General features: G+C 49.7%; 2 protein-coding genes and 1 pseudogene across 2 annotated transcripts; 1 reads left to right on the top strand and 2 right to left on the bottom strand.

Moving 5' to 3' along the window:
* Positions 1-11,962: 11,962 nt before the first annotated feature.
* LOC103644139 (isoflavone reductase homolog A622-like) lies at positions 11,963-14,111 on the bottom strand. Its single transcript, XM_008667336.2, has 5 exons — positions 13,839-14,111; positions 13,524-13,670; positions 13,139-13,388; positions 12,842-13,045; positions 11,963-12,684 (listed from the first exon to the last, which is right to left on the bottom strand). The coding sequence occupies exons 1-5, from the start codon at positions 14,046-14,048 to the stop codon at positions 12,431-12,433; spliced, it is 1,065 nt and encodes a 354-aa protein (XP_008665558.1). The 5' UTR covers positions 14,049-14,111; the 3' UTR covers positions 11,963-12,430.
* A 33,459-nt stretch (positions 14,112-47,570) lies between these two features.
* Positions 47,571-50,293, bottom strand: LOC103645675 (uncharacterized; annotated as a pseudogene).
* Positions 50,294-69,975: 19,682 nt separating this feature from the next.
* On the top strand, positions 69,976-71,024 carry LOC542734 (glutathione transferase 5). Its single transcript, NM_001156414.2, has one exon. It carries the CDS (start codon positions 70,219-70,221, stop codon positions 70,891-70,893), a length of 675 nt encoding a protein of 224 aa, NP_001149886.2. The 5' UTR covers positions 69,976-70,218; the 3' UTR covers positions 70,894-71,024.
* Positions 71,025-71,492: the final 468 nt, after the last annotated feature.

Below are 71,492 nucleotides of genomic sequence, written 5' to 3'. Positions count from 1 at the left end.
GAGATAAGATCTGTTTTGTGGATAGGGTCAGTTTTAGAGATAGGATCTGTTTTGTGGATATGGTCGGTTGTAGAGATAGGATCTGTTTTGTGGATAGGGTCGGTTGTAGAGATAGGATCTGTTTTATGAATAGGGTCGATTGTAGAGATAGGATCTGTTTTGTAGATAGGGTCGGTTTTGTAGGATGGAAGCGGATGGACACAATCAAACTGAACCAAAACAAATCTAATCCAGCAACCAAACTCAACTAGAACACGAACTCAGAAATGCGGACTCTAAAACTGAATTGTGCAAAGGCTAAGGCGATGGTTTTAGGTCGGAATAAACTGATCGTATTTTTTGGCTTTTGTGGACTATGGGATGAAAAAAAACTAATCTAAAGGTAGAATTATACCTCACGGGCAACCTGAAAATCTGATACCAATTGATAGTAGACGCGACCCGATCTTCCGTGAGATATGATAACTTGATTGAGTGGAGATCTCGACGTTGATGATCCAAGGCTCCGAATGAACGGTTCCTCGCAATCACTACACCACGACTCCGTTGGTTATCACCCGTGACACACGAATGACCTCGCCACAAAGGCTTATCCCTGCAAGCGCAATCAAGAACACAAGCAAGAACATGAAAGAAACGCAGCCAAAATTGTATTGATTACGGGATGGGGTCTCACAAGCCGATGACGGCGACACTGTTCGATGACAGAACTGATCTAAGCAAAACCCAAACCTAAATGTGGCGGCGGCTGCTGAATAAATAGAGTATTAGGGCGTGCGTGACCCCTGGACTCGCCCCTAATGGGCTCCGACGCGATACACGGCCCAACAGACGGTGTCGCAGCACCAAAACAGAACCTGAACGCTGACTTGTTTCGACGATTACCGTTGACTCCGGATGAATTTTAGGGTGGAACCAGTTGGGTTGGTTATATAATCTCGTTTTCTTTCCAACCATATCCAGTCCGTCACAATCGGAGTCCGGATGCATCTTGGCCGTCCATTTTAGTGCAGACTGGTCCTGGAACCCGAAATGGAGTCGCAGCCGACTCGGGCTTGATCTCCTTCCTGTTGTGGACGCCCTTGCTACTCCTCCTCAACACCTTGGCCTTTCCCAAGTCCTTGCTAGTCCTCTCCAAGGTACCTAATCATCAAAACATCCATGGCCCCAAGCGTAAGCTCTGAAACACAATTGACTAGGGTAGAACGTACCTGGAGATTTAGCTGTCGTGCACGAGATCGTGTTATCGGTCCATTCATTGTATGTTTAGAAGTGATGTCCTCATCAACAAGGCTTCCACTCCACTCTATCGGTATTATTTACCCTTCGCCATCACTCCACACCGCTCCCCACTTTGGTATAAATCTTCACTCATATTTACTTATACCAATGAGGAGAAAGTAAAAAGGGCTCATATTCCACTCACCAAGTATCCGTTTTTGGCGATTCATGCCAAAGAGGGAGAAAGTATTAGCCCAAAGCAAAAGGAACGCACCACCACCAATTTCAAAAAAATTATTGATATCTAAAACCCTCTTGAACACTAAGAGGAGAATTTTATTGAGGGGGAGTTTTGTTTAAGTCAAAGGAAAAGCATTTGAAACAGGGGGAGAAAATTTCAAATCTTGAAAATGCTTCTCGAAATCTTATTCATGTACCTTTAACTATTTGCAAAAATACTTTGAAAAGATTTTCCAAAAGAATTTGCAAAAACAAAACAAGTGGTGCAAGCATGGTCCAAAATGTTCAAAGAAAGAAAGCAATCCATGCATATTTAATGAAAGTATAAATTGGTTTAATTCCAAGCAACCTTTGCACTTACCTTATGCAAACTAGTTCAATTATGCACTTATATATTTGCTTTGGTTTGTGTTGGCATCAATCACCAAAAAGGGGGAGATTGAAAGGGAAATAAGGTCAAACCTTTTCCTAAATGATTTTGGTGGTTGAATTGCCCAACACAAATAATTGGACTAACTAGTTTGCTCTAGATTACATATTCTACAGGTGCCAAAGGTTCAGCACAACCCAATAAAAAGATCTAAGTTAGGGTTCAAAACAAAGGAGCAAAAGAAACCGAAGATAACCCTGGTCTGGCGCACCGGACTGTCCGGTGTGCCACCGGACAGTGTCTGGTGCACCAGGGTGGATCGACTTTAAACTCTTCACCTTCGGGTTTCTGAGGCGGCTCTCCACTATAATTCACCGGACTGTCCGGTGTGACACCGGACTGTCCGGTGTGCCAAGCGGAGCAACGGTCGCCAGCGCAATGGTCGACTTCCGAAGCTTGAAGCTGGCCTCTCCGCCATGTCAAAGAATGACCTTGCGGACAGCCTTGCATACAACAGTCTGAAGGTACAGAAGTGACGAACTTAAAGATAGATTATCTTGTCTTGTATTCTCGTGCTGATCCTATCTTTTTGCAGGGCTTAATTCTTAGCAACGCTTTGACAACGCAAAAGAATGCTGAAGATGAAAGCTGCGTGATAGCCCTCGGCAACCTTCGGTTAGAAGTTATTAAGCTGAGAAATGAAGCCGTAGAAAAAGATAAAATCCTGCTTTCATTGGTGGATAAAGTGAAAAAAGATGAAGCAAGATTTAACACTCAATCCGAAGCTTATAAAGCCGAAATTGAAGACCTTCGGAAAAAGCTTGCCGAAGCTAATGAAAATTTTGAACTTGCAAAAGCTAAGCAAGAAATAAGTGAATGGTTGAACACTAGGCTGGAGGAAAATGTTGAGGAGCTTCGCGAATCCAAGGAGAGGTGCTTCGAAAAATCCTTGGATTGCGTAAGAAAATTGAAAACCAGCTTTGCGAGGGTGGGTGCTTATTCTTCCGAAGAGAATTTCATTCGAGGTGATCCCGAGGGTGTATTTGATTGGATAAGTGAAAGTCGCCTAGATGGGGGGTGAATAGGGCGAATCTGAAATTTACAAACTTAATCACAACTACAAGCCGGGTTAGCGTTAGAAATATAATCGAGTCCGAGAGAGAGGGTGCAAAACAAATCGCAAGCGAATAAAGAGTGTGACACGCGGATTTGTTTTACCGAGGTTCGGTTCTCGCAAACCTACTCCCCGTTGAAGTGGTCACAAAGACCGGGTCTCTTTCAACCCTTTCCCTCTCTCAAACAGTCCCTCGGACCGAGTGAGCTTATTCTTCTCAATCAAACGGGAACAAACTTCCCCGCAAGGACCACCACACAATTGGTGTCTCTTGCCTCGGTTACAATTGAGTTGTTCGCAAGAAAGAATGAAAGAAAGAAGCAATCCAAGTGCAAGAGCTCAAAAGAACACAACAAATCTCTCTCACTAATCACTAAAGCTTTGTGTGGAATTGGGAGAGGATTTGATCACTTGGGTGTGTCTAGAATTGAATGCTAGAGCTCTTGTGAGTAGTTGGAAGGTGGAAAACTTGGATGACTTGAATGTGGGGTGGTTGGGGTATTTATAGCCCCAACCACCAAACTAGCCGTTTGGTGGAGGCTGCTGTCGCATGGCGCACCGGACAGTCCGGTGCGCCAGCCACGTCACCTGGTCGTTGGGTTCCGACCGTTGGAGCTCTGATTTGTGGGCCCGCCTGGCTGTCCGGTGGCGCACCGGACAAGTCCTGTAGACTGTCCGGTGTGCCACCCGTGCGTGCTCTGTCCTCTGCGCGCGCAGGCGCGTATTTAATGCGTTGCAGTCGACCGTTGCGCGCGAAGTAGTCGTTGCTCCGCTGGCTCACCGGATAGTCCGGTGTGCACCGGACATGTCCGGTGAATTATAGCGGAGCGGATTCCCGAAGCTGGCGAGTTCAGAGTCGCTCTCCCCTGGGGCAACGGATACTGTCCGGTGGTACACCGGACAGTCCGGTGAATTATAGCGAAGCGTCTCTGAGAATTCCCGAAGGTGAATAGTTCAGCTTGGAGTCCCCTGGTGCACCGGACACTGTCCGGTGGCACACCGGACAGTCCGGTGCGCTAGACCAGGGTGCCTTCGGTTATCCCTTGCTCTCTTTGTTGAACCCTTTTCTTGGTCTTTTTATCGGCTTATTGTGAACCTTTGGCACCTGTAGAACTTATAGACTAGAGCAAACTAGTTAGTCCAAATATTTGTGTTGGGCAATTCAACCACCAAAATCAATTAGGAAATAGGTGTAAGCCTAATTCCCTTTCAATAAGCAGGGAAGTCGAAGCCTTTGAAGAGATCTTCAGCGATCGCGGGGACATTTGTGCTTTCACCGGCGCTTGAGGGATTGCGGCAATTCTGGAGAAGGCCGGTTGTGACCATGTTAAAGCTGCAACCCAGACTGAAGCCTCCTTCTCCACAGACGACACGAGAGACCCTTTGGCCGAAGCTACTTTAGTGGGTGGAAAGTTTTACTTCGATGTTTGGGTGAATGGTGGCCGAGAATTAGCCAACAAAATCATAAATAAAAATAAAAAAGAAACCCATGATGCCCGAGAAGAAGCTAAGCGAGCCGAAGAAGCTGTCGAGCGTGCAAGGCATATAGGTATTGTTTTTGAATTTTAGCTTCGGTGTTTATTTTCTAGCTTCGAACTAACAATTTGTCTATTACAGCTGAACTCTCCCTGCTGCCCGAGCCATACGACCCCTACCCAATCCCGTCATGAGTGATTGGCGCCCCAAAAATGCACCAACACACTTTTTGGCGACTCTACTGGGAACGATTTCATATAGACCTATCAAGATCGGCCCTCAATGGCTGGTTCAAAGGACAGCTCTGAAGTTTCCACCAACAATATCATCAAGCCGACATGGGAAACCTTGTCGGCTGAAGAACAACTCCTGTTCGAGGAGCGCCAGGAGCAGCTGATCCAGGAACCAAAGGCAAAATTCCTGGCCGATTTCAAGGTGGGCAGGAACAACAAAGTCGTTCGACAATGGGCGACATATCTGGCTTCGCTCCGACCTACTACAGATATCCCCAATGTAAGTAACACCAATGAGCTCCAATCTCTTAAAGCTTACATAGACGAATAGCGAGAGTAGATGCAACATATCGTAGGGGATATACAAAATGATCATAAAAGGCTAGTACATGCGCTTGATAAGTCTACTATTGCAAATTTTCGTCCGCACAAGGTTGAACTGAGGGAATACGCGAGTGATTCATCGGCTACATGTTGTCACGACCAGTCACAACCCCTTTATGGGTTGTACACTTACTCTGGAAAACCACATCCTCCTACTCACATCGGTGATAAACTCACTGATTTGCGCATGTCCGGACCGTCCGCACATGAGCACGGAACGTCTGGGCCAGCGGTGACCGGTCCCATTTTTAGAAGTGAATTACCGAGGCCTGCACCAAGCCGCCACATACCTTGCAAACCCTAGATAACCCATTCAAACCGTCTGCGTATGGCGCCAGATAGTCCGAATATAACGCCGGACGGTCCGACCACATGGCTGGACAGTCCGCGCACGTAGCCGGACGGTCCGCGTATTTAACCAGACGGTCTAGCACAAAGTTTTTTGAGGAGGATGGATATCCAACTCCGCATCCGTCCCAGCTAGACTCCCCATCAGACCATACGACACACCAGCACCATAATACAACCTACCAAACCCGTGAGAGTGAGTACTTTCCGGCGCCCAGAAGGCCAGAAGAGAATGGCCAGTCCTATGAGCCTCATAGGGCATGTATTAACGTGCCACAAAACCCAAACCAATGGGGAGGAAAACAACATACCAACATCCAAATAACCTCACCCATATTGGACCAAAGAGTCGGTGGTCTCCCACCGGCTGCCATCGATATAGTAAGAGAGGAAATAGCTGGGGCGTTTCGAGAGAAGCTCAGAGTTGGCATAATCCCTGGGGGGCAGTCATATCGGAAACCTTATGATAGCCAATTTGACTGTCTTCCATACCCACAAGGGACCAGAATACCCGAATTCGCAAAGTTTTCAGGTGACCAAAGGGAGCTAGCGTGAGCACATAGACCAGTTCTTAGCACAATTAGGAGAACTGGCCGACACCGAAGCATTCCGTGTGCGTTTATTTTTCATTATCTTTAACAGGTACTGCATTCGCATGGTATGCCACGCTCCCTCCTAATTCCATTTTGTCATGGGGAGACTTAGAACAAAACTTTCATGACCATTTCTTCTCTGGTGATTACGAGCTAGATTTAGTAGACCTAGTGGTCTTACGACAAGGGAAAGATGAATCGGTTAATGATTACATCCGGAGATTCCGGGATACAAGAAACCGATGTTTTCAATTTCATTTAGCAGAAAACAATTGGCGGGGTTAGCCTTTGATGGATTGCGCTATTATTTAAAGGAGAGATTAGAGGGCGTCCAGTTCTTTACGCTAGCACAGTTACATCAAAGAGCTTTGGCTTGTGAAAGTCGATGCAAAGTGAAAGGGAAATAGGGTCAAACATTTTCCTAAATGATTTTGGTGGTTGAATTGCCCAACACAAATAATTGCACTAACTAGTTTGCTCTAGATTATATATTCTACAGGTGCCAAAGGTTCAGCACAAACCTATAAAAAGATCTAAGTTAGGGTTCAAAACAAAGGAGCAAAATAAACCGAAGAGAACCCTAGTCTGGCGCACCGGACTGTCCGGTGTGCCACCGGACAGTGTCCGGTGCACCAGGGTGGATCGACTTCAAACTCTTCACCTTCAGGTTTCTGAGGCGGCTCTCCACTATAATTCATCGGACTGTCCGGTGTGACACCGGACTGTCCGGTGTGCCAAGCGGAGCAACGGTCGCCAGCGCAATGGTCGACTTCAACGGTCGGCTGAAAACGTGAACAGTGCGCAGACAGTTCACGCAAAGTCAGAGCAGTGGACAGTGAACAGTACTTGTCCGGTGCCCCAAGCTGTCAGAGTTCAACGGTCGAAACTGTCAGAACCCTAACGGTTGGGTGACGTGGCTGGCACACCGGACTGTCTGGTGCGCCCATCAACAGTAGCCCTCCCCAACGGCTGTTTTGGTGGTTGGGGCTATAAATACCCCCAACCACCACTATTCAAGGCATCCAAGTTTCCAGCATATTGCATTCAATACAAGAGCTCTAGACTTCACTCCAAGACACAAACAAGATATCAAATCCTCTCTAAAGTCCAAAACCACTCCAAACACTTAGTGACTTGTGAGAGAGAGATTTTCGTGTTCATTTGAGTTCTTGTCGCTTGGATCGCTTTTCTTCTTCCCCATTCTTGTTCTCAAGACACTTGTAATCAAAGCAGGAGACACCGATTGTGTGGTGGTCCTTGTGGGGTCTAAGTGACCCATTTGATTGAGAAGAAAAGCTCACTCGGTCTAAGTTACCGTTTGAGAGAGGGAAAGGGTTGAAAGAGACTCGGTCTTTGTGACCACCACAACGGGGAGTAGGTTTGCAAGAACCGAACCTCAGTAAAACAAATCACCGTGTCATCATGTCGGGTACCGTAATTAGGGGTACCCCCAATACTCCTAAGCATGGCTGGAAACCATCTTCAAAACAAACTGTAAAGACTGGCAAGCACAGCTCAAAGTTAAAGCCTCATCTACCAAGGGACGCGACCTCGTCTCGCCCGAGCCCGACCTCGGGCAAGAACAGTAGTCCCGGACGGATTCACGCCTCGCCCGAGGACCTCCTCAAGCAGTGGGCGCACCTCCGGCTCGCCCGAGGCCAAGCTCGGGCAAACTTTGTCGTACAGCAACCTCGACCAAATCGCCTTACCACCGACCGCATCGCATGTGCATTTAATGCGGGGGTCACCTGACACCTTATCCTGACACGCGCGCCTCAGTTGGCAAGGTCGAAATGACAGCAGTCACTTCGCTCCTTTACAGATCGTTCTGACAGGGAAACAACACTATTCACCTCATTCCGACTACTGTGCCAACCATCAGGGTAAAACTAACGACAGTAAGTCACAACCTCCCCCGAGTTCAGCCTCGGGCGCAACAGGGAGCTCCGCCTCGCCCGACCTCAGGCCTCGTCCTCAGCCTCGGCCTTGGGAGAAGGTCTCCGCCTCGCTCGACCCCAGGCCTCGGCCTCAGCCTCGGCCTCAGGAGAAGGTCTCCGCCTCGCCCGACCTCGGGCCTCGGCCTCAGCCTCGGCCTCGGGAGGAGCCACAACCTCGCCCGACCTCAGCCTCGGCCTCAGGAGAAGTCTCCGCCTCGCCCGACCTCGGCCTCGGACCGACTACGCCACACGGGATACATCGTTACCCTACCCCTAGCTAGCTGCCTCAGGCTACGAAGGAACAAGACCGGTGTCCCATCTAAATTACTCCGGCAATAGGTAATGATGGTTCCCTGCATGCGTCCATGACGTCGATTGTTCTCAACTCCCTACGAAGGCAAAGAAACATCAGCAGGACCCAGGGCCGCACCGCCAGCTACACTTCTATAGGGCTCAAGCACTTCTCCGCCTACCACGTTAGCACATAGCTACACCCCCATATGTACAGCTGGATCATATCCTTGTATCTATAAAAGGGGATGTCCAGGACCTTCCCAGAGGAGGAGGGCGGACGCGAAGGAGCCTAACTCAGACGGCTCACTTCAAGGCCAAACCCTCTCCCGCGAAGCTTGTAACCCCTACTACGAGCACCCCGGTGCAAGATAATATAAGCCTCATCCCCCCTCTCGTGTTTCATCTTGCATCAACCCGTCTGGGCAGGGACACGCAACATCAAATTCACTAGTCGGTTGAGGGTCCTCGCGGGTCCAAAACGCCGACACATCCGCTCTATTTCTTTGGTTGATTTGTTTTTGCCCTCTCTTTCGGACTCGACTTTATTTCTAACGCTAACCCCGGCTTGTAGTTGTGCTTAAAGTTTATAAATTTCAGATTTGCCTATTCACCCCCCCTCTAGGCGACTTTCACAAAGAACTAGCCAAAATAGTTCGTCATGATGTCCATATAATAGAATGCGACCAAAATAGTTCGGATGATGAATCAAAGGAAGTTTACGCTGCCGAAATGGTTTGGCCCAAGCAAACCAAATCTTCGGCTTATTCCTCCTTGCAGGCGGTTCAAAAGAAACGGCAAGAGAAGGTTAAGTTTACATTCAATGTTGGCAAATGCGACAAGATATTCGACGAGTTACTAAAAAATGGCAAGATTAAGATAGATTATACTATTCCACCCACCGATGAACTAAAACATCACGCATATTGCGAGTGGCACAACTCATTTTCACATGCCACTAATGATTGTAATGTGTTTCGATGATAAATCCAATCAGCCATTAATGAGGGACAATTGAAATTTCAGGAGGACACGGAGCCCTTCCCAATGAATGTGATCGACTTCGAGGGCAAGAAAGTCCTAATTCGGCCCAGCGCGACCGATAAGGGCGAAGGCATGGAAGTCATCATTGGCAACGCACGAAAGGCCGATGGAAATAATAAATTTCTTGCAGGAAGGTGGTTGCCAAGAAGACTCCTGATGGCGGGAGTCTCTGAAGGTTACCATCACAAACGCTGGGGGGCAATCACAAACAAGTGACCGAACGCAGGAACCTGTTCGGCGCATCGCGGACGGTCCGATACACATACGCAGACAGTTTGGGACCTTGCTAGACAGTCCGGATCATTCCAGTAGATGGTCCGGCAACGCCAAGGAGCCACGACGACCACGTACTTTCAAACCACGACGACCAGAAATAGGTACGTGGAAAACTAACACGTTCGAGGCAGTTGGTCGGTTGGTCAAATCCATCCCAACCTTTGATCAATTATTGTCTAAATATGTGAAAAAGAAGGTCGGCCCCAGTGACTGGCCACCAAAGCGACCTCGCTTACCCACCTAGGAGCGACAACAGGTTATGCTGATTGGACCACCTCACCAATCGGAAAGGACAGGAGGTCATAATGTTCAATTAAAACCTAACGCACCTGCGTGGACACTTCCACCTCCACATATACCCATTCATGTCATTATACATACATACCATCGCCACCATATATCCCGAATCAGAAGTGGGGCGCGCCACCATATCCATTCAGGATACCACAATACCCCGCCTGGGGGCACCTCAATCATCTGTTTTGACAGGTTGACGCCTCCAGTACAAGACCGATTGAAAGCCCCTCAATCTGCTCCACAAGCACGGACCCAACAAGATTGTCGGACCACTCAGATGCAAAGACCGATTAATCCGGCAGGGGGCATACAGCTACAACCTCCAATAGGATGATAAAAGGAGACATCATCAAAATAGGAACGACATATGTCAAAGGACCGATGATTGGTGAATCGGCCAACACAAGCAAAAAGCAGACACGGCTATCAACAAAACAACCGACCCAAAATACTCCAGGCCCCGATGGTGCCCATCGGGATTGACACGATCACAAAAGCGAAGATTACAACGCCTAAGAGCAAAGGAGAACCAGGAAAAGAAGGCAGAAAAGATATTCAATGACACACATCCGCAGTACCCGCCACCACAGAAGAGATGGAGACCAAAGGCCGTTGAGGAAAAGCAAACGGCCACAAAGGCGGAAAATAAAACAACAACTGTGCAGCTCTCTGCATGTACGACAGACAGTCCGGCTATAAAGGCTGGACCATGCGCGGATGACACGGACCGTCCGATCCCTGAGGCTGAACCGTCCGCACTACACTAGGACACCTCCAACGACGTACCGACACTCATGGAGGAAGACGACCCCTGCAAGGAGAAGACCTGGTCGACTAAGGAGCTACGCCATAACACTTAGAAAATTAGGAAAGCAAGATGACGAATTGGTCAGGACCAGTACGACACTCGACGGTGTTGGGACTGACAGTTCGATCAAAGCTAAATGGGTCACGTCCGTTGAGTTAACCATCGGGACCAAGGCCCTTGCGTACTATCCTAGTAGATGGCAAGATATCTAAGAAAACCGATGTGATCACATTGGGTTAGTTGCTTTTGGTTCGCTCAGCTCCACCAAGAAGGCAGGGGCGCTTATGTTGAGCACCAAAATAAGGACCAGACGGTCCAGCCCTGGGGCCGGACGGTCCGCGCGTACGCAGAGCAGATTAGGGTTCCGAGTATTGTGCTACAGTTGTTAGCTAAATTCGCGGAATTAGCTCGAAAGATTAGTTTGTAAAGGGTCCAGCCTCCTCCTCTATAAATACAGAGGATTACGGTCGATTAAGGATCATCAATCGAATCAACAATCAATTTATCTCGCATTTATTTCTTGTACATTTAGGAGTAGTTCTAGTCTAGTTCTAGTTTAGCCTTCCAATCTCCAAATTCTCCGCTTCTCTTCGACTCTACGTCGATTTAAGAAGTCTAGGTCGGCCTGCCGAGCCTAGACAACACCTAGGATCTCTCCTCCCCGACGGGGTCTCTCCCAGGAGCGAGATCCAGGCGCCACCGGCGACTTCCGCCGCCCCTGCGCACGCGCGGACCGTCCGACCGTCAGGTAGGAAACCCTAAGCCCTGCTCCAGGTCGCGGACCGTCTGGCCCTGACCGCGAACCGTCCGTGCGTGTGCAGCGAGCACCGCCGCCAGTTCTCACGCCGTGATTGACGCCCCAAAAAGGCACCAACATAACGAACTAAAAAACTTATATGTAAATGGATCAGGACCTTGTAATCCTATTCCTCGAACTATATAGGGAACAATAGGCCTCCCTAATCGATCAATCATACAAGCAAAGAGATATATCACCTCCAAACTACGCATAGCGTATCAATCCTCGTGCCTTATGTGCTTCTGATTTCATGTGCTTGATATGCTGATCCGTATTACCGGAATAAATAATGCTGATAGCATCCTTGTTATATCTTTTACCAATGCAATTAATATATTCTAGCTCTAGGCACGAGAACCCATGTATTATTTTAAAATAATAACAAATTAAACACATACATAATATTATATATATAGTAATATTTTCTATTATGTAGTACTCTCCATCATATCTGACCCTCGAGAGCACTTAAAACCCAAAACAAAGAGAGGAGAGATAATACTCTATATGCCTTATTTGGATGTTGTTAGGTTCACTTTAATCCACATACATTGAGATAGTATATAGTTGAAGTTGTACTCCGATCCATCTTAGCACGTGTCTACTAATATGAATCCGACTATATCCAAACAAGATCTAAAATGGTATAAGGTAGGACGAATGATTCAGTCAGACGTCTCCGTGCATGCACATACACACCGTATTATTTTATTACCCTCTCTGTTCACAAATATATGACACTTTATCTTTTTTCGAAACTTTAACCACTCGTCTTATTTAAAAAAAACTTTTATTTTGTTGTGATTTGTTTTATCACTTAAGGTTGTTTTAGTGCTTCTTCTAATTTTACATTTTTAATAAATATTTTAAATAAGATGAATGATAAAAGTTTTGAAAAAAAATCAACGGTGTGACATTTGTAAACGGAGATATATTTATGCAGACTCCTAAAATGGTACGAGGACGATGTGAGCGTGTGCTTGCTTGCATATTGGTTGATCATCTAGAGTCCGGTCGTGAACCGTCAGATCGTAGTGTGTTGTGGGGAGGGAGAGCGTCCAGGTAGTCTTTGACGGTGATGTAGCTGATGCCCGGGTACAGCTGCGTTGCGTCCACATCATCCACGCCTTGTGTCATCGTCTCCCCATGGCTATCCTTGGTGTGGATGTTTCTTTTGGTGCTAGGGGCACGGCCGGCAGCGATAAACGACGCGTGCACAATCGCCAGCTGAAAGTTGAGTGGAAACGGAGACTCTGCCACACCCACGCATCACGCAGACAACAACAGTTTTAATTTGCATGGAAATTTATTTGGTTAATATAAGTCCGTTTTTTTTTCAATATTACCATGTTTTAGTTGAAAAATAAACTAACAGGAGCGATAAATATTCGAGAACAACGGAGCTAGTACCTTGTATTTTCTTGAGTAACTCTTCTTCAGCAACATAGTGCCTGTGGAGGGGCTTGCCGATTTTATCCTCCCAGAGTGAGACTAGTTGGTTGAGGGAGCAGAGATTGGTTGGAGGGCACACGTGTAATTTCTTGTTGAGTGTGCGGGGGTCTTGCACGGCTTTGATAGCCACCCTGCTCATGTCTTGCTCATTCACGAACGTCGCTGAAAACAATAGCAACGAAGACGATGATGATCATGATGGGAGCATGCACACGCACGCACGCACGCGCGCAGGAGGAGAGAGAGAGAGTATACCTTGTACTTGTCCGTCGCCGAAGATGGTGGCGGTGGTGTCCGGAGGACGACCGTCTGGCAGCTGAGGGTCCCCAGCTCTTGGCAGCAGGAAGCCCTGAGCCCAGTTGCTGCAGACGATGGTGTGTGGAATCCCTGCAGCTTTGAGAGCATGGCGGACTCGGACTTTGGCCCCGAGGATGCTCCTCGCCGGCTCCACCATGTGCTCCGCCACATGCTCCACGTCGCAGCCGTATTCAGAAGGCAAGAACCGCTGCACGCATCGATCAGTCGTAAGAATGCATGTGCTTGCTGTAATAATACTAATGGTTATTTGCATATAATTGCATGCAGGAGAAAAAGAAAAGAAAGAAATTAGTAGATATGCTGATGATTTAAACGTACGTACCTTAACATTGCCTGCTTCTTTTATGGCGGCCACAATCCTGAGCTGGCTCTCCACCTCTTCCGGCGAGCTGTGGCCGGTGGCGGAGATGACCACGTCGCCGGCCTGCTTGATCGCTGCAACCAACGCCTCGGCATCGTTGATGTCCCCCTGCATGCATTTGCGGCATGCGTTATTACGTTGACGGGGCAGCTGCTCTAGGTACGTACACGTAGGAGTACACGTACGCACGCATGTCTCTCATGCACGGCGGCACGCCACACATGGTGACATGCATGAATGATGAGCTAGACAAGTGAGAGAGCGCTGAGCACGTACGTAGATAAGGCTTGCCCCTCTGGTCTTGAACGCCTCCAGGAGGCTGGCCTTGGCGGGGTCCTCGGCCGCGGCCGCCGGCCGGACGAGCACGGCCGTGGGGTGGCCGGCGTCGAGGCTCGCCGTCACCAGGTGGCGGCCGATCGTCCCCGTACCACCGATCACCAGAATAGAGGTGCCGCTGCTACTGCTCTTCAACACTAGCGGTGCCATGATGTCTCGTACCTTTTGCAGCTAGCTAGCCTGCAACTGCAAGCATATATTGCATCTGTGGAGGGAAGGGGCGGTGCATCCGATGATATATATACATCGATCAGGGGTACTCTCTACAGTACATTGGAATCCAATACCTATACACGCACAACCGACAGCAACATATTATCATCACACAAGAATAGACTCTTGTGTGCGATTACTATACCATCAAATTACCACAAGACATAAAAAAATTCTCAAAAAACTTATAGATGTATTTTACTATTTTCTCTACTAATATATCTTATGTTAAGAGATATATAAAAAAAGATTAAAAAAATATGTCCAATATACTCCCTCCGTTTCGTTTTAGTTGTCGCTGGATAGTGCAAAATTGAACTATCCAGCGACAACTAAAAAGAAACGGAGGGAGTATGAATGAAGGATTAAAGATGATACAATTTTATCTCGGTCTTTTTATATCCCAATTAATTAGAATTTGAAAAGGACAAAAACTTATGGACGCATTTTACTATTTTCATCTCTACTAATGTATCGCGCGAACTTTAAGTTCTCATTCATCTTATGTTAAAAGATATAAAAAGAGAAATATACATCCAATATATGAAAAATTAAAAATGAAATAATTTTCTCTTTTTTATATCTCAATCAATAATTAGAATTTTGAAAAAATATTGATATATTTATTAAAACTGATAGTTTGTTTGTACTATAATAATTGCGGGGTGGGGGATTCTTTACACAAGCTGCTGGTCCATATAAATAGAAGAAAAATAAATTACTAAAGGATTATTTTGTAAATTTTGATCTGTCTCTGTGGGTCTTCAAGTGGTGGATGTGAGGGCTGTAAAAGATGATGTTTACATCCGGTATGTACAGAATTTTTTTTCCGCGGGGAGAGCTTGATAGCACAGCGCAGAGATTTTCCTGCAGCATGTGTGCATCTTCTATGGCTGGGCATTTCTCCACGTGCCTACTGTCCACATTCGAGTAGCTGCATCCTCTATTTTCTCGTGGGCATGCATGGAGCATCATCGTCCACGCACACCAGAGCATGCATATATAACAGATTCCATATATTATCCTTTCAATCACTTTCATTCATCCTGAGTATGGTTGTAAATATTGATGGTCCTGAATAGGTGTTGGAAACAAAACAGGCACCTACTTTGCACCACCTTCTATCACCATGACAGTGTTTTCTTGCATGACCATGATTACTACATAACATGTAGCAGCACTTGTTAGCTAGACAGGAGCTCGGCCGGGCGTCTCATTCTCACCACCACCGTAAAGCTGACCGTGCATGCAGTGCATGCATGCGCTACCACCATCCATATGTTGTGATATGCCTCCACCACAGCACCACGGATGAGTGGCCGGGTGGGGGAGTAGTGGATCGGAGCGCCCGCGTGGGAGGGCGAGATCAGTGACGGAGACAGGACGAAAGTTCAGATGAGGCTAATCCGTAGTAGAGAAATCAAAAAAAAAATACAACTATAAATGGTTTTTGGTAATAGCATGAAAGTTAAGTTGTAATATAATGACTATTATAAAATAATGTGGATATCGAAAATCCTTTTAGCGACACCAAATCATCGATAGAAAATCCAATCTACAATTAGAAAAAATATATTAGGTAAGCATCAATGTAAGTAAAAGAACAAAACTATATAGAAAAAACATCGAAAACGCCATTAAACCGTCAATCTTGTGGTTGTGGCAGCTTGCACGCTAGTGCGAGGCCGTGGCCGAGTGGAGGCGGGCCGGCCGTGACGGGCTATCAGCTAGACGATAGGCTGGCGGCAATGGCAGGTGAGCCACAAGCTAGAGACGGTGTCATGGCGGCTGGCGATGACGGTTGGGTGGGCGGCTGGACGGTAGACCAACGATGATGAACTGACTGTTGGACGCCGATTAGGCAGCGGCAACAACGCTAGGACAAGTGCTAAGCGGGGTTGGATGGTACAGACGTGCGGTTGATATCTTTCTCATTCTGCGTTTTAGTCGACATAGGTCGTGGCCTAGGATGATGGGCTAGATCTTGTGGGTTAGTCGATGCTATGATGTGGTGCACCCGGTGTTTATCTAATTTGGTCTTATATATCTTGTATTTTTTATTTTATAGTATATACAAAAGATAGTTATAAAAAGTTCTAAAAATTGAGGTGGGTCATGATAGCCTACTTTACCCACATCGTGGATCCGCCCCTAGGCGAGATCGAGGAGAGCATGATGAGCGGCAAGCGTAGACGAGACGTGGACAATCCCACGATCTCTCCTTCATGGGCTCCTGCTAGTAGCTAGCCGACGTATTCTAACAGTTGGTTCATTTTTCGTTGAGGAAGAAATGGCAGATCTAAACTTTTTTTTTGTCTTACCTTTTCGATGGTGATTCAAACTGAGGCAAACTTTCCTTGTTTTCAGAAGCTTTGCTGTCCTTTGACTGTTTTAAAAACAAATAAATTGACTGAAGAATGTCAATGAATAAGGGAACATTTTTTTTGGTTTTTAATAAATAAAATGAACATGCAGATGATGAGTTCGTTTGACACAATTTCATGTTTATTTTACCATTTATTTCATGATAGAAAATAACTATGAAGCTTTATTGTTGATGGAAAAAAATAAAAATAACTTTGTTTGTACAAATCTGAGAAGTATGCTGGTGGGATACAGGTGTCTTGGGAGTACTCCATACATGGGAGAATGCACTTAAAAAAGTAAAACCAAAAGATATGCGTACTAACATGTATGTTACTGTTACGAAATGTGAGTCCAAACGATCCATGCCAAGACTAGGTTGCTAAAGTGAAACACTACAAAGAAGTACACTAGTAGAAAAGAGCTCAAAACCTGCGGCACCCATAAATTATCACTGGCGGTTTTAGTTACCGCGCGCCAGTAAAAAAAATCAAGTGGGCCCGGCTTAGGAACCGCCAGTGGAAACCTATTTCCACTGGCGGTTATCTTAACACAACCGCCAGTGGAAAATATTTCCACTGGCGGTTGGTGTAACACAACCGCCAGTGAAAATCTAGTTTCCACTGGCGGTTCTGTTACACCAACCGCCAGGCGGTTGTGTTAAGATAACCGCCAGTGGAAATAGGTTTCCACTGGCGGTTTTTCAAGCCAACCGCCAGTGAACTATGTGTTATAAATGCCCCTCTTCTTCCCCCCGACAGGAGCTGTATGCTCGCAGCCAACTTCCATTGGAGGCGATTTTGGAGGTCCAGATTTCACAAAATAAAAGGGGGAGGTTTTGGTCTTCATTTTTTGGAAGAAGGTGGATAAGAAAGGTTGGTTTGTGTTTCTTTGTCAATTTTTGTTCATTCTTGCTCAATTTTAGCCACATTTTGGATCTAGGGTTTTACATGTGAGAGAGAAGAGTATAGCTAGGTTATTTTCTCTATTTCCTCAAATGAGGTTGCTTAAGATGGTTAGATTTTGTCTATTCCCTCTCCTTTTTCATGTTTAGTTCTCAAATCAGTTTATCCATGACACATATTTAGTTACTTAATGAATGGTGAATGTGTTGTATGGAGAGGGAGGATGATAGTTTTGGTAATTAAGATTGTTTTTATTAATTGTTATGAAAGGTTGGTTTAATTATGTTTCAATTGCCAATTATTGTTCATTTTTGCTCAATTTTAACTACATTTTGAAACTAGGCTTTCACCATGTGTTAGAGATAGGTTTGGGTATTAAGAGTTTTTGTTTATTAGTTGCTAGGAAAGTTTGGCTTATGTTTCTTTTGCCAAATTTTGTTCATTTTTCCTCCATTTTAGCCACATTTGGATCTAGGGTTTCACCATGTGTTAGAGATAAAGTAGTTAGGTTGCCTAATCGATCCAACCACCTATGACCTTTGTTGTATAAATACCCCTTCATCCTTCCCGACAAAAACTGTGTAGCTCGCGCGCAGCCCAACTTTTATTGGAAGGCCAGATTTCACAAAATACAAAGGGGAGGTTTTGATCTTTATTTTTTGGAAAAAGGTCGCTAAGAAAGGTTGTTCATGTTTCTTTTGCCAATTTTCTTTATCCATGGTATATTCAGTTGTTAGGAAATATTGGTATATGTTTCTCTTGCCAATTTGTGTGTCTTATGTGTTTTATGTTTCTTTTTTTACAGGTGATGATGGAGAGGGTATCCTGGATGTATAACTTATCAAGGCTAGATCCATCATACATATCTGAGGTCCATAAGTTTATTGTTGTCGCTACGAACCATGCTTGGAGAACAAAGACAAAGCACATATATTGTCCATGCATGGACTGAAAAAATGTTGTTGTATTTGATGACACAGAATAAATCATCTCATCTGGTATGCCGAGGATTTGTTAAGGATTACATAATTTGGACAAAGCATGGAGAGGGTAGCTCTTCGCCTTATACAGCTGGAAACCATGCGAACATCGACGACAGCTTTCAGTTCGTTCACGAGACACAACAACCTCTTCCACAGAGCGAACATGTAGTGCCAAATGTTACTGATCATGGTTACGCTGGAGGAAATGAACGTGAAAGAACCCATGTTCTGCCAAATGTTATGGACGAGGAAGATGCAGAGTTGTTAGAGGCAATGTTGCGTCGTCATACAGATCCATCGATGTTCTTCATGAAAGTATGGAGTCCCTGAAGAAGGCAGCAGAAGAGCCTTTGTACGACGAGTCTAAGGGCTGTACCAAAGAGTTCACGACGCTCCGGTCTGTGTTAAAGCTGTTGATGTTAAAAGCTAGATATGGTCTGTCTGATGCTGGCTTCGATGTGTTCTTGAGTATTGTCGCAGACATGCTTCCAAAGGAGAACAAAGTGCCTGCTAACACGTACTATGCAAAGAAACTAATCAGTCCACTCACTATGGGCGTGGAGAAGATCCACGCGTGTAGAAATCACTGTATCCTTTATCGAGGTGATGATTATAAAGAATTGGAGAGCTGCCCAAAGTGTGGTGCAAGTAGGTACAAGACGAATAAAGACTATCGAGAGGAAGAGTGTGTTGCATCTGTGTCTAAAGGGAAGAAGCGAAAGAAAGCCAAAAAGCAGACTTCAAAATCCACGAGCAAAGAAAAAGAAGAAGTAGACTATTATGCGCTCAAAAAGATTCCTGCTTTGGTGATGTGGTACCTCCCCGTCGTCGATCGATTGAGGTGTTTGTTCGCTAACCCTGAGGATGCCAAACTTATGAGCTGGCATGCTTCTGATGAGCACAAAAACGATGGGAAGCTTCGACATCCAGCCGATGGGAAGCAGTGGCAAGATTTCAATGAGAACCACCGAGACTTTGCCGATGAACCAAGAAATGTTAGGTTCGCACTGAGTACTGATGGAATGAATCCATTTGCTGAAAGGAGCAGCAAGCATAGCACATGGCCAGTGATCCTCACCATATACAACCTTCCTTCATGGTTGATGCAGAAACGGAAGTACATTTTGCTAACCATCCTTATTTCTGGACCTACACAACCTGGAGTTGATATGGATGTATTTTTAGAGCCCTTAATGGAGGATATGAAAATATTGTGGGTAACGGGTGTTCAAATGTTGGATGAGTATCGTAAAGATTCATTCACGCTGAGAGCAATTATTTTTGTTACGATCAACGATTACCCTGCACTCTTCACATTATCAGGCCAGTTTAAGGGAAAGGTTGGTTGCACAATATGCATTGATGAAACTGCTTACGTGTCCCTTACTGCATCTAAGAAGATAGTGTACATGAGGCACAGACGCTTTTTATTGGAAGGACACAGGTACCGCATGCGAAAGATGGATAAGTACTTTGACAATAATGGTGAACTACATTCTACTGCTCCATCGGGTAACAATAGAGGTCATAGAGTTTTTGAAATAGTCAGGAATATCAAGTTTGTTTTCGGGAAGAAGACAAAAGACGGAAAAACAAGGAAGGATGCCAAACCATCTCTGGGGGCTATATTCAAGAAAAAGTCTATTTTCTTCGAGTACTTGCCTTACTGGAAAGAGTTAGATGTGCGGCATGCGATCGATGGTATGCACGTTCAGAAGAACGTGTTTGAAAGCATAATTGGCACCTTGCTAGACATAAAGGGCAAAACAAAAGAAGGGCTCAATTCACGCATGGACTTGGTAAATTTAGGCATAAAAAAGGAACTACATCCTGTTCTTCAAGAAAATGGGAAGTACCATCTCCCAGCAGCAAGCTACAATCTCAATGTAGATGAGAAACATGTGATGTGTGTTTGGCTTAAGAATTTGAAAGTCCCATCCGGATTCTGCTCTAGCATACGGAGTATTGTGTCAATGAAAGACCTGATAGTCACCAACTACAACTCACATGATTGTCATGTCATGCTGACTACATTCCTACCTATTGCCATCAGGGCTATAAATCCTTTGTTTTTAAAGATGGCAATCACACGGTTGTGCTACTTTTTCAACAGAATTTCACAAAAGGTAATTGACCGTGATGAGTTGGCATCTCTTCAGGAATTCACAGTGGAGACAATATCACAGTTTGAGATGTGTTTCCCTCCATCGTTCTTTGATATTATGGTGCACCTTGTGGTGCACTTGGTGCCACAAATAGAGGCATTGGGTCCTATGTACTTGCATGAAATGTGGACGTACGAGCGTTTCATGTCAATATTGAATGGCTATGTATCAACCCGTGCTCGTCCCGAGGCATCCATGATAGAGGGGTAATGTACCGAAGAGGCCATTGAGTCCGGAGGTCCATTCTGCAATAGTATCCTAAAAGACCAGGTTGCAATAGGTCTGCCTCCGTCATGACACGAGGGTAGATTGTATGGAAGCGGGAGGATGGGACGGAAATCTTTCATCCCACCAGATTACAATACATTACTTGAGGCACATCACAGCATCCTACATCAGCTAGCGATAATAGAGCCATTTATCCAACAACACATCAATGAGCTTCACGAGCAAAATCCTGGGCATACGGCTGATTGGGTAATGAAGCAACATAAGCAGCGGTTCAACACATGGCTAATGGTGAAGGACATTCCACGTGGAGAAACAATAGAAGAAAAAACCATCAAGGGGTTGGCATCTGGACCATCACGCCAGGTCACAACATGGCAAACCTATGACATTAGTGGATTCACATTTTGTACCAAGTCCAAGGACAAAAAGAGCATGTCACAAAACAGTGGTGTTCGATGCGAGGCCATAGATGATGAAACTGGTGAGATTATTACATATTTTGGCTTTATTGAGGACATATGGGAACTAGACTATGGTACATTTCAGATCTCGGTTTTCCGATGTCAATGGGTTGAAGACAAACATGTCACGGTAGACAACTATGGGGTCAGAGTTCTTGATCTAAGTAAGGTAGGTTACAAAGATGACCCATGGATCCTTGCTAATCGTGCTGCACAGGTCTTCTATGCTGAACAGATCATTTCTAATAATTAGAAGAAAAGCATTGACAAATCGAAGCATGTAGTTTTTCCTGGAAAACAACAAGCTATAGGAGTTGATGGTGTATCTGATTTAGAGGATTTTAACCAGTTCAATGACATGTCTCTTTTCATAGACCATCCAACCAAGATAAGGAACGTTGAGCAAAGCATCCCACGCAATTTGATGCCCTGGGTACGCCACGATGGACAAGGCAGAACAATAGCTCCCTAGATTATATAGTTGTCATGTAATTGATTATTGTTAGGACATGTCATGTAATTGATTATTGTTAGCGACAAACTGAAGCATGTAATTTTACATGACTTTCTAGTGACTTTCTAGATAGGAGAGGGAGAGGGGGAGAGAGCTATTGTTGCCAATGCGCTCGGAGCAGGTCCAGCACTTACCGTCCGTGCGGATGCAGCACTTTGCACATCCAATGCTCGTTCTTCAGCGCGTCCTTCTCCACGGATAGTGTCACAGTCGCCTCTTCCTCATCCTCCAACCCCGCCTCTTCCTCATCCTCCACCACCACCTTGGCTTTCTTTGGAGTGCCGCCGTCAGAGGAAGCCGTGGTCTTTTTCCCGGTCATGGTTTATCACCTAGAACGCGAGGTAAAATAAAAGCAGGGAGGACTATTCGACTAATATATATATATATATATATATCAGGCAGTAAGAAACAAGCATCTTCAAAGAACATGTTGTGAAAGAACTTGGAAAGATGTTTACCAGATCTGATACTTGTGAAAGAACTTCACACCAATGGTGACGAGAGACGTGAAGCCAGGAGACGACGTAGTATTTAAACACTGCAAGAACGGGCATTCTAGTGACTTTCTAGAGAGGAGAGAGAGAGGGAGAGAGAGGAGAGAGATAGGAGAAAGAGAGAAGAGAGAAAGGAGAGAGAGGAGAGAGAGAGAGGAGAGAGAGAGAGGGAAGAGAGAGGAGGGAGAGGGGAGAGAGAGGAGCTAGGGAGAAGAGAGAGAGGAGAGAGAGAGGAGAGAGAGAGGGGATAGAGAGGAGAGAGAGAGGAGAGAGAGAGGGAGAGAGAGAGGAGAGAGAGAGGAGGGAGAGAGAGAAGTAATATATAAATATATATATTATGTATACTAAATATATATATTTATATATTTAATATGTATAAAAATTTATATACTTAATATATGAATATATCATATAAATAATATACTAAAAATATTACTACTGGCGGTTCACAATGAAAACCGCCAGTAGAAATGGCCTCCACAGTCTGTGGAAGGCATTTCTACTGGCGGTTCTCGATGACAACCGCCAGTAGAATATTGTCAACCGCCAGTAGAAATATCTCCTATATAAAGGAGCGCGCGCGGGGCCGAAAATTTCGCTAAGTCTTTGGCGCCCAGTCTTTTACTTCCCGCCGTCAGGCTGCCGAAATTTCGCCCCGGCAATCTTCTCTGCCGTGCGCCACCGCCGTCCACGCCGTCGTCCACGCGCCGTAGGTACATTCTCCTCTCTCTCTCTCTCCCTTCTTCGACTATGATCGCTCGGGCACGCCGCCGCCGCCGTGCACGCGCCGCCGCCGCGCACGCGCCGCCGCCGCGCGTGTAAACCCTAGGCCTAGGAAGAGTGAGAGAGTGAGAGGGAAGAGAGAGGGAAGAGTGTAAACCCTGCGCGCGTCTCTGCAGAGAGTGAGAGAGAGGGAGAGGAGAGGAGAGAGGGAGAGGGAAGAGAGAGGAGGGAGAGGGAAGAGAGAGGAGGGAGAGGGAAGAATGAGGAGAGGAGAGGGAAAGGGAAGAGAGAGGAAAGAGAGTGGAGGGAGGGAGAGAGAGAGAAGAGAAAGGAGGGAGAGGGAGTGTATATATAAGAAAGAGAGTGGAGGGAGAGGGAGAGAGAGAGGAGAGAGAGGGAAAGGGAAGAGAGAGGAAAGAGAGGGAGAGGGAGGGAGGGAAGAGAGAGGAAAGAGAGGGAGAGGGAGAGAGAGAGAGAGGAGGGAGAGGGAAAGGGAAGAGAGAGGAAAGAGAGGGAGAGGGAGGGAAGCATGCATACAACGCCATTTCCTCAACTAGATGCTTGATTGTTGTCTGTTGATACATTTAGCATTTATTTCTTGAATTGTGATTAGAATTAACACATGATCTCTGATTAGAATTAGCATACAACGCCATTTCCTACGACTCTCCATCTCTCTCTCTCTCTACGTCCTATACGACTCCTCCTATACGTTCTATACGACTCTCCATCTCTCCCTCTCTACGTCCTATACGACTCCTCCTCTCTCCCTCTCTATACATTCTATACGACTCTCCATCTCTCTCTACGTCCTATACGACTCCTCCTCTCTCCCTCTCTATATGTTCTATACGACTCTCCATCTCTCTCTCTCTACGTCCTATACGACTCCTCCTCTCTCCCTCTCTATACGTTCTATACGACTCTCCATCTCTCTCTACATTCTATACGACTCTCCCTCTCTCCCTCTCTATACGTTCTATACGACTCTCCATCTCTCTCTACGTCCTATACGACTCTCCCTCTCTATATGTAACTCGATAATGTCCGTATCACAATATTAGGGGTTAGGGTTAGTGTTAGTGGTTAAGGGTTAGGGTATTTGTTAATATGAATTTAATTATTGCTTATGTTAATATGTGTTTGTATATATATAGCTCAATGAGTTCTCCAATCAAGGACCAAGGATTAGGGCCCGACCACATGGACAAGAGTGTTGCTCAAGAACAATCCAGCAGTGAAGGATATGAAACGCCTAGCGACCCTTTTCCTACCACTAGCATAGATAGGGCCGCTGCGCGTGAGTTACAACGTGACCCTACTTATGATCCACAAGACCATGAGGTAAATTACACATCCTTAATTTCGTGTGTGTACCTAATTAATTAGCTGATTTCACAATGTCTATTACACATGCATGATTTCTTGTGCATTTTATTACATGAATAGGAGGTCTTGTCTCGATTTCGTGTGATGCTCGAAAAAGCTGCGGCACGATACCAAGACGCACCGGAACCGACCCAAGACGCACCGGAACCGACCCAAGGCGCACCGGAACCGACCCAAGGCACACCGGAATCGACCGAGACAACCACCGAGAGGTCAAGGAAAAGGAAGCAGAGCGATCGAAACAGAGGTGACAGGGGGCTAAACAAGTTTCCTGACAAGACATATAAAATCGCAGACGTGAGCTCGAATGGTCAGCCCCTAGCTCCAGAAGAGGCACTGCCTAAGTTCTGGAATGCACTTGGGTTCTTAGTTAGAGATAATCTTGACATCACAATCCGACAGTGGAGAGATGTATCAGATGATGTCAAGAATCAAATGTGAAATAAGCTAATAACGAGGTTCGTTTTGCCTCGGGGTTCAGAAGAACTCGTGAAAAATACACGATGAAGCAGTTTGCAATCAATTTCCGAAACTGGAGGTCTGAGATGAATACAAAGTTTGCAAAGAAAGACCTAGACCCGACGAAAAAAATAAAATCCCAGCAGGTCAGTGGGCAGTATTTCTAGAGCAGAGGAGCAGCCCTGATTTCATATCGCTAAGTGAGGCAAATTCGGAACTATCTAAGAAGAACAAATACCGCCACCACCTTGGCACAGGTGGTTACAAGCGTCAGGTTCCTAAATGGAGACAAGAAGACGCCGAGAAAAAGGCTGCAGGGTTGCCGACGCTGTCCGAGCAACTTGGTGAAAGGACAGCTAATTGGATCTGTGCTAGAAAACCAAGGGAAACTGAGTCTGGTGTATCTTTTGATGATCCCACTGTCGAAGAAGCGGCAAAAAACATATATGCAATTGCAGCTAAGCAGAGCCAAGGAATATTTAAGCTGCAAAGGGAGAGAGATATTCTAACGACTGGTCTCGGTAACCCTGAGCATCCTGGTCGTGTACGAGGAATCTCATCTAAGGAAGGATGGAAGGAAGGATTCGGACCACAATGGGAAGGTCTATACAAGAAACATGATCGATACAAGGAAGAGATGGCGAATTATTTTAAGGAGGAGGCCAAGAAAGAGTTCAAAGGCCTGATGTCTGAAATGCTATCGAATCCTCCTCCAGAATTGATGGAGCAATTGGCGATGGCGAGTGCGATGTCTGTTCAACAGATGACCACTCCCCAGATGCAAATAATTCCAGCAGCTCAAACGCCGTCTTCCACCGAGGGTACGACCATCCCAAGCTCTGTCGCGTCAACGGGAAATAAGGTCCGCTATCCAGTTGATGACATCATAAGGCCTGTGGCATGCACACTAGTTATAAGATATGGTATTAACAATCAGCGTACAAAGAAAGTAGCCACAGGCCTTGCGATCCCAGGACGCAAGTTCCATGGAAACGACATTCCAGAAGAATATTGCAGGGTAGAAGTGACGATAGTCATCCAAGGATATGAGGACGACATGCTAGACATCCCTGGGCCCGAAGGTATCGAGACACTTGGACAAGCTATCAAGAATTTTATCCTTTGGCCTCGAAGGGATTTCGAATTGGTTGATCCACCACGACAGCCGTCGTCGCAGGCCCAACCGTCTCCGCCTTCTCAAATTGTTGTTCCTATTGTACATCCATCATCACCTCCTCAAACTTCACATGCTGCTCCTCATCCTTTTTCTGACCCTCCTCCTCATCCTCATGGTGGCCCACCGTCTCCGCCACATACATCGCCCTTCAGGGATCCACCTTCTCCACAGCCATCTCCACGACCATCAAAGAAATCTAAAGTTTCTATACCAAAATTAGTGTCCCCGTTCGAGAAGAAAAAGAAGAGTAAATCCACTACTGGCACAGCTCGTTTTTTGAAAGGGATTGGACGGAGCCTCACGTCAGACACTGTTGATTTGGCCGATCTCGAGGAGTCCGCAAAAAAGGCTGAGGCAATGGCCGCAAAGATAAAGAAGCCAACTAAGGCAGATTATAAAAACGTGCCTAAAAAATATGTGCCGGGCAGACCACTACTCACTTTTGAGAAACTAAGGAAGGTCCCGGCTAATATTAAAAGGTTGCATGATTGGTACATGCGGGCATCTTCAGTTGGCATCGACACCATCAGTGTTAATATACCAGCCCATGCTTTTATTGGTTCAAATCAAAAAGTCGTTGTTGCATTCGAGGACATGTGGTTAATGATGAACCTTCAGAGACTCGACGTGCAACTTGTAACCATATTTGCATTGTAAGTGTCACTCATACTCCACATATATGTGTTATTATTAGTGAGTTGTATAAATTTTCAATATCTTACATGCACGTGTGCGTTGCAGAATGCAACATGATCAGCAGGAGATCCTTTATGGTACCAATCCCAATGCTAGTGCCAGTAAAAGGGTTGGGTATCTCAACCCAATAAAGATATGCGAGGATAACCACACTTTTAGAATCGGAAAAGGCAACGAAGCATTACAGGGACTAACAGACGAAGAAATTGAGGTGCGTATCCAGGATCTGAAGAAGGATTTTGAAGCAAGATACGCCACCTACATAGGACACGCAATGCTTCAATTTCAAGACAGGGAATCCATAGTGGCCCCATACAACTTTAAGTAAGTGTGATTTTGCATAAATAAAATTAATAATTTCAATACACATGTATCACAAGTTTGATTCGTACAGGGACCACTGGATATGCTTCTTCATTTATCCTAAGGTTGGAAAGGTGCTGGTGCTCGACTGCTTGCACACCGAGCCTTCGGCCTATTCAAAATTCCTCGGCCTCTTAGAGCTGTAAGCCTTTTCTATGCATGCATACTTATATCGATGAGAATTGTAGAATAACATGGTGATTCTATTTGAGATCACAGGGCATTTAGGTTTTATAAGCTACGAGGTGGAAAGTACGACACGTCCAAAAAAGGTGTGCCACTAAACATCCATTATAACTGGCCGGTAAGTATGTGAATTTATGAATACATATCATACATGTACGTACATAGGACAATGTTGCAACTAAATAACCAATCTCCCGTTATGTAGTGCCACAAGCAACCACCCGGATCGGTCCTATGTGGGTTCTACGTGTGCGAGTTCATGAGAATGAACGGACGATACATCACGAACCCTGGCAAGGTATTATTAGTAATAGTCACGTATGTATTTATGTCATTAAAGATGCAAATGTGTTATTATTGAGTATAAATAGATAATGTTTATAAACTTCCTTTACAGCAATTTCAACAAGGAAGCCCGGAGAACTTGACTGAAGGTGCATTGTATGGCATAGTTGAGGACCTATGCACATTCATATTGAAAGAGGTCATTCCCGCAGAAGGGAAATATCACGATGCTTCCGGAACATTAGCTTTGCCAGAGTTTAGAATACTAATAGAAATTAGTAGACTATCTCTTAGCCGAGATAGTTATTAGAGCTTAAGTGAAAACTTTGATGTATATAATGTGTGATGCATACATGGTTGTAAACAAGACTTTGATGTATATAAATGTATGATAGAATTTAATTCCATGTTGCTTTTAATATCAATACTACATGTTTATCAATATCAATATATATATATATATGTTTGTGTGTGTAAATATATAAATTTCAGTATGAAAATTTAAAAAAGGCAGGAAAACTTTCCACTGGCGGCTAAATAAAACAAACCGCCAGTGGAAATGCTATTTTCACTGGCGGTTTCTTAAGAAAACCGCCAGTGGAAATGCTATTTCCACTGGCGGTTCTTGAATAACCGCCAGTGGAGATTTCCACTGGCCCCTAGCACTGGCGGCACTGAAAAACGCCAGTGCAAACGTCTCTAGAACCGCACTATAGAGGCTCTGTGTACTAGTGGTAGGGAGGTCACTAAGAACGGGCATCAAAGAATCAGAACATGAACTCTCTACCACCCGATGAATGTTCATCTTCTCCTTCTTTCTTCTCTCTCATGTACCTCAAGTCATCTAGAACCTTCTAGAGTTTCTTCGATATTCTTCTCATATCTCGATTCTTCTGTTGTCTTCCTACCCCAATTATATACTCTGTTGGTGTAGTTAACAATTGGTATCAGATTCATTCGATCTTCGACTTCAATTTCGCCCACTTCGCCGATGACTTTTGATTTCAAGCTCATCCTCGATGCACTCGACTACCACTTCACCACTTCACCAAGATGGATCGATGGTTTGGCACTCAGGATGCACATTGTGGTCGTGGATCCCTTCTCGGTCAGGCTGCCGATGGACTACCTACTACGATGGCGCCATCTTCCGCGACCTCCACCGAGCCGAGCTCTGACCCCGCAACGTTCCACGCCAAGCCCGACGCTGTTGCACGGCCTATCCGCTCTGCCGGGGACATGCCTCGTGAGGGCGACCTCCTCTTTTCCGACAACACCAAGCAGATCGACCCCCCTCGGTAAGGATCATGCATCGCTGGGGAACGACGACTCACGGGTACATTCCGTCTACGCCAATGGCTCCATGTTTTCCTTCAGCGAGGGCGCAGCACCCATCTATGCTGCTGCAGATCACGGCACCAACGACGGCTCCGATCCGACCCTAAACCCGGTGCTGTGGGAAAAAGTTTCGTGCATATCGGATGCAAACCTCACCTTTTACAGTCCCTCAAATACACTAGCTACTGGTCCATACAAATAAAAGAAAAACAAATTACTAAATGATTATTTTGTAAATTTTGATCTGTCTTTTGGGCCTCAAGCAATATATGCGAGGGGCTCTAAAAGGCATCCGGTATGCACAGAATTTTTTTAGGCGCGGTGCCGAGCGCTCAGCCTCGTTGACGCGACCACGTCGCCGCAGGCGTACGAGAGCATGGTCACCGTATTATTCGGCCCCAACTACCACGACGAGTACCACAACGCCGTCGCCATCATGATCATCGAAGCAGACCTCGTATGTTCTTTCACTGTCATCAAGCCGGAGACGGACAACAGCAATAATAGCTCTTCCCTCGAGTGTTCAACCAAATGTCCTAGCCAGGCGTTGAACAACATTGTCAAGCCCAATCCGCAAAGGTATGGAGATGGTGAGCTGACTGACAATGCTGCTGGATTCTACAAATGGTTCATAGAGGGAAATGTGAGAGGTGTCTGCTTCGACTATGCTGTGTTTGGTCTGGGCAACCGACCGTATGAGCATTTCAACAAGGTTGCCAAGGTGGTTGACGAGTGTCAGGACCTAAGGAGGCCCATAGAGGGGTTGCGGTAGCAGCAGCTATAGGCCCTAAGGGGATTAGATAAGGATAGTTAGAGATAAGATTAGAAGATTAGTTGAGATTATTTAGAAGATTAGTTGAGATTATCTAGGAAGGTTATCAGTTAGTAGTTTGTTCAGAGTTTTTAGAATATAAGGATCTCTAGCTATATAGGGGCAGTCAACCGGCCTATTTATGTAATCAATGGATGAGAAATAAAGCAAGGAAGAATTAGAAGGGAAACCCCCTCTTGCTCGGCCGTGGGCAGAGACCCCCGGCCGGCGTCCTGTGAACAGTAACCGCGAGTACTGTTCACGCATGAACAGTACCGCACCACCTCCACCAGCAGCCCCAACCATCGAATTCCCTCTCCAATCCCTCACCGATCTAGCGACCATAACATCTGGTATCAGAGGGCTTGGGTTTCGATCTGATCCCATGGCTTCTGCTGCCAATTTCGCGGCGTCATCCTGGCAATCGGCGTCCCCATCTCCATGGACAACGCCGCATGTCACCTTCGTCACGCCGTCCTGGCAACCGACGTCCCCATCTCCATGGGCTGCGCCGCATGCCACCTTCGTCACGCCATCCTGGCAACCGGCGTCCCTATCTCCATGGGCAGCATTGCCTACCAATTTTGTCACCACATCCTGGACGCTGGCGTGCCCATCCACAGGGACAACGCCAAATTTCATCACATCATCTTCGTTGACGGCGTCTCCGTCCCCATGGGCGACGCCACTAGGGGCAGCCACGACTCAGCAATCACCAGCTCCATCGATCGGAGATTTGTGGACCAACATAAGGGCTGATCTCACAAAGATGCAAGGGCTGCTGCAAATCAAGGCAGCAGTGCAACATGAGCAACACCAGCTAGCGCTGTCCGCACGGCTCCGAACGTCGGCGGCTGTGGGCATACAAGCTGCTGCTCGTGGCTTCCTTGCACGACAGAAAGTGTGGGAGATGCGCCGGCAGATGCTCAAGGCAGCCTTGGTGACGGTTGACCTCGGCACACGTCGGTGCGACCTCACCTTGTCGGACGGCTATCAGCAGTGGCACCAGGCCGCTATCTCGAAGTGCGAGCATGATACGTGCCCCACGGGCGACGAACGTCAACTCTACGGCAGCGGCGGTAGGGAAGACACTCACCTCGTCATCAATAAGGGCACACTATTTAGCGCCACCACATTCCGCTACCGGACGCCACGAGGGCGCCTCTGCTGGTTATTGTTGCGACCTATTCCAGGTGCCCATCCATGTGCTCCCCTTTCGTGCAGATGGCGTCCATGGGATCCAGGTGGCTGCACACGTGCGTGTTCGCCTTATCTTATGGGGTAAAAAAATCACATTCAGAATAATAAGATAAGCCGAGATGTAAAAGGCTTGTCTTCTAGGTGTTTTGTTTTGGGTCAAGTAGACTCGGTCTTTGAGCACCCGTTATGCGGCAGCTCGAGGGCGAGCTGCTTGTCCAGGAGGGGTGTAGTGTCAGGACCTAAGGAGGCCCACAGAGGGGCTGCGGTAGCAGCAGCCATGGGCCCTAAGGGGATTAGATAAGGATAGTTAGAGATAAGATTAGAATATTAGTTGAGATTATTTAGGAGATTAGTTGAGATTATCTAGGAAGGTTATCAGTTAGTAGTTTGTTGAGAGTTTTTAGAAGATAAGGATTTCTAGCTAGATAGGGGCAGCCAACCGGCCTATTTATGTAATCAATGGATGAGAAATAAAGCAAGGAAGAATTAGAAGGGAAACCCCACTCTTGCTCGGCCGTGGGCAGAGACCCCCGGCCGGCGTCCTGTGAACAGTAACCGCGAGTACTGTTCACGCATGAACAGTACTGCACCACCTCCACCAGCAGCCCCAACCATCAAATTCCCTCTCCAATCCCTCACCGATCTAGCGACCATAACAACGAGATCCTGACAGAATAAGGTGGAAGACAGGAAGGCGCCTTATTCCAGTTGGTTTTGGGAACGATGATCAGTGAGGATGACTTCAATTCATGGGAAGAAGCTCTCTGGCCTGAATTGGATCAATTACATCGGGATGAAAATGATGCCTCTCCAGGCCCTACATACACAGCTGCAATTCCTGAATACCGGGTTGAATTCATCAAACCTGAGGAGGTAGCTCATTTGGAGAGAAACTTCAGCCTTGCAAATCACCATGCAGTCCATAATGCCCAGCATCCTTGCTAGGCTAATGTGGTCGTGCGGCAGGAACTCCACACCCCTACTTTTGATCGTTCTTGCACTGATTTGGAGTCCGAAATTGCTAGAACTGGTCTCTGAAAGTGTGGGAATGATTGATTGTATTCCAAGTGTGGGAATAAGAGTACATATATACGCGCATAGGTGGCATGCAAGCCTACCGCAGACAGCGCAATTACATCCACAAATCAAGGTCTAATTACATCATGCTAACACTCCCCCGCAGTCTAATCTGGAGCATCGCTAACAGTTAGGCTGGACCGAAATCTTGGAACAAAGAAGTAGGAAGACCCTTGGTGAAGACGTCGGCGTACTGAGATGTCGTAGGGACATGGAGAACTCGAACGTGACCAAGGGCGGCCTTCTCTCGAACGAAGTGGAGATCGATCTCAACATGTTTTGTCCTCTTATGCTGCACAGGATTGCTGGAGAGATATACAACACTAATGTTGTCACAATAGACCAAAGTTGCACAGCGAGGAGGGTGCTGAAGCTCGAGAAGCAACTGTCGTAGCCAAGTCGCGTCAACAACACCGTTTGCAACATCGCGGTACTCGGCCTCGGCGTTGGACCGTGAGACCGAGTGATGTCGCTTGGAGGACCATGACACCAGGTTATCTCCAAGGAACACTGCATGGCCAGAAGTCGACCATCGAGTGTCGGGACATCCAGCCCAGTCGGCATCCGTGTAGATAACCAGCTCCGACGGGGGAGAACGGCGCATAGTCAAACCAAAATCCGTGGTGCCTTGAAGATATCCCAGAATGCGCTTAAGAGCAGCAAGGTGAGGCTCCCTAGGATCATGCATATTGTCGGCGTTTCGAGACAGGGGGGTCCCTAAGCCGACGAGTGAGTGTGCTGCGTGCCCCAGCCCAGATGGGTCGAGCGCGTGGGCGAGCGCGAAGGGGGGAGAGGCGAGGTGGCCGGAGTCGAGCGTGAGAGAGGTGGAAGTCCCGCGGCCTTCGTGTTCGTCCCGCGCCCAGGTCGGGTGCGCTTGCAGTAGGGGGGTTACAAGCGTCCACGCGGGTGAGGGAGGCGAGCGGCCCCAAGAGAGCGCCTGTCCCGTCCTCGGTCCCGCGCGGCCAACCTCCTCTGAGAAGGCCCTGGTCCTCCCTTTTATAGTCGTAAGGAGAGGATCCAGGTGTACAATGGGGGGTGTAGCAGAGTGCTACGTGTCTAGCGGAGGGAGAGCTAGCGCCCTAGGTACATGCCAATGTGGCAGCCGGAGAGATCGGGGCACCCTGCTGCGTGATGTCGTGGCTGTCGGAGGTGCGGCGGAGCCTGGCGGAGGGACAGCTGTTGGAGCGGTCGAGTCCCTGCTGACGTCGTCCTGCTTCCGTAAGAGAGCTGGGGGCCGCCGTCGTCATAGAGCTTGTGGAGCGCCATCATTGCCCCTCCGGCGGAGCTGGCCGGATGAGACGCCGGTCTTGTTCTCCGTGACCCGAGTCGATTCGGGGTAGGATGATGATGGCGCCTCCTGTTGACGTGGCGGTCTGTGCCCTAGGCAGGGCGACGTGGGGGTTCCTCCGAAGCCGAGGTTGAGCCTACCTTCTGTTGCCGTGGCCGAGCCCGAGCCAAGGGGTCGGGCGAGGCGGAAGTCGTTCGGCCGAGGCCAGGGCGGAGTCCGAGCCCTGGGGTCGGGCGAAGCGGAGTTTCGTTGTCTTCCGGGTCTTAGCCCGAGTCCGAGCCCTGGGGTCGGGCGGAGCGGAGTTCGCCGTCTTCCGGGTCTTAGCCCGAGTCCGAGCCCTGGGGTCGGGCGGAGCGGAGTTCGCCGTCTTCCGGGTCTTAGCCCGAGTCCGAGCCCTGGGGTCGGGCGGAGCGGAGTTCGCCGTCTTCCGGGTCTTAGCCCGAGTCCGAGCCCTGGGGTCGGGCGGAGCGGAGTTCGCCGTCGTCCGGGTCTTAGCCCGAGTCCGAGCCCTGGGGTCGGGCGGAGCGGAGTTCGCCGTGGCGCCTTTGGCAAGGCCAGGCTGCCTGTCACACTCACTCTGTCGAGTGGCACTGCAGTCGGGGTGGCGCAGGCGGCGCTGTCCCTCTGTCAGACTGGTTAGTGGAGCGGTGGAGTGACGGCGGTCACTTCGGCTCTGCCGGGGGCGCGTGTCAGGATAAAGGTGTCAGGCCACCTTTGCGTTAAATGCCCCTGCAATTTGGTCAGTCGGTGTGGCGATTTAGTCAAGGTTGCTTCTGAGCGAAGCCAAGGCCTCGGGCGAGCCGGTGATGTGTCCGCCATAAAAAGGGGGCCTCGGGCGAGACGGAAGTCTCTCGAGGTCGGCTGCCCTTGGCCGAGGCTAGGCTCGGGTGAAGCATGATCGAGTCACTCGTGTGGACTGATCCCTGACTTAATCGTACCCATCAGGCCTTTGCAGCTTTATGCTGATGGGGGTTACCAGCTGAGAATTAGGCGTCTTGAGGGTACCCCTAATTATGGTCCCCGACAGTAGCCCCCGAGCCTCGAAGGGAGTGTTAGCACTCGCTTGGAGGCTTTTGTCGCACTTTTTTGCAAGGGGACCAGCCTTTCTCGGTTGCCTTTCGTTCCGGCGGGTGCGCGCGAGCGCACCCGCCGGGTGTAGCCCCCGAGGCCTCGGAGGAGTGGTTACACTCCTTCGAGGTCTTAATACTTCGCTTAACGCTTCGGCTGGTCTGGTCGTTCCCTCATGCGAACTGGCTGTAGCCCGGGTGCACGGTCGGGGCCCAAACTCTCGGGCTGGTATGTTGACGCTGTCAACGATTCGGCCGGAGCCGGTTTTTGCGAGAGCAGCCCCCGAGCCTCTGCACAGGGCGAGAGGACGATCAGGGACAGACTCGACTTTTTACATACGCCCCTACGTCGCCTTTCCGCAAGGAGGAGGGGGGAGTGCGCCATGTTACCCTCGATGGGCACCGAACATGGTGTCTCCGGTGAGCTGCAAGCGGGTAATCCGAGTGGACGTCCGTGCCCCGTTCGTTGGGGGTCGGCTAGGGGCCCAGAGGCACGCCCAAAAGTACCTGCGGGTGATTTGCCGGACCCGGTCCCCTGGCGACGGGGTCCGAGGGCTCGATGCCTCCCTCCGATGGGATTCCGTTACAAGATCGTTCCCGCTGGTCTCGGAAATGTCCTAGGGTACCTCGGGAGCGCAGCCCGAGCCTCGGTTATGTATCGAACGTACCCCTGGTCATCCCTCGCTCGATGTCTGAGGCGACTGTGAACCCTTCGGGGGCCAGCCTTCGAACCCCTGATCAGTAATGGGCGCGGAGCCCGGGTAGCCTGAGGCGGCCATGGAACCCTTCGGGGGGCTGGCCTTCGAACCCCTGACCAGTAGTGGGTGTCGGGCCCACGCGATCTGAGGCGGCTGTTGAACCCTTCGGAGGGCTAGCCTTCGAACCCCTGATCAGTAATGGGGGGCTCGGAGCCCGGTTCCTTCGCAGAGAAGGATCCCTTTCGGGGTATCCCCCTTTCCCGCTCCCTGTTGCAAGAGATAGAGAAAGAGGAAAACGGAAAAGGATATGAAATCGGTCGACGTGGCGTACCTTTTCTGACGCGGTTATTATGGCGAAGGTGAAGCGTCGCGCGCTCCTCCCGTCATAGGCGCCGCCTGTCCCGCCGCGGAGTTAATGCTACGGGGTGAGTGGTTGGCGGGGTGGCCGTTGCGCGTGGGCGATCCGTTCGAGGAACGGGTCACGGGTGCGCCGCCTCCACGCCGTGAGAGGAGGCTCTCTCGCTGTCCCGGGATGGGACGTGAGCCTGGCTGACGACGTGACCGCTGCGCCCGCCCGCCTGCCACCGCTATTACTACCGGCCCACTTTCGGTCGCTTTGACCGACGCGCCTGGCTGGCGCTGTTGGGTCGCCTCGAGTCGCGGCATTGGCTCCGCCACCGAAGAGGCGCGACGGTGGCACAAGTGGCGGTGCGGTTGCTTGCATGCAGTAACTGGCGCGCCGGTTGCTCGACGCGTGGGCCTGGGTTCCCAAACTGGCGTGTCAGAAGTCGGAGAAGCGCGCCCATCTGGCGCGGTTGCATGCCGCCTGCATGGCTGCCCGCCCCTTCTGCCCGTTGGCTTGGGCGAAAATGGGGGGTCGCTTGTAACTGCTGGACGGTCGTGCGCACCTCGCGCGGCGGTTTGGCTTCTTCTGCCCTGAGCCGGCTTGCATGACATGCGGGACCCAGCCCCCGAGTCGCAGGGGAGGGCCTTGGAGCGTGTTGGAGAAGACTCAGCCCGTGGCACCTGGGGGCGCACGTAGGGAGAGTTGCCTTTAAAAGGAGGGAGACTCCTTTCGGAAGGCAACCATGACTTCTTCCTCCCTTAAGCGTCGTGTCTTCCCATCTTCCAAGCCCCCGGATGGGGGGTATCCGCCGCCTTTCCGCCCCCTCGTTGGGGGAACGCAACTCCATGGGAGTTGGTACCTCTCAGCCATCGTTCGGCTTCAAGGATTTTCATCATGCTGCCCGGCTGCTCCCCTCCGCCGGCGGTCACCTGAGATGGCGACCTCCGGCTTGATGGTGGGGGAAAGCGAGCCGGGCTGCGGCCTCTTCCCCTCCCTCAGCCTCAAGGATTTTCATCACCAGGGCTGGGGAGGGGAGTGCGTAGAGTTGAGGTCTGCCCTCGCGTGGGCGGCGGCCCGCCCCTTCACTCAGTGATCAAAGGGAAAGGCGGCCGTCGTCCGCGGCGCTGGCAGCTGCAGCGTGCCTGGCTTTCAGGCGCGAGTGGCTTCGGAGCCGCTCGCGGTGCCGGCATCCGCCACGGCAGCTTGAAGAGGTTCCGCTGCCGGCGAGATAGCCGGGGCCGGCCACGGGCTGACCTCCAACTCTACGGCCTTCTGCCCGTCCTTGCCTTACGAGTTTCGGCATGGGCGGGGGCCTCCTGGCAGCGGCATCTAGCCCGAGGCCGGCGTTGCCGCTGCTTGGTCCCTCGGAGCAGAAGGCGTCGTCGTCGCCGCTGCTGGAGCAGGTGACGGCGCGCCGTTCGTCGGCCTTCCGTTGCTCCGCAGGCCTTCCCCCTCGGAGTGGGGTTGTTCGTACCTGCGGAGGGGGAACCGGAGTTCCGTTTGTAATGGCACTTTGAATGCCAGTGTTTTTTGTTCATTGTGGCTGTCGAGGCCTGAACGTGTATGTAATTTCGGCACGGAGCCGTGTTTTTTCCTCATTTTCGAGCACTAAGTCTCGCCTGTTGATTGTCTGAACCGCTTTCCCAAGCATGAGTTGTCCCGGGTCAAGGTGACGGGTGAGGTATCCGTATCCCGGAGGCGTAGGAATCCCTCGGCCCGTTCGGCCTTGTTGTCTGGGGCTCCTCTAGCTTAGTTAAAGAGACCCCTCGGCCGCCCTTCGGTGGACCAAGGCCAAGGGTAGCGATATCAGTATGAACAGAGGCGGAGTTGGCTCGAGAATGGGAACCTGGTTGGCCGGAGCCTAGCCGTGTTGTCCGTCAGCGGAGCCGATGCCAAAGTCGATCAGTCGAGGCCTCGGGTCGGGCTGGCGCCCTTGGAAGCCGGTTGACCGAGGCCCCAGGGGTAACCGGTCGAGCCGCCTGCTCGGGCCGGATTCCCGGAGGAGCCCCTGGACCGCGTCGCCGCCCGAGGTCGGGTCGGATTTTGCTGAAGACGTCGTCGATGCCGAGGGTGCTACGGCTCCCTTCAGCGTGAAGACCCGAGCCTGCAGGATCAGATCATCTTGTAGCGTGTGCTTTCTGCGGCCGCCGAGGCCAGAAGAACACACCCTCGCTGCGCTCGCGAAGCCGCCGTCTTTTTTCCTCTTGTTTCGAGCATCTGGACTCTGTCGGTAACAGGGATGTTTGCGTGAGCGAGAGTTGCTTTTCGCGGAAGGGACGAGTGAGGTATCCGTATCCCAGGGGCGTGGGAATCCCTCGGCTCGGTCGGCCTTGCCGCTTACGCGTACTTTCACCCGTCCGTGAGGCCCTGTCCCCGACTTAGTCGAGAAAGCTTGAAGGACTGCTTCGGCAGGAGAGCTTCCGAACGTGATGACTTGTCCGGTCCACGGAGTCGCTTTATCCGAGCGCAAGTTACTTATCGCAGAAGGTGATGAGTGAGGTATCCGTATCCCGGAGGCGTAGGAGTCCCTCGGCTCGGTCAGCCTTGGCTGCTTACGTGTACCTCGTCGTTTCCAGGATCCGCTTTCCGAAGTAGTCAAGAAGTACGAAAGAAATCCTGCTAAAAAGAGATCCTTTTTCGAGGAAAAAATTCGACGCAGAGGGGGTCTCCCCCCTTTTAGCCCCCGAGGGAGGGTCGGGCTTTGCCGAGGCTAGGCCGACCCTTCCTTGACGACTAAACTTTGCGTAGGTGCGAGGTATATGAATAACTTGAAAACATCTTAAGGGTAGAAGCGACGTAGCTGTTTGATGTTCCAAGCGTTGTCGTAGATCTCGCCTTGATTGTTGGCCAGCTTGTATGTTCCGGGCTTCAGGACTTTGGCGATGACGAATGGCCCTTCCCATGGGGGCGTGAGCTTGTGCCTCCCTCGGGCGTCTTGTCGCAGCCGAAGCACCAGGTCGCCCACCTGGAGTTCTTGGGACCGGACCCCTCGGGCGTGGTAGCGTCGCAGGGACTGTTGGTACCGCGCCGAGTGTAGTAAGGCCCTGTCCCGAGCTTCCTCAAGCTGGTCCAGCGATTCCTCTCGGCTAGCTTGGTTGCTTTGTTCGGTGTAGGCCCTCGCCCTCGGGGAGCCGTATTCCAGGTCAGTGGGCAAGATAGCTTCAGCCCCGTAGACCAGGAAAAACAGCGTGAAGCCCGTGGCACGACTCGGCGTCGTCCTCAGGCTCCAGACCACCGAGGGGAGTTCCTTCATCCACCGCTTGCCGAACTTGTTGAGGTCGTTGTAGATCCGAGGCTTGAGCCCTTGTAGAATCATGCCGTTGGCACGCTCTACTTGCCCATTCGACATGGGATGAGCCACGGCGGCCCAGTCCACCCGGATATGGTGATCCTCGCAAAAATCCAAGAATTTTTTGCCGGTGAACTGGGTGCCGTTGTCGGTGATGATGGAGTTCGGGACCCCGAAGCGATGGATGATGTTGGTGAAGAATGCCACCGCCTGCTCGGACCTGATGCTGTTCAGAGGTCGGACCTCGATCCACTTGGAGAATTTGTCGATGGCGACCAGCAGGTGCGTGTAGCCCCCGGGCGCCTTCTGCAAGGGACCGACGAGGTCCAGACCCCATACAGCGAAGGGCCAGGTGATGGGTATTGTCTGCAGAGCCTGAGCGGGTAGGTGCGTCCGCTTCGCATAGAATTGGCACCCTTCGCAGGTGCGGACAATTCTAGTGGCGTCAGCCACCGCCGTTAGCCAGTAGAAGCCTTGCCGGAAAGCATTTCCGACAAGGGCTCGGGGCGCTGCGTGGTGGCCGCAAGCCCCCGAGTGTACTTCTTGCAGCAGTTCCCGACCTTCGGTGATGGAGATGCATCGCTGGAGGATGCCCGAGGGGCTGCGATGGTAGAGCTCCTCTTCGTCGCCCAGCAAGACGAATGACTTGGCGCGTCGCGCCACCCGCCGAGCCTCGACTTGGTCGAGGGGTAGCTCTCCTCGACGGAGATATTGCAGGTACGGGGCCTGCCAATCTTGATCTGGCGTGGCCCCGCTCTGCCCTTCCTCGACGTTCAGTGTCCCGCCCTCGTAGGCCGAGGGTACCTCGGGCTGTGCCGAGGGTACCTCGGGCTGAGCCGAGGGTACCTCGGGCTCGGGCGCGTCGTCGAGCTTGACGGAGGGTTGATGCAGATCCCGGGAGAAGACGTCCGGGGGGACTGTCGTTCGCCCCGAGGCTATCTTAGCCAGCTCGTCTGCGGTTTCGTTGTAGCGCCGAGCGATGTGGTTGAGCTCGAGCCCGAAGAACTTGTCTTCCAGGCGCCGAACCTCGTCGCAGTAGGCCTCCATCTTCGGGTCGCGGCAGTGGGAGTTCTTCATGACTTGGTCGATGACGAGCTGCGAATCACCGTGGGCGTCGAGGCGTCTGATCCCTAGCTCGATGGCGATCCGCAATCCGTTGACCAGAGCTTCGTACTCGGCCATATTGTTGGACGCCGGGAAATGGAGGCGCAGCACGTAGCGCAAGTGCTTTCCGAGGGGCGAGATGAAGAGCAGGCCCGCGCCGGCCCCTGTCTTCATCAGCGACCCGTCGAAAAACATGGTCCAGAGCTCCGGTTGGATCGGAGTCGTCGGCAGCTGGGTGTCGACCCATTCGGCCACGAAATCCGCCAACACCTGGGACTTGATGGCCTTCCGAGGGGCGAACGAGATCGTTTCGCCCATGATTTCCACTGCCCACTTTGCGATCCTGCCCGAGGCTTCTCGGCACTGGATGATCTCCCCCAGGGGGAAGGATGACACCACAGTTACCGGATGAGACTCGAAGTAGTGTCGCAGCTTCCGCCTCGTCAGGATAACAGCATACAGCAGCTTTTGAACTTGTGGGTAGCGGATCTTAGTCTCGGACAGCACTTCGCTGATGAAGTAGACTGGCCTCTGAACGGGCAATGCATGCCCTTCCTCTTGCCTTTCGACCACAATCGCGGCGCTAACCACCTGAGTGGTCGCAGCGACGTAGACCAAAAGGGCTTCTCCGTCCGCCGGGGGCACCAAGACAGGCGCCTTTGTGAGGAGCGCCTTCAGGTTGCCGAGGGCTTCCTCGGCCTCAGGGGTCCAAGCGAAACACTCGGCCTTCCTTAAGAGACGGTACAGAGGCAGACCTCTTTCGCCGAGGCGTGAGATGAAGCGGCTCAGGGCCGCGAGACATCCCATGACCCTCTGTACCCCTTTTAAGTCCTTGATGGGTCCCATGCTGGTGATGGCCGCGATCTTCTCCGGGTTGGCTTCGATGCCTCGCTCGGAGACGATGAACCCTAGGAGCATGCCTCGGGGCACCCCGAAGACACACTTCTCAGGATTAAGCTTGACTCCTTTCGCCTTGAGACACCGGAATGTCACTTCAAGGTCGGAGAGGAGGTCGGAAGCCTTCCTTGTCTTGACTACGATGTCATCGACGTAGGCCTCGACTGTGCGACCGATGTGTTCGCCGAACACATGGTTCATGCACCGCTGGTACGTCGCGCCCGCATTCCTCAAACCGAACGGCATGGTGACATAGCAGTACATGCCGAACGGCGTGATGAATGAAGTCGCGAGCTGGTCGGACTCTTTCATCCGGATCTGGTGATACCCTGAGTAGGCATCGAGGAAGGACAGGGTTTCGCACCCAGCGGTGGAATCCACGATTTGGTCAATGCGAGGCAGAGGGTAGGGAACCTTCGGACATGCTTTGTTGAGACCAGTGTAGTCTACACACATCCGCCATTTCCCCCCTTTCTTCCTCACAAGCACAGGGTTGGCAAGCCATTCAGGATGGAATACCTCTTTGATGAACCCCGCTGCCATTAGCTTGTGGATCTCTTCGCCAATCACTCTGCGCTTCTCCTCATCGAATCGGCGCAGAGGCTGCCTGACGGGTCGGGCTCCGGCCCGAATATCCAGCGAGTGCTCGGCGACATCCCTCGGTATGCCGGGCATGTCCGAGGGACTCCACGCAAAGACGTCGGCGTTTGCGCGGAGAAAGTCGACGAGCACTGCTTCCTATTTGGGGTCGAGCCCGGAACCGATCCGGATCTGCTTGGTGGTGTCGCCACTGGGGTCGAGGGGGACGGCCTTGACTGTCTCCGCTAGCTCGAAGTTGCCGGCGTGGCGCTTCACGTCTGGCACCTCCCTGGAGAGGTTCTCCAGGTCGGCAATGAGGGCCTCGGACTCGGCGAGGGCCTCGGCGTACTCCACGCACTCCACGTCGCATTCGAACGCGTGTTTGTACATGGGGCCGATGGTGATGACCCCGTTGGGGCCCGGCATCTTGAGCTTCAGGTAGGTGTAGTTGGGGACGGCCATGAACTTCGCGTAGCAAGGCCTCCCTAGCACGGCGTGGTAGGTTCCTCGGAACCCGACCACCTCGAACGTCAGGGTCTCCCTTCGGAAGTTGGAGGGTGTCCCGAAGCAGACGGGGAGGTCGAGTCGCCCGAGGGGCTGGACGCGCTTCCCAGGGATGATCCCGTGGAAGGGCGCAGCGCCTGCTCGGACGGAGGACAGATCGACGCGCAGGAGCTTGAGGGTCTCGCCGTAGATGATGTTGAGGCAGCTGCCCCCATCCATCAGGACCTTGGTGAGCCTGACATCGCCGATGACGGGGTCGACGACGAGCGGGTATTTCCCCGGGCTCGGCACATGGTCGGGGTGGTCGGCCCGGTCGAAAGTGATGGGCTTGTCGGACCAGTCTAGATAGACTGGTGCCGCCACCTTCACCGAGCAGACCTCCCGGCGCTCTTGCTTGCGGTGCCGAGCCGAGGTATTCGCCGCATGCCCTCCATAGATCATGAAGCAGTCGCGGACCTCGGGGAACTCTCCTGCTGGGTGATCTTCGTTCTTGTCGTCGTCGCGGGCCCTGCCACCCTCGGCGGGTGGCCCGGCCCTGTGGAAATGACGCCGAAGCATAACGCACTCCTCGAGGGTGTGCTTGACGGGCCCCTGATGGTAGGGGCACGGCTCCTTGAGCATCTTGTCGAAGAGGTTTGCACCTCCGGGGGGCTTCCGAGGGTTCTTATACTCGGCGGCGGCGACAAGGTCCACGTCAGCGGCGTCGCGTTTCGATTGCGACTTCTTCTTGCCCTTCTTCTTGGCGTCGCGCGGAGCAGACGCCTCGGGAGCCTCTTCCGATGGGCGGCCCTGGGGCTGCTTGTCCTTCCGGAAGATAGCCTCGACCGCCTCCTGGCCAGAGGCGAACTTGGTGGCGATGTCCATCAGCTCGCTCGCCCTGGTGGGGGTTTTGCGACCCAGCTTGCTCACCAGGTCACGACAAGTGGTGCCGGCGAGGAACGCGCCGATGACATCCGAGTCGGTGATGTTGGGCAGCTCGGTGCGCTGCTTCGAGAATCGCCGGATGTAGTCCCGGAGCGACTCCCCCGGCTGTTGCCGGCAGCTTCGAAGGTCCCAGGAATTCCCGGGGCGCACGTATGTGCCCTGGAAATTGCCAGCGAAGGCCTGGACCAAGTCGTCCCAGTTGGAAATCTGCCCCGGAGGCAGGTGCTCCAACCAGGCGCGAGCAGTGTCGGAGAGGAACAAGGGGAGGTTGCGGATGATGAGGTTGTCGTCGTCCGTTCCACCTAGTTGGCAGGCAAGGCGGTAATCCGCGAGCCACAGTTCCGGTCTCGTTTCCCCCGAGTACTTCGTGATAGTAGTCGGGGGTCGGAACCGGGTCGGGAATGGCGCCCGTCGGATGGCCCGACTGAAGGCCTGCGGACCGGGTGGTTCGGGCGAGGGACTCCGATCCTCTCCGCTGTCGTAGCGCCCCCCACGCCTGGGGTGGTAGCCTCGGCGCACCCTTTCGTCGAGGTGAGCCCGACGATCGCGTCGATGGTGCTCGTTGCCGAGGTGGCCCGGGGCCGCAGGCGCGGTGTTGCGCGTGCGCCCGGTGTAGACCGAGGCTTCCCGCATGAATCGGGAAGTCGCGGCATGAGGTTCCGAGGGATATCCTTGCCTTCGGGATGCAGTGCTCTCGGCCCGCCGGGCCGCAGCGCCTTCCAGGAGATTCTTGAGTTCTCCCTGGATTCGCCGACCCTCGGTAGTTGACGGCTCCGGCATCGCGCGGATGAGCATTGCTGCGGTTGCCAGGTTCTGGCCAACCCCGCTGGATGCGGGCGGCGGCCTGATCCTGACATCGTTGGCGACGCGGTGCTGGAGACCTTGGGGCAGATGACGTATTTCTCCGGCCAGGGGTTGGCCCACCCATGCCTGTCCGACGTCCCGACGGATCGGCTCAAGCGCTCCTGTTCCCTCGTTGAGCCTGGCCTGCGCCTCGCGGACTTGCTCGAGTGGTGGGTCGTAACCCCCCGCCGGAGCGGGGACCACAGCTAGCTCCCGTGGGATGTGGCGCGAGGCGCTGGCCTAGGGAGATCGCCGTCCTCCGGCATGCCAAGATGGTTGCCTTCGGAGGGATCCCCTAGCTCGATGTGGAAACATTCGCGGCTTGGGCCGCAGCTCTCGTCGCCAAGGCTGCGGCTTCCATCGGAACAGTCGGATAGGCAGTAGTCACATGCGGTCATGAAGTCCCGCACGGCACTGGGGTTGCCAAGTCCGGAGAAATCCCAACCTATGTTGGGATCGTCGTCTTCCTCGGACCCAGAGGGCCCGTAGGTCGAGACGTCCGTCAGTCGGTCCCAAGGCGACCGCATACGAAACCTCAGTGGGGTTGCACTCGCCTCAATGAGAGCGCCCGCCAAAGCGAGGTCGTTTGGCGGGTTGAGGCCGAGTCGAAATGACGCAAGATGGGAGTTGATCGGTACCTTTTGGTCGACGAGGAGCGACGTAGTCACATCGGGGACTGGTTGCACCGTCATCTCTGGTTCGAGGGCGACGTCCTACAGGCTTTCCGCGAGCGCGCCGGCGTCGTCTTCTTGCTCGGGGTCAGCGTGCCGCAGGGGGATGGCGCTTGCCTCCGTCTTGAACGCGAGGTCGACGTCCGGCGTGCCTTCCGTCGGGGCGTTGGGGGCGTCGATTCGCTCGACGGCCGACGAAGCGCGGCCTCCCGCCTGACCTTGACGGCCTCGCCTCCTCCTCCGTTGGCGGGGGAGAGAACGGAGCGAGCCCGAACGTTGCTCCTCCACCACGCGGGGAAGACGTCGTCGATTCCGCCGCCGGCGGGCAGGCTGTTGGCCGCCATTGTCGTAGTCGCGCGGCGGTGGAAGAAGTATCATGTCGTAGCTGCCGTCGAGGGACATGAACTCAAGAGTCCCGAGACGAAGCACCGTCCCGGGCCGGAGAGGTTGCTGGAGACTGCCCATCTGGAGCTTGACGGGGAGCTGTTCGTCAGCACGCAGCAGGCCCCTACCTGGCGCGCCAACTGTCGGCGTTTTGAGACAGGGGGTCCCTAAGCCGACGAGTGAGTGTGCTGCGTGCCCCAGCCCAGATGGGTCGAGCGCGTGGGCGAGCGCGAAGGGGGGAGAGGCGAGGTGGCCGGAGTCGAGCGTGAGAGAGGTGGAAGTCCCGCGGCCTTCGTGTTCGTCCCGCGCCCAGGTCGGGTGCGCTTGCAGTAGGGGGGTTACAAGCGTCCACGCGGGTGAGGGAGGCGAGCGGCCCCAAGAGAGCGCCTGTCCCGTCCTCGGTCCCGCGCGGCCAACCTCCTCTGAGAAGGCCCTGGTCCTCCCTTTTATAGTCGTAAGGAGAGGATCCAGGTGTACAATGGGGGGTGTAGCAGAGTGCTACGTGTCTAGCGGAGGGAGAGCTAGCGCCCTAGGTACATGCCAATGTGGCAGCCGGAGAGATCGGGGCACCCTGCTGGCGTGATGTCGTGGCTGTCGGAGGTGCGGCGGAGCCTGGCGGAGGGACAGCTGTTGGAGCGGTCGAGTCCCTGCTGACGTCGTCCTGCTTCCGTAAGAGAGCTGGGGGCCGCCGTCGTCATAGAGCTTGTGGAGCGCCATCATTGCCCCTCCGGCGGAGCTGGCCGGATGAGACGCCGGTCTTGTTCTCCGTGACCCGAGTCGATTCGGGGTAGGATGATGATGGCGCCTCCTGTTGACGTGGCGGTCTGTGCCCTAGGCAGGGCGACGTGGGGGTTCCTCCGAAGCCGAGGTTGAGCCTACCTTCTGTTGCCGTGGCCGAGCCCGAGCCAAGGGGTCGGGCGAGGCGGAAGTCGTTCGGCCGAGGCCAGGGCGGAGTCCGAGCCCTGGGGTCGGGCGAAGCGGAGTTTCGTTGTCTTCCGGGTCTTAGCCCGAGTCCGAGCCCTGGGGTCGGGCGGAGCGGAGTTCGCCGTCTTCCGGGTCTTAGCCCGAGTCCGAGCCCTGGGGTCGGGCGGAGCGGAGTTCGCCGTCTTCCGGGTCTTAGCCCGAGTCCGAGCCCTGGGGTCGGGCGGAGCGGAGTTCGCCGTCTTTCGGGTCTTAGCCCGAGTCCGAGCCCTGGGGTCGGGCGGAGCGGAGTTCGCCGTCGTCCGGGTCTTAGCCCGAGTCCGAGCCCTGGGGTCGGGCGGAGCGGAGTTCGCCGTGGCGCCTTTGGCAAGGCCAGGCTGCCTGTCACACTCACTCTGTCGAGTGGCACTGCAGTCGGGGTGGCGCAGGCGGCGCTGTCCCTCTGTCAGACTGGTTAGTGGAGCGGTGGAGTGACGGCGGTCACTTCGGCTCTGCCGGGGGCGCGTGTCAGGATAAAGGTGTCAGGCCACCTTTGCGTTAAATGCCCCTGCAATTTGGTCAGTCGGTGTGGCGATTTAGTCAAGGTTGCTTCTGAGCGAAGCCAAGGCCTCGGGCGAGCCGGTGATGTGTCCGCCATAAAAAGGGGGCCTCGGGCGAGACGGAAGTCTCTCGAGGTCGGCTGCCCTTGGCCGAGGCTAGGCTCGGGTGAAGCATGATCGAGTCACTCGTGTGGACTGATCCCTGACTTAATCGTACCCATCAGGCCTTTGCAGCTTTATGCTGATGGGGGTTACCAGCTGAGAATTAGGCGTCTTGAGGGTACCCCTAATTATGGTCCCCGACACATATAGAGGCAAATCTACTGAACTGCAAAAGCAATGTCATGACGTGTAAAGGTCAGGTAGTGAAGGGCTCCTGTCAGACTGCGGTACTGAATAGCATCACCAACAGGAGGTCCATCTGCAGATAGTTTGGAGTGGAGATCATCAGGCGTACAAGGTTTGCACGCACTCATCCCGGTGCGCTCCAAAATATCCTGAGTGTACTGCCACTGAGAAAGAAACAGGCCATGTGCTGAGCGTGTGAGAGAGATGCCTAAGAAATGGTGAAGCTGACCCATGTCTGTCATTGCAAACTCATGCTGGAGAGCCCCCAATAACATGACAAAGAAACTTGGCAGAGGAGGCAGTGAGGACAATGTCGTCCACGTAGAGCAACAAATAAGAAGTGTCGGACCCTCGACGACAAATAAACAAAGAACTGTCCGACTTGGTTTCAATAAACCCAATGGAGGAGAGATATGAGGCGAACCTGTGATGCCATGCACGAGGAGCCTGCTTCAGTCCATACAGAGATTTGTTTAGCCGACAAACCAAATCTGAGCGAGAGGGGTCCACAAACCCAGAAGGCTGCACACAGTACACTATCTCGGTGAGGGTGCCATGTAGGAATGCATTCTTCACATCTAACTGATGGATGGGCTAGTCCTGAGAGAGAGCCAGAGAGAGAACAACGCGAACTGTCGCTGGCTTAACAACCAGGCTGAATGTCTCGTCATAATAAAAACCAGGTCGTTGTGTAAACCCCCGAAGAACCCAACGAGCCTTGTAGCGATCGAGAGACCCATCTGCATGAAGTTTGTGCCGGAAAATCCACTTGCCAGTAACTAGATTGGCGCGCACGAGGATGTGGTACCAAACTCCAGGTGTCATTAGCCATGAGGGCATCATATTCAGCTTGCATAGCTGAGCGTCAATTTGGATCCGCAAGGGCATCCCGAACAGAGCGAGGCAATGGCGACAATGGCACAGCGTGGAGGTTGAGACGATCCACATGCTGTGTAATGCCAGATTTGCCACGGGTGCGCATGGAGTGCTCGTTGACAACGGGGGCGATGGAGACCGGCTTGATGAATACCGTGCGCCCGGTGGCCGTGGCGGTGCTGGCAACGGCTTGTGCAGGGGGCACAAGGGCAGCAGCACCGGCCGGGGGCACAGGGGGTGCGCTGTTGGGGGCAGCGCTGGTGGACGGCCCGACGAGACTGGGCGCCCCATGCCCAGCACGCGGCTGTGGTGACCGCAGGGCAGCGCTCGGTGGCGAGCGAGGGGGCGCAGGAGGAGCACTCAGCGGTGAGTGAGGGAGCGTGGGAGCCACAGTCGCCCTATCAACAGTACCTGCACAGGCAAACGTAGCTCCAGGAAGAGGAGCGGTGAGATCACTGTCATCTAGAAAAAAATCCAAGGCGGAGGATGCTAGGGGTGAGGTAGACATGTTGGCGAAAGGAAAGGAGGATTCGTCAAAAACAACATGTCTAGAGGTGAGAATGTGATTCGACACTAGCTCGAGACACCGATAGCCTTTGTGCTCTGAGGAGTAGCCGAGGAAGACGCATAGAGATGAACGAGGAGCGAGTTTATGGGCTGCTGTGGAGGACATGTTTGGGTAACAAGCACAACCGAAAACTTTGAGGTGTTCATAGGAAGGTGTATTGGTGTGGAGGTGGAAGAAAGGGGTGGAGGAGGCGAGGGTTTTGGTGGGGAGCCGGTTGACAAGGTATGTGGCAGTGTGGAGTGCCTCAACCCAGTAGACCGGAGGAAGACTCGCCTGAAATAAGAGTGAGCGCAAGATGTTTTTAATGGTACAAAGAGAGCGCTCAGCCTTGCCATTTTACTGGGATGTATAAGGGCACGACATGCGAAGGGCAACATCGTGGGAAAGAAAGAACGTGCGGGCAAGGGAATTATCGAATTCACGGCCATTGTCGCACTGGACGCTTTTGATGGTGGTGCCAAACTGTGTGCGGACATAAGCAAAAAACTGAGATAGAGTGGCAAACGTGTCGGATTTTAGGCGAAGCGGAAAAGTCCAAATGTAGTGTGAGCAATCATCTAAAATGACAAGATAATATTTGTAGCCCGACACACTAACAATAGGAGATGCCCAAAGATCACAATGTATTAAATCGAAATTATTTGTAGCTCAAGAATTTGAGGAACCAAAAGGAAGTCTAGAGTGTCGACCGAGCTGACACGCATGACATAAATGGTGACTATCATCTTTATTACACGAGATGGCTTTGGAACTAATGAGTTTGGACAAAACTTCATGCCGAAGATGCCCAAGACGACGGTGCCATAGTGAGGTGGGTGCAGCGAGGAATGCAGAGGTGCTGGTGGCTGGAGAAATAAACAGGTAGAGGTCGCCAGAGCTATTGCACCTGGCGATCACGTTCCTGGTTTCCAAATCCTTCACAGAAAGACCAAACAGATCAAATTCGATGGAGCAATTATTATCGGTGGTAAAACGACGAATGGAAATCAATTTCTTAAAGATGTGAGGTGAAACTAAGATATTGTTAAGAACTAGACTACGATGCGGAAAAGAAAAAGTATGTGATCCGATGGGAGTGACAGGAAGTAAAGCACCATTGCCCACAATGATAGACGAAGGTGTGGAGAATGTGGGCGAGGATAGGGTGGAAATTTTACCAGCATCCGCAGTCATATGCGAGCTAGCACCAGAGTCGGCGTACCACTCCGATGGTGCCGCAGGGTGAGCGTCATGGTGTTAAAGTTCTACACTAGGGAGTCCTGGTTCCATGCACCTCCATGTGAGGGATTCCAGGGGGCAACCGGCAGCTGGTATGGTGCCCCCTAAAACATCAGCGTCGAGGGTGCACCTCCTCCCTCATAGACATATGGGTGGCCAGGGCCGTTGCTGTAGACGTTGCCGCTGGGGGCACCACCGAAGGGTGCCCCGTACTGGGGAACAGCGGCGAAAGCCGACGGTGCCGGCGGTGGATGCCCGTAGGGCCACATCTGGAGCGTGCCAGCCCATGGGTGTGCGAAGGAGTGGTGCACGACACCCTGACCGGCTGGTGCGCCATGGTCGTGCGTAGCTGGGGCGCCGTGTCCGCCTGTAGGAGGACAGTGGCCGCCTTGGCTAGCGCTAGGATGGCTGCCCTGCCCACGGCCACCCTTGCCGCGACGGCGGCCGCTGCATTGGCCACCTGGCTGGCCGGGTTTACAGGTGCGCGGTGGAGCAGAGGCCTGCACATGGCAGCCCTGTCCACCAGCGAGCGTCATGGGTGACGAGGCGATGAGGGCCGCAGGCGGGGACGGTAGGCGGGCGTCGACGTCGAACTCCTCAAGGAGCAGGTGCGTGCGGGCCTCGGCAAACGTCGGAAATGGACGCTGCATCTTCAAAATAGACACCATGTGACGGAATTTACCACTGAGTCCGCGAAGGAGGGTGAGCACCATCTGGCGGTCACCAATGGGATTGCCGAATTTGGCGAGAGACGCAGCCATGGTCTCCAACTTGCGACAAAGTCGGTGATCGTCATGGAGTCTTGGCGGAGGTTGCGGAACTGTGTTTCCAGGAGAAGGGCACAAGACTCCTTCTGGCCGAGGAATTCATCCTCAAGGTAGCACCACGCCTCGCGTGTGGGGCGCGGGCGGATCATGAGCGACTGCTGGAGGTCATCGGAGATGGTGGCGAAAATCCATGACAAGACGACGCAATCCGTCTGGACCCAAACGGGGCGATCAGGATGTGTCGCGTCCTCGAGGACGTGCGGGGTAAGGGCGTATTTGTCGAGCACGGTGAGGAACATGCCGTGCCATTTGGTGTAGGTGTTGGTAGCCTTGTCGAGGATGATGGGGATCAGCGTCTTGACGTTGACGAGGACGGTGTCCTGTGCCCAGATAGCCTCATGGGCGGCTTCGAAATTGTTGAGGGCTGCAGCGCGGAGGCGTGCCGCTTCAGCACGGCGCTCGGCCTCGGCGAGGGCTTCGGCTTCCTGAACCGCAGCGGCGGCGGCAGTCGCGTCGTCGTCGTTCGCCATGGGAGCGGTCGCGTGCTGGTGCACACGCGCCTGCGCACTCGGGTGAGGACGCGCTCGCTCGGGGGAGGACGCGTGAAAGTCGCCTAGAGGGGGGGTGAATAGGGTGAATCTGATATTTACAAACTTAATCTCAACTACAAGCCGGGTTAGCGTTAGAAATATAAACAAGTCCGAGAGAGAGGGCGCAAAACAAATCATGAGCGAATAAAGAGCGAGACATGGTGATTTGTTTTACCGAGGTTCGGTTCTTGCAAACCTACTCCCCGTTGAGGTGGTCACAAAGACCGGGTCTCTTTCAACCCTTTTCCCTCTCTCAAACGGTCCCTCGGACCGAGTGAGCTTCTCTTCTCAATCAAATGGGAACCAAACTTCCCGCAAGGACCACCACACAATTGGTGTCTCTTGCCTTGATTACAATTGAGATGATCGCAAGAAAGAATGAGAAAAAGAAGCAATCCAAGCGCAAGAGCTCAAATGAACACAACAAATCTCTCTCACTAATCACTAAAGCTTTGTGTGGAATTGGGAGAGGATTTGATCTCTTTGGTGTGTCTTGTATTGAATGTTAGCTCTTGTAAGGTGTAGAAGTGGGAAAACTTGGATACAAATGAATGTGGGGTGGTTGGGGTATTTATAGCCCCAACCACCACAAAGTGGTCGTTGGAAGGCTGTTGTCGCATGGCGCACCGGACGGTCCGGTGCGCCACCGGACACTGTCCGGTGCACCAGCCACGTCAGCAGACCGTTGGGGTTCGACCGTTGGAGCTCTATCTTATGGGCCCGCCTGGCTGTCCGGTGGCGCACCGGACAGGTCGTGTAGACTGTCCGGTGCGCCTTCTCGCGCGTGCCTGACTTCTGCGCGCTCTTGCGCGCATTAAATGTTGTAGCAGGTGACCGTTGGCGCGGAAGGAGTCGTTGCTCCGCTGGCACACCGGACAGTCCGGTGACTCACCGGACAGTCCGGTGAATTATAGCGGAGCGCCCTCTGTCTTTTCCCGAAGGTAGCAAGTTCGAGCTAAAGTGCCCTGGTGCACCGAACACTGTCCGGTGGCACACCGGACAGTCCGTTGCGCCAGACCAGGGTGCCTTATGGGTTGTCTTTTGCTCTCTTGTTTGAACCCTTTTCTTGGTCTTTTTATTGGCTTATTGTGAACCTGTGGCACCTGTAGAACTTATAGACTAGAGCAAACTAGTTAGTCCAATTATTTGTGTTGGGCAATTCAACCACCAAAATCAATTAGGAAATAGGTGTAAGCCTAATTCCCTTTCAATCTCCCCCTTTTTGGTGATTGATGCCAACACAAACCAAAGCAAGTATAGAAGTGCTTAATTGAACTAGTTTGCATAATGTAAGTGCAAAGGTTACTTAGAATTGAGCCAATATAAATTTTCATAAGATATGCATGGATTGTTTCTTTAAAATTTTAACATGTTGGACCACGCTTGCACCACATGTTTTGTTTTTGCAAATTCTTTTGTAAATCCTTTTCAAAGTCCTTTTGCAAATAGTCAAAGGTAAATGAATAAGATTTTGCGAAGCATTTTCAAGATTTGAAATTTTCTTCCCCTGTTTCAAATGTTTTTCCTTTGACTAAACAAAACTCCCCCTCAATAAATTCCTCCTCTTAGTGTTCAAGAGGGTTTTAAGATATCAATTTTTGAAGGTGTTACTGTTGGGGGCCTTCGGCTTCCGAAGGTCCTCAAAAACATGATTTGACAATGTTTTCCAAGTGAAATATGTGAGCAGGTATCTTCGGAATCGGATCATGAGTATACAAGAGCACAGTCAGGACGAAGCCTGAACGAGACGAAGGATGATTATGACGAAGGTCTAGATGATCACGAAGCTGTGCGCAGAAAAGCTTCGGCATGATAGCAGAAAAGGGGAACCGACTTAAAGATGAAAAGGCAAAATAGACCTCGAAGAATTACTATAGAGTTATTAGCAAATGTAAAGGGCATGGATGTAATTGTACATGGGCTGTGTCCCTTGTCTATAAATAGATGAACAGTACTCCTGTACTGTTCACGCTGACTTGGCATTCACTTTTTGCATCACGCCTGTACCCTTACTTTCCGTCAAACCGAAGGTACATTTATAATTTGCTATTTTGGATATGATAATGCAAATAAAAATAAGTTGATGATAATGTTTATATTATTTTTTGTATTCCGTATATGAACTCTTATCATTTATTGTGTTTACGAAGGTTTTTCCTTCATAACCTTCGTCCGGAATTCATTATATACGAAGGGATATAATGTCTTGAAGGACAAAGGACTTTAATATTTAACACTTTTTATGTTGCCTTGTTCTTAACTGTTAGTATTTGAGAACAAGTCCCCAACATTGGCGCCCACCTCCGGTGAACTCACTTCCATTTTTGAGTTTTGAACACCTTCGGCAAACATCAACCTTCGTCATGCCGCCGAAGAAAGCTTCAGCAACAGGGGCTGCCGCTCTGCAGCCACTGGATCCCAATCAGGATGCTCTTTCTCTTAGGGAGGCCCGAAACCAGAAGAGGAAGGCCACCAGTCCAACGCCTCAGGAGGACGACTTGGATCAAGAAATCCAAAACTTGGAGATGCTCCATCAGCAGGTCCAACGGAAGAAGGAAAAGATGGCTCGTCTAGCTGACCTGCAAAGGCAGATAGACGAAGCCTCTGAAGAAGTTCGTCATCTTGCCCAAGATGAGCAGAACCGAAGGCCTCCGCACAGAGAGCTTCATCAGGAGGGCTTCTACAACGAGGACGACTGGTATGAAGATTTCCATCATGGAAATTTTGCTTTTGATGATACCTCTCCTCTGCCAACAGAACTGCAGGCTACACCTTGGCCCCAATCTTACAAGCCACCCTAGCTCCCCATGTACGACGGACATTCAGACCCGAAGCAATTCTTGATGAGTTATGAAGCAACCATATCTTCGTATGGTGGCAATACTGCAGTCATGGCAAAGTCCTTCGTCATGGCTGTCAAGAGTGTTGCACAAACCTGGTACTCCTCTCTTCGGCCAAGGACAATCACCTCATGGCAGAAGCTGAAGGACATGCTGATAACCAGTTTCTAAGGATTTCAAATGAAGCCGGTCACTGCTCAAGCTTTGTTCCAGTGCACCCAGGACCACGAAGAATACCTTCAGGCGTATGTCCGAAGGTTCTTGCGTCTGAGGGCACAAGCACCAACGGTGCCCAATGAAATTGTCATTGAGGCCATGATTAAGGGGCTTCGGCCGGGACCTTCAGCGCAATATTTTGCAAGGAAACCCCCTCAAACTTTGGAGAAGCTGCTCCAGAAGATGGATGAGTATATTCGAGCTGACAATGACTTCCGCCAAAGAAGGGAAGAAGCATACAGGTTCTCTGAAATGACCAGGGGCTTCGGAGGAAGAATCCACCCGAGGCATGTCAGGTCAATTCACAACTCTACTCAGAGTGATGACAGAGGAAGCCAACAACAGAGGCCACAGTATTCCTCGCAAGCTTCGGGGCAGCAGCAAAGCTATTTTCGGCCGCCAGCTCCAAGGGGCAGAGGCGCCAGGGGCTTCAGAGGAAGGTTTGGGGATCAGCCCAGGAAAATTTATAGTCTATTCTGTGGTGAGGACAAGGGCCACACCACCAGGATGTGCCATGTTACCATCCAGAAGCAAAAGGAGATAGCAGAAGCTGCAGCACAACAGAGTCAGCCGAAGCAAGTCATGCATACTGCTTCGTACCATTCGCCTTACATTCCAGAGTATGTAGGCAACCACCCTGCAGCTTCTGTTGCTTCGGCAAGCCAACCTCAGGCATCTTGGCAACAGCCTCCACCTCCACCACCAACGCAACGAGGCCAGCAGCCAGAAGGGAGTCAGCACACTCACCTCCAACGGGACTTCAGAGAAGAGTCCGAAGCTCGCACAGTCAATAGTACTGTGCCAGAGTCGAAGCATATTTACTGACAAATATCCTATCCCGACAGCAGTTTTTCGCATTCAGTATTATTTTCTTTTTAATAAGGAACAATTATGGGAAGCTTAAGTGCTTTTGTCGTTTTCAATCTCTTGTAACAGTTTCGCTTTTTACCATAATGAAAATATATCTTCTCCATAGGCTTAAGTTGCAGAAGCATAAGAATTTATGGTGGCAAGGAGGACCTTCGAATTATCAAAAATTTGTTCTAAGGAACGCAGTATAATTTCTTCGAAGCAGCAAAAAGTCGTTCCTAAGGGAGCGCAGCGTAAGTTTTCTGCTCAAAAGTCGTTCCGAAGGGAATGCAGAGCTTACAGCGAAAAATAAACGCTGATTCCGCTGAAAGTAAAAGGCGAAGAAGCTCCTAAGGGAGACTTACAGCGAAAAATAAACGCTGATTCCGCTAAAAGTAAAAGGCGAAGAAGCTCCTAAGGGAGGCTTACAGCGAAAAATAAACGCTGATTCCGCTGAAGTAAAAGGCGAAGAAGCTCCTAAGGGAGGCTTGCAGTGAAAAACGTCAATCTTCGGCAAATATCATTTTGCATAACATCACATCATTACATCGTTTGCATAGCATAACATCATACATCATATTGCATCAACAACGCAAGAAGGGGGTCTCATTATTGATATTCGAAGATTATTTCGAAGAAATAGTGACAGGGCACAAAAAATAGCTATTGAGGAATTATACCTTCGTCAAACTCTGAAATGAAAAGATCTATTGATTATTGATTTTACGAGGATTGATTACTGATTTTATGAGAACACGAATATTATTTACGAAGCATGAAAAGAAGGGAAGGTGTTTTTTCGCCGAAGGCTCAAAAACGGTATGTATATGCAGTTTCATGCATCGTAAAGAATAGAACCATAAATAGCTAATATATTACATTCAAAGTTACAAAATATTACACATGTTTCTCAACAAACATTACATTCTAAATGTTTTTACAACAGCATCTAATCTTCCCTTAGAACTACTTCTGTAGCTTCGTTTAGTAGCTGATCAACAACTTTATCCACGATGGCTTCGGCCATTTTCCTAATTTCGTCGTCCCCCTTCGCGTGGGGGTCCGCAGATGGCTCGGTAGGTTCTGAGGAAGGAGAAGATATGGCTATATTACTATTACAAACCGTAAACATGTTCAAAATAAAAAAAGTACAACAAAGAACCAAAAACCACTAGTCAATACCTGTTTGCCCTTCGGGCTCCGCACTTTTCTCAGCGGCCTCTGCTACTTTTCTAGCGTCATGAATGCCTTTTTTGCTTTTTCGTATAATTTCTTGGGCCATTTCCCGGCCACCATTGTCCCAGATGTCGGTGAAGAATTTTCCACCGACCAGGCTCGCTTTGGCCGAGGGGTCTTTTATATCTTCAGAGGATAAGGCGGCTTCAGATTGTGCCAAGAATTTCACATGGTCACAACCTTTCCTCTCCAAAATGGTAGCAATCCCCCTGGCACCCGAAAAGGCACATATGTCTCCACGACTATTCAAAATCTCTTCAAAGGCTTCAGCTTCGTGGTTGATCCATTCAATTGGGCCTTCGGGGTCACCCCTTATGAATTTCTCTTCACTTGAGAAGGCGCCAACGCTGGTGAAGCTGGTTCTTACTTTCTTAACACATTCTATAGATTTTTCATAGCATCTTTTCTTAGATGCACGAAGCTCTTCAACGTTTTTTTCCAAATGATTTGCCCATTGTTCACTGATTTCTCGTTTTGTTTCTTCAAGTGTGTGTTCCTCTTTAGCTCTGGCTAGTTGTTTTCGAAGATCTTCAATTTCACGCTTCTGAGCCTCAGCTTGAGCTTTAAAAGTAGCTTCGTCTTCTTTTATTCTATTTATTAATGAATGTAATATTTTATCTTTTTCGAGACCTTCGTTCCTTAGTTCAATTACTTCAGAACGAAGGTTGCTCAGGGCCATAACACACCCTTCGTCTTCAGCATCTTTTTGAGCTCTGAGGGCGTTGCTAAGTATAAGCCCCTGCAAAAAATCATGTGTGTGTCAATAAGTTTAAGCAAATGAAAAATTTTGATTTCAAGAAATAATACAAAGACCTCATTTTCGCACCTTTAAGCTATTGTACGCCAAGCTGTCGGCTAGCTCGTCTTTTGATAACACCGAGAGCCCGTTTTCTAATGTTGGGAATCTGAAGCTCTTGCTCATCTCCCGACAAACAGAAATCTCCTTGCTGTCAGGGAGACAATACATGAAGTCTTCTTCTCCGCTGCCGTTGAATATCAACGCCCCCTTTGGATATTTCAGTTTTTTAGCGTAAAACTGGGCCTCTTGCTTTTCTTTTTCAGTCAACTTTTTCCCCGAAGCATGTCGTAAAATATAATCAAAAGCTTCGGAAAATGCTTCGGGGGCGGCAGTGCCAGTTTCTTCAACCAAAATTTGTTCTGATGTTTCTGTTTCTTCGGCTTCCAAGGATTTTACCTTGGTGGGCTCTGAAGGCCCAGCTTCAGTCTCAGATTGGTGCTTTGAAGCTTCGGCACCAGAGGCTTCGATTTGCACTTCGGAAGTTTCAACAATTTTCTTCGGAGTTGTGCTTGAAGACTTTATTGTCTCCAACACATCCAGTACGTTAACCATTCTTCTCCTCTTGGGGGTCGTCATCGGCATTGGCATTGGCACCTCCATTCTAGCTGAAGGACATAGAATTTCCTATGACTTTGTTTCTTCAGCCCTCGGTTCTTCTATTTTTTCCGTCGCTGGCACTTTGGCTGTCTCTTCAACACTCGGAAGGGGAGTCGGCTCCTTGGCTTTGGTGGCCAAAGAGATCTCACCGACGAACTCAGGCACTGTGGCCGGTTCAATATAGCGTGGCCGGTGTGTGAGAACCTTTATCTTTTTTCTCTTCGGCGCCGGCTCGCTAGGAGCGGCTGAAGCAATTTCCTTCGCAGAAGATGTATTCTTTCTTTTTTGACCCCATGTTGGATAATGGTAGTCGGGGTAGACGAACCCAATTGCATCAAATATTCGGTTGAGTCTTTTCTTTTTTCGGCCTCCGAAGGCCGCTGATAGTGCAGTGTCTTCGGCCTTCGAGTATGATCCAAGCAGTTCATCGCTTATGGCCTCAATACTTTTCAGCCAGTCATCATCTGGCTCGACGAACTTATCTTCGTATTTGAATGTGTATTTTAGCCTAATTAGTCCACCTTCGTCAGGTTCCCTGACGGTTTCCTTCGGCATTTCCCACTTTTCTGCAAGTGGCCATACTCTGAAGGCAATGTGTTCTTGCATCAAATCCCTTGTCCCAATAAAAGAGCAAACTGCGCCGAAGGCCCTCTGGCATTCTTCGGCTGCTTTATCCATTTCCACCTTTGGCCTCCGGAGACCGAAGCGTTGCCAGATAGGGCGCATAATGATATCTTTAATATCTTCCCGTGTTTTCAAATCATTCTTCACATAAAACCATTCCATCATCCAGTCACCGGGCCATCTCTTTCGAAAGGTTGGCACGGGACAGCTTGACCCAGATCGGGCACCGAAGCTGTAGCAGCCAAAATTGTTGTGATACTGCTCTTTACCCCAGGGTTTTGTCTCATACAATAGCTCATGTATGTTGCAGAAACTTTTTGGATTTGGTTCTAAACCTTGGCTCCTCACGGCCCAGACGAAGATGCCCATCCTTATGATTGCTTCGGGAGTAATTTGATGAAGGCATATTTCAAATATCTTCAGTACTTCCACGACAAAGCTGCTGAAGGGAAACCGCAGTCCAGCCTTTAAGAAGCTTTGGAATATCACGACTTCATTCTCCTCGGGAGTCGGACAAGTTTTTTCTCCTTCGTCAGCCCTCACAATAAACAAGTCTCGAAAATATCTACCCCTCATATTGACAAGATGGCTTTGTTTAATACTTGATTTCCCAAAAACCGCATGGCTTGGTCGCCAAGGTCGATCTTCAGAATCTTCACCACCACTATCCACATCATAGCTATCACTGTCACCAGTATCTTCAGATAAACCCTCTAAAATCTCCTTAGTAATCTTCTCTGTATTTGTCTTTGCTATTGTTTGAAGAAAGCCAAGATGCATCTCCTCAGAAAGGCTTAGCTTCGATTTAGCAACAGCTTTCTTATCTTCAGACATCTTCGAAAATGTTGGGAAAGTGCTCTCAAAACCGAAGCTTAAAAATTTAAAAAGCCAAGCAAGTGTTGTTGCGCAAGGGCTAAAAGTCGAGTGAGCAAGAGCAGATGGCAAGAAAGCATGCCAAATAAACTCGTGGTGAGCTCTTATTTATACACCTAGTGCGTTGAAAACTGGAGGGTCCCGCTTGTCAATGACTGTTGCTATTCTAGCAAAGGGAAGGTGTTTTTTCGGACCTTCGGCTTAAGGCCTTCGTCCATGTCGCAATATGAATTTATCATTCTAGCAAATTAATATTGCGAGGGGCTACTGTTGGGGGCCTTCGGCTTCCGAAGGTCCTCAAAAACATGATTTGACAATGTTTTCCAAGTGAAATATGTGAGCAGGTATCTTCGGAATCGGATCATGAGTATACAAGAGCACAGTCAGGACGAAGCCTGAACGAGACGAAGGATGATTATGACGAAGGTCTAGATGATCACGAAGCTGTGCGCAGAAAAGCTTCGGCATGATAGCAGAAAAGGGGAACCGACTTAAAGATGAAAAGGCAAAATAGACCTCGAAGAATTACTATAGAGTTATTAGCAAATGTAAAGGGCATGGATGTAATTGTACATGGGCTGTGTCCCTTGCCTATAAATAGATGAACAGTACTCTCGTACTGTTCACGCTGACTTGGCATTCGCTTTTTGCATCACGCATGTACCCTTACTTTCCGTCAAACCGAAGGTACATTTATAATTTGCTATTTTGGATATGATAATGCAAATAAAAATAAGTTGATGATAATGTTTATATTATTTTTCGTATTCCGTATATGAACTCTTCCTTATCATTTATTGTGTTTACGAAGGTTTTTCCTTCATAACCTTCGTCCGGAATTCATTATATACGAAGGGATATAATGCCTTGAAGGACGAAGGACTTTAATATTTAACACTTTTTATGTTGCCTTGTTCTTAACTTTTAGTATTTGAGAACAAGTCCCCAACAGCTACTTTCTCCCCTTTTTGAATATAATAAGATACCAATTTGAAAAACTTCTTTTTAAAATAAGGTGGTGGTGCGGTCCTTTTGCTTTGGGCTACTACTTTCTCCCCCCTTTGGCATGAATCTCCAAAAACGGATACTTTGAGTGAAATATAAGCCCTTTGGAACTACTTTCTCCCCTTTGGCAAATAAAACATGAGTGAAGATTATACCAAAGACGGAGAGTTGCTCGGAGCGACGACGAAGGATGAGTTATGGAGTGGAGTGGAAGCCTTTGTCTTCGCCGAGGACTCCATTTCCCTTTCAATACACCTATGACTTGTTTTGAAATATACTTGAAAACACATTAGTCATAGCATATAAAAGAGATATGATCAAAGGTATACTTATGAGCTATGTGTGCAAAACAGCAAAAGAAATTCCTAGAATCAAGAATATTTAGCTCATGCCTAAGTTTGTTAAAAGTTTGTTCATCTAGTGGCTTGGTAAAGATGTCGGCTAATTGTTCCTTAGTGTTAATATATGCAATCTCGATATCTCCCTTTTGTTGGTGATCCCTTAAGAAGTGATACCGAATGGCTATGTGTTTAGTGCGGCTATGCTCAACGGGATTATCCGCCATGCGGATTGCACTCTCATTATCACATAGAAGAGGAACTTTGGTTAATTTTGTAACCGTAGTCCCTAAGGGTTTGCCTCATCCAAAGTAATTGCGCGCAACAATGTCATGCGGCAACATACTCGGCTTCGGCGGTAGAAAGAGCTACGGAATTTTGCTTCTTTGAAGCTCAAGACACCAAGGATCTTCCCAAGAACTGGCAAGTCCCCGATGTGCTCTTTCTATTAATCTTACACCCCGCCCAATCGGCATCCGAATAACCAATCAAATCAAATGTGGATCCCCTAGGGTACCAAAGCCCAAACTTAGGAGTATAAACTAAATATCTCAAGATTCGTTTTACGGCCGTAAGGTGAGCTTCCTTAGGGTCGGCTTGGAATCTTGCACACATGCATACAGAAAGCATAATATCCGGTCGAGATGCACATAAATAGAGTAAAGAGCCTATCATCGACCGGTATACCTTTTGATCGACGGATTTACCTCCCGTGTCGAGGTCGAGATGCCCATTGATTCCCATGGGGGTCTTGATGGGCTTGGCATCCTTCATCCCAAACTTGTTTAGAATGTCTTGAGTATACTTCGTTTGGCTAATGAAGGTGCCCTCTTGGAGTTGCTTCACTTGAAATCCTAAGAAGTACTTCAACTCCCCCATCATAGACATCTCGAATTTTTGTGTCATGATCCTACTAAATTCTTCACACGTAGATTCGTTAGTAGACCCAAATATAATATCATCAACATAAATTTGGCATACAAACAAATCATTGTCAAGAGTTTTAGTGAATAGAGTAGGATCGGCCTTTCTGACTTTGAAGCCATTAGTGATAAGGAAATCTCTTAGGCATTCATACCATGCTCTTGGGGTTTGCTTGAGCCCATAAAGCGCCTTAGAGAGTTTATAAACATAGTTAGGATACTCACTATCTTCAAAGCCGGGAGGTTGCTCAACATAGACCTCTTCCTTGATTGGTCCATTGAGGAAGGCACTTTTCACGTAGATTTTATAAAGCTTAAAGCCATGGTAAGTAGCATAGGCAAGTAATATACGAATTGACTCAAGCCTACCTACGGGTGCATAGGTTTCACCGAAATCCAAACCTTCGACTTGTGAATATCCCTTGGCCACAAGTCGGGCTTTGTTCCTTGTCACCACACCATGCTCATCTTGCTTGTTGCGGAACACCCATTTGGTTCCTACAACATTTTGATTAGGACGTGGAACCAAATGCCATACCTCATTCCTAGTGAAGTTGTTGAGATCCTCTTGCATCGCCACCACCCAATCCGAATCTTGTAGTGCTTCCTCTACCTTGTGTGGCTCAATAGAGGAAACAAAAGAGTAATGCTCACAAAAATGTGCAACACGAGATCTAGTGGTTACCCCCTTATGAATGTCGCCGAGGATGGTGTCGACGGGGTGATCTCGTTGGATTGCTTGGTGGACTCTTGGGTGTGGCGGTCTTGGTTCTTCATCCTCCTTGTCTTGATCATTTGCATCTCCCCCTTGATCATTGCCATCATCTTGAGGTGGCTCATCTTCTTGATCTTCTCCTTCATCAACTTGAGCCTCATCCTCATTTTGAGTTGGTGGAGATGCTTGCGTGGAGGAGGATGGTTGATCTTGTGCATTTGGAGGCTCTTCGGATTCCTTAGGACACACATCCCCAATGGACATGTTCCTTAGCGCGATGCACGGAGCCTCTTCATCACCTATCTCATCAAGATCAACTTGCTCTACTTGAGAGTCGTTAGTCTCGTCAAACACAACGTCACAAGAAACTTCAACTAGTCCTGAGGACTTGTTAAAGACTCTATATGCCCTTGTGTTTGAATCATATCCTAGTAAAAAGCCTTCTACAGTCTTAGGAGCAAATTTAGATTTTCTACCTCTTTTAACAAGAATAAAGCATTTGCTACCAAAGACTCTAAAATATGAAATATTGGGCTTTTTACCGGTTATGAGTTCATATGATGTCTTCTTGAGGATTCGGTGTAGATATAATCGGTTGATGGCGTAGCAAGCGGTGTTGACCGCCTCGGCCCAAAACCGATCCGAGGTCTTGTACTCATCAAGCATGGTTCTTGCCATGTCCAATAGAGTTCTATTCTTCCTCTCCACTACACCATTTTGTTGTGGCGTGTAGGGAGAAGAGAACTCATGCTTGATGCCCTCCTCCTCAAGAAAGCCTTCGATTTGTGAGTTCTTGAACTCCGTCCCGTTGTCGCTTCTAATTTTCTTGATCCTTAAGCCGAACTCATTTTGAGCCCGTCTCAAGAATCCTTTTAAGGTCTCTTGGGTATGAGATTTTTCCTGCAAAAAGAACACCCAAGTGAAGCGAGAATAATCATCCACAATAACTAGACAGTACTTACTCCCGCCGATGCTTATGTAAGCTATCGGGTCGAATAGGTCCATGTGTAGGAGCTCGAGTGGCCTGTCAGTCGTCATGATGTTCTTGTGTGGATGATGAACACCAACTTGCTTCCCTGCCTGACATGCGCTACAAATCCTGTCTTTCTCAAAATGAACATTTGTTAGTCCCAAAATGTGTTCCCCCTTTAGAAGTTTGTGAAGATTCTTCATTCCAACATGTGCTAGTCGGCGATGCCAGAGCCAGCCCATGTTAGTCTTAGAAATTAAGCAAGTGTCGAGTTCAGCTCTATCAAAATCTACTAAGTATAGCTGACCCTCTAACACTCCCTTAAATGCTATTGAATCATCACTCCTTCTAAAGACAGTAACACCTACATCTGTGAAAAGACAGTTGTAGCCCATTTTGCATAATTGAGAAACTGAAAGCAAGTTGTAATCTAAAGAATCTACAAGAAAAACATTGGAAATGGAATGGTCAGGTGATATAGCAATTTTACCCAATCCTTTGACCAAACCTTGATTTCCATCCCCGAATGTGATAGCTCGTTGGGGATCTTGTTTTTTCTCATAGGAGGAGAACATCTTCTTCTCCCCTGTCATGTGGTTTGTGCACCCGCTATCAATGATCCAACTTGAGCCCCCGGATGCATAAACCTACAAAACAAGTTTAGTTCTTGACTTTAGGTACCCAAATGGTTTTGGGTCCTTTGTCATTAGACACAAGAACTTTGGGTACCCATACACAAGTCTTTGATCCCTTGTGTTTGCCCCCAACATATTTGGCAATTATCTTGCCGAATTTGTTAGTTAAAACATAAGATGCATCAAAGGTTTTAAATGAAATTTTAAATCATTTGATGCAGTAGGAGTTTTCTTCTTAGGCAATTTTGCATGGGTTGATTGCCTAGAGCTAGATGTCTCACCCTTATATATAAAAGCATGATTAGGGCCAGAGTGAGACTTCCTAGAGTGAATTCTCCTAATTTTGCTCTCGGGATAACCGGCAGGGTACAAAATGTAACCCTTGTTATCCTGAGGCATGGGAGCCTTGCCCTTAACAAAGTTTGACAATCTTTTAGGAGGGGCATTAAGTTTGACATTGTCCCCTTTTTGGAAGCCAATGCCATCCTTGATGCCAGGGCGTCTCCCACTATAGAGCATGCTTCTAGCAAATTTAAACTTTTCATTTTCTAAGTCATGCTCGGCAATTTTAGCATCTAATTTAGCTATATGATCATTTTGTTGTTTAATTAAAGCCATATGATCATGAATAGCATCAATGTTAATGTCTCTACATCTAGTACAGATGGAAGTATGCTCAACGGTAGATGTAGAGGGTTTGCAATATTTTAATTCTACAACCTTAGCATGTAATATATCATTTTAACTCCTAAGGTTGGAAATAGTAACATTGCAAACATCAAAATCTTTAGCCTTAGCAAGCAATTTTTCATTTTCAATCCTAAGGCTAGCAAGAGAAATGTTCAATTCTTCAATCTTAGCAAGCAAATCAACATTATCATTTCTAAGATTGGGAATTGAAACATCACAAGCATTTGAATCAACCTTAGCAATTAAATTTGCATTCTCATTTCTAAGGTTGGTAATAACATCATGGCAAGTGCTTAGCTCACTAGATAGTTTTTCACATTTTTCTACTTCTAGAGCGTAAGCATTTTTAACCTTAACATGCTTTTTGTTTTCTTTAATAAGGAAGTCCTCTTGGGTGTCCAAGAGATCATCCTTCTCATGAATAGCACTAATCAATTCATTTAATTTTTCTTTTTGTTGCATGTTTAGGTTGGCAAAAAGGATGCACAAGTTATCCTCCTCATTACTAGCATTATCCTCATCACTAGATGTCTCATATTTAGTGGAGGATCTTGATTTTACCTTCTTCCTTTTGCCGTCCTTTGCCATGAGGCACTTGTGACCGACGTTGGGGAAGAGAAGACCCTTGGTGACGGCGATGTTTGCGGCATCCTCGTCGGAGGAGGAGTCGGTGGAGCTCTCGTCGGAGTCTCACTCTCGGCAAACATGGGCATCGCCGCCCTTCTTCTTGTAGTATCTTTTCTTCTCCTTTCTTCTCCCCTTCTTGTCGTCGCCCCTGTCACTATCACTAGATAATGGACATTTAGCAATGAAATGACCGGGCTTACCACATTTGTAGCACACTTTCTTGGAGCGGGGCTTGTGATCTTTCCCCTCCTTTGTTTGAGGATTTGGCGGAAGCTCTTGATGATGAGCGCCATTTCCTCGTTGTCGAGCTTGGAGGCATCGATGGGTGTTCTACTTGATGTAGACTCCTCCCTCTTCTCCTACGTTGCCTTGAATGCAACCGGTTGTGCTTTGGACGTGGAGGGGCCATCAAGCTCGTTGATCTTCTTTGAGCCTTTGATCATCAATTCAAAGCTCACAAAATTCCCTATTACCTCCTCGGGAGACATTAGTGTATATCTAGGATTTCCACGAATTAATTGAACTTGCGTAGGGTTAAGAAAAACGAGGGATCTTAGAATAACCTTAACCATCTCATGGTTATCCCATTTCTTACTCCCGAGGTTGCGCACTTGGTTCACCAAGGTTTTGAGTCGGTTGTACATGTCTTGTGGCTCCTCCCCTTAGCGAAGACGGAAGCGACCAAGCTCCCCCTCGATTGTTTCCCGCTTGGTGATTTTGGTCACCTCTTCTCCTTCGTGCGCGGTCTTTAGTTTGTCCCAAATCTCCTTAGCATTTTTCAACCCTTGCACCTTATTATACTCCTCTCGACTTAGAGAGGCGAGGAGTATAGTTGTGGCTTGGGAGTTGAAGTGTTGGATTTGGGCCACTTCATCCTCATCATAATCTTCATCCCCTACGGATGGTACCTGTACACCAAACTCAACAACATCCCATATACTTTTGTGGAGTGAGGTTAGGTGAAATCGCATCAAATCACTCCACCTAGCATAATCTTCACCATCAAATGTTGGTGGTTTGCCCAATGGGACGGAAAGTAATGGCGTATGTTTAGAAATGCGAGGATAGCGTAGGGGGATCTTACTAAACTTCTTGCGCTCATGGCGCTTAGAAGTTACGGACGACGTGTCGGAGCCGGAGGTGGATGGCGACGAGGAGTCGGTCTCGTAGTAGACCACCTTCCTCATCTTCTTCTTGTCACCGCTCCGACGCGACTTGTGTGAAGGGGATTCCTTTTCCTTCCCCTTTCCTTTGTTGTAGGACTCTCCCGATGGAGCTTTTCCGTGGCTTTTAGCGGGCTTCTCGCCGGTCACCATTTCCTTCTTGGCGTGATCTCCCGACATCACTTCGAGCGGTTAGGCTCTAATGAAGCACCGGGTTCTGATACCAATTGAAAGACGCCTAGAGGGGGGGTGAATAGGGCGAATCTGATATTTACAAACTTAATCACAACTACAAGTCGGGTTAGCGTTAGAAATATAAACAAGTCCGAAAGAGAGGGCGCAAAACAAATTGTGAGCGAATAAAGAGCGAGACATGGTGATTTGTTTTACCGAGGTTCGGTTCTTGCAAACCTACTCCCCGTTGAGGTGGTCACAAAGACCGGGTCTCTTTCAACCCTTTTCCCTCTCTCAAACGATCCCTCGGACCGAGTGAGCTTCTCTTCTCAATCAAATGGGAACCAAACTTCCCGCAAGGACCACCACACAATTGGTGTCTCTTGCCTTGATTACAATTGAGATGATCGCAAGAAAGAATGAGAAAAAGAAGCAATCCAAGCGCAAGAGCTCAAATGAACACAACAAATCTCTCTCACTAATCACTAAAGCTTTGTGTGGAATTGGGAGAGGATTTGATCTCTTTGGTGTGTCTTGTATTGAATGCTAGCTCTTGTAAGGTGTAGAAGTGGGAAAACTTGGATACAAATGAATGTGGGGTGGTTGGGGTATTTATAGCCCCAACCACCACAAAGTGGCCGTTGGAAGGCTGTTGTCGCATGGCACACCGGACAGTCCGGTGCGCCAGCCACGTCAGCAGACCGTTGGGGTTCGACCGTTGGAGCTCTGTCTTGTGGGCCCGCCTGGCTGTCCGGTGGACTGTCCGGTGCGCCTTCTCACACGTGTCTGACTTCTGCGCGCTCTGACGCACATTAAATGTTGTAGCAGGTGACCGTTGGCGCGAAAGGAGTCGTTGCTCCGCTGGCACACCGGACAGTCCGGTGTGCACCGGGCACTGTCCGGTGACTCACCGGACAGTCCGGTGAATTATAGCGGAGCGCCCTCTGTGTTTTCCCGAAGGTAGCAAGTTCGAGCTGAAGTGCCCTGGTGCACCAGACAGTCCGGTGCGTCAGACCAGGGTGCCTTACGGGTTGTCTTTTGCTCTCTTGTTTGAACCCTTTTCTTGGTCTTTTTATTGGCTTATTGTGAACCTGTGGCACCTGTAGAACTTATAGACTAGAGCAAACTAGTTAGTCCAATTATTTGTGTTGGGCAATTCAACCACCAAAACCAATTAGGAAATAGGTGTAAGCCTAATTCCCTTTCAACGCGCTCGCGCTTTCGGCTCGGGACAGCGGCGGAAGTCCTGCGTGATTGGAAGCAGAGGCAGGATCGCGCGCTTCTGGCTCGGGACGGTGGCGGAAGTCCTGCGCGCGATTGGAAGCAGAGGAAGGATCGCGTGCTGACGGCACAGGACGACGGCGTCTAGGAGTCCTGGGCGCTCGGGTGAGACGCGCTCGCGCGCTGACGGCACGGGACAGTGGCGGCCGGGAGTCCTGCGCGTCGCACAGCACGAGAGTTGAAGCGGAGGCAGGATCAGATCGACGGCCACACCCGGTGCCAAGGACAGCTATGGGGCAGGCGATCGGATAGGTAGCGCGGGCGATGAGACCGGCGACACACTCGGCAACATGTGGTCAGCGACAATGGTGGCGATCGGATCGATGGCGGGCGCTGGTTAGGGTTGTGGAAGGGGAGCGGATCAGAACCGAGATAGATACCATTAAAGTGTGGGAAAGATTGATTGTATTCCAAGTGTAGGAATAGGAGTACATATATACGCGCATAGGTGGCATGCAAGCCTACCGCAGACAGCGCAATTACATCCACAAATCAAGGCCTAATTACATCATGCTAACAGTCTCACATATGACACTGGCGACCATGTTGGTGTATACACCGAGAACGACCCTGAGATTGTAGAGGAGGCAGAGAGGTGGTTGGGTTACTCGCCAGATACATTTGTCACCATCCATGTTCCATGCAGACAAAGAGGATGGGTGTCGAGATTCAGTTTACTGGGTGATCTTGGATCATCCCTTATATCACAGACCAAGATATTTATGTGTTGATAAGAGCGGTACTTTTGGTGATAGTCAGTTCACATACACGTTCCTTTGCTATGCTGCCCGTGAGGACCCTTTGGTCGTTGAATGGGGAGGATATATTTTTGGACAGAATTGCATGTTTTTTGGGAATGATAGTTATGCCAGTATTGTGCTAGTCCTTCTTGCTGCAAAATATAGACCATATATCATATGTTTGGTTCACGGATACGTAGAGCCTGACCACATGAGCACGTACAAGAAGAACCAGGCTCGCGTACTAGACAGGCTAAGGCCCTGTTTGGGAACAAAATTTTTAAAAACCGCGGTTTTTGAAATACTACAGTATATTTTAGTCATGACAATACCACAATTTAAAATACTACAGTTTTAGAATACCACAGTATTGGATACATAGAGGTGTTTGGAAGCAAAGTATTTTTTTTGCACGCGGTAGAGATGCGCGCGCTGCGTTGTACATGAGCACGTACAAGAAGAACCAGGCTCGCGTACTAGACAGGCTAAGGCCTTGTTTGGGAACAAAGTTTTTGAAAACCGCAGTTTTTGAAATACTACAGTATACTTTAGTCATGACAATACCACAGTTTAAAATACTACAGTTTTAAAATACCACAGTATTGGATACATAGAGGTGTTTGGAAGCAAAGTATTTTTTTTGCACGTGGTAGATATGCGCGCGCTACGTTTTACAGAGAAAACTAAGGTATAAACCTAAGTTTAGAATACTTCAAAAGAACTGCAGTATTTGTAATACTTTAGTTTTGAAAACAGATATTTAGGTGGTTTGCCAAACACCTTTTGGTATATAATACTACAGTTTTTGAGAATACTGCAGTATTCTTCCAAAACTTTGAAAAAACTTCACTCCCAAACACCCCCTAAACATATACAAGAGACTCCTTTTTAGTTAGTTGTTTAGATTCATGCAGAACAAATATAGATCATGTTTGGTTGTCCAGATCAATACAAAGATAGGATAAATTAAATAAATAAATCTTTATAATTTATATAGTAAGTGTAGTCTAGTTCTGTTAGATCTAAAATTGGTTTAAGGATTAAACATTTCAACTAAGATATATGATGAAAAAATACAATAAAACATTTTAGTAACGTGTGCCCTGACTCACATGTGGACTCAGCCTGTGCCTGCAGCCATGCTCCTCACGCGCGCATCGAAAGAGCCTGGCTAGGAGCTAAGTTTTGCATGTCTAGAGTCTAGTTGGTCCATGCATGAAACCAAACAAGAGATGCTTTAAGTATCCGCGGTTATAGATACTTGGCAGATGCATGGAACCAATTATACGGATAGTGTTTATAAAAATTTCGGAAAAGCGATGGCTGTGTAGGAAAAGGGGCTTGGTGTTAAGAAAGCGGACGAGGAAACGAACCAAGAACGACTGATCCGCTACTGCTTGGCCGCCTGATAAGGAGCGTGTCCCGGTAAGCATCAATGGCTTCGAAGGTTGGCCCAATGGGAATCGCGGTCGCTCCTGAGACAATAGAGCGAGGGGAAGTGGGCACACTAGCAGCTAGGACCCTAGTGCACGAGCGCTAAGGACGTTCCTAGATCGCGTTTGAGTTTTAGGAGACGCTTGACTCATGGTTTATCGTGGAGAGAGGCAGCATACCATTGGCCCCAATCGAATGGAGGCAGTAAATGAGTTGGCACCATGAAGTATGAGAACGGTTACCAGTTAACCCCGTGCTTGGCTCCTGCGAAAGGAACCAGGGCTTCACCCGGATTACCCGTTTGTAACTCATCAATCTCTATAAACTGGATCATCGAGGGACGTATGATACCGCTCACTTTTTTTTTCCTTTCGAGCGGATGGGACACATGAGAAAGATCTGTCATGACATTTTAAAATCATAGTATTCTGAAACTATGGTTTTGAAATGCTTTGCTTTCAAAGACGGCCTAAATTATTGATGTAAAAAAATCAACGCAATAAATAGAGTTTGTATAATCTTTCTGAAAATCTTTAGAGAGGACGGAAGGATTGATTTGAAAAATAATACTTTTAGAAAGATCCACTCATCTACATACTTGTATTGCACATTCTGGGTCCAGCAGGTCTGAAGGCGGCAGGGCATGGAAGCACTCGTGGATCCAATCTCCCATTCTCGCCTATCGTCATCCCATACATCCTGTCCTCCCCTCCGGCCCTCCCGGATGTGCGATGGCAGTCCCGATCTTCTGTGGCCACCACGCCCTGCAACTCGTGCCAGGCGCGGTTCGCGTTCACGATACAGAGGCAAACCGTGCCGTGACGTCACCCGTGACACCGCAGGCTTGCATCCCCGTGCGAACTTTTCCCCGCCGAGACGCACTAGCCACAGCCCACAGACAGGGGAGACTAGTTGAGACTGGACTGGAGACCAACTTCCGGAACCTCCTCGAGCGTGGTTGAAGCTCTGCTCCACCCTCTCGCTATCGGTTCCTATAAATAAAGCAAGAGCCCCTCGTCGATCCTCACCTCCACAGCTAGCATCGATCCGCCATTGCTCACCGCACAAGTGCACGCTCACCTCACACACGCAGCTAAGTAGCTAACGCCGTAGGCGAGAACAAGAAAAGGCTCGACATGGCCGAGGAGAAGAAGCAGGGCCTGCAGCTGCTGGACTTCTGGGTGAGCCCATTCGGGCAGCGCTGCCGCATCGCGCTGGACGAGAAGGGCCTGGCCTACGAGTACCTGGAGCAGGACCTGAGGAACAAGAGCGAGCTGCTCCTCCGCGCCAACCCGGTGCACAAGAAGATCCCCGTGCTGCTGCACGACGGCCGCCCCGTCTGCGAGTCCCTCGTCATCGTGCAGTACCTCGACGAGGCGTTCCCGGAGGCGGCGCCGGCGCTGCTCCCCGCCGACCCCTACGCGCGCGCGCAGGCCCGCTTCTGGGCGGACTACGTCGACAAGAAGCTGTACGACTGCGGCACCCGGCTGTGGAAGCTCAAGGGGGACGGCCAGGCGCAGGCGCGCGCCGAGATGGTCGAGATCCTCCGCACGCTGGAGGGCGCGCTCGGCGACGGGCCCTTCTTCGGTGGCGACGCCCTCGGCTTCGTCGACGTCGCGCTCGTGCCCTTCACGTCCTGGTTCCTCGCCTACGACCGCTTCGGCGGCGTCAGCGTGGAGAAGGAGTGCCCGAGGCTGGCCGCCTGGGCCAAGCGCTGCGCCGAGCGCCCCAGCGTCGCCAAGAACCTCTACCCGCCCGAGAAGGTCTACGACTTCGTCTGCGGGATGAAGAAGAGGCTGGGCATCGAGTAGAGCATCCATCGGTCGGCCGGTGGCTGGCCGGGAGTAATAATGACGAACCAATAATCTAGTTTTGGTTTTAGTGTGCTCAGCAGAGCAGTTCGTGTTCATGAGTTCGTCGTCGTTGTATTTTCTATTGTCAGCGGTGGCAGCGCCGTACGTGTTGCCTCGTACACCACAACCGAATAAATGGTTATGAATTTCTTCTTGTTGTCTTCACAGTTCGTCGGCTTTGGTTCTTGTGTGCTTTCGAGATGCGCTGGCACCTGGCAGTACTCGTCGCCGCCAATAGCGCGTCTTGAGCGTTTGGCATTTGCGATACAACGATGCGACCTCGTTCCATTTCGACGGGACGTGGGGAGGAGCCACTGACGCGTGGACCCCACGTGCGACGGGGCCCACGCGCAGTGGCCCAACTGCCCTCTGCACTCCAAAAGTTTCCAACCTCGGTGTCTGTACAGGAGTACTCTTCTCCGTTCCTCCTCTCGAATTTTCCACAAATAGTACTCTCTCTCGGTCTACGTCTGAATTATAAGTCATTTCCGAAAATGTTCCCGAATATATTTAAGTCAAACTTGTGAACGGACTAAATAATTATTTTTTGTATTTAG

The sequence above is a fragment of the Zea mays genome, chromosome 1 (assembly GCF_902167145.1).
Source record: "Zea mays cultivar B73 chromosome 1, Zm-B73-REFERENCE-NAM-5.0, whole genome shotgun sequence".
Lineage (NCBI taxonomy): Eukaryota > Viridiplantae > Streptophyta > Magnoliopsida > Poales > Poaceae > Zea > Zea mays.
The sequence above is the reverse complement of the archived record's forward strand: the minus strand, read 5'-3'. Positions and strand labels throughout refer to the sequence as shown.

Coding starts and splice junctions, on each gene's coding strand:
- LOC103644139 (XM_008667336.2), bottom strand. CDS start 14,048: ATGGCACCGCTAGTGTTGAAGAGCAGTAGCAGCGGCACCTCTATTCTG. Junction 13,389..13,523: donor AAGAAGCAGGCAATGTTAAG/GTACGTACGTTT, acceptor CGATGCGTGCAG/CGGTTCTTGCCTTCTGAATA. Junction 13,046..13,138: donor CGGCGACGGACAAGTACAAG/GTATACTCTCTC, acceptor TATTGTTTTCAG/CGACGTTCGTGAATGAGCAA.
- LOC542734 (NM_001156414.2), top strand. CDS start 70,219: ATGGCCGAGGAGAAGAAGCAGGGCCTGCAGCTGCTGGACTTCTGGGTG.